At 44.3% G+C, this 72,089-nt stretch overlaps 1 protein-coding gene across 1 annotated transcript; it reads right to left on the reverse strand.

Annotated features, from left to right (window-relative positions):
- Nucleotides 1-767: 767 nt before the first annotated feature.
- On the reverse strand, nucleotides 768-57,450 carry LOC126282324 (uncharacterized). Its single transcript, XM_049981981.1, has 9 exons — nucleotides 57,331-57,450; nucleotides 52,056-52,191; nucleotides 44,814-44,902; nucleotides 44,611-44,747; nucleotides 37,582-37,753; nucleotides 24,748-25,011; nucleotides 18,983-19,210; nucleotides 4,049-4,214; nucleotides 768-898 (listed from the first exon to the last, which is right to left on the reverse strand). Exons 1-9 carry the CDS (start codon nucleotides 57,448-57,450, stop codon nucleotides 768-770), a joined length of 1,443 nt encoding a protein of 480 aa, XP_049837938.1.
- Nucleotides 57,451-72,089: the final 14,639 nt, after the last annotated feature.

Genomic DNA, 72,089 nt, shown 5'->3' on the forward strand with positions numbered 1-72,089 from the left:
TTTTTATTCGTAAATGACTACCACGCTTACAAAATAATTCGTTGTACTATATAGCTACTAACAACAACGAGTGATTACGATTCATTTGTAACAATATATTGATGATTATCGCGTAATTACAAATTTCATAGGAAATGCAAGATTTTTTTCATAATTAACCTGAGATTATTCACTTTTGTGAGAACGTCTACCGCTTTCTTCCAAATAAGAAGTTTCTCATATAGTTTACTGCTGTTCTTCGGTTACAAACTACGTGAAACTTACGTCAACAGGGAAAGGTGATTTGTTTTCATTCATCACTGAAGTCATAAAGGAAAAATTAAATTAAATTAAATGTTCTACTTTTAGATGAGTTCTGGTGCTTTTAGTTAAGTTAACCTGCTTTCAGCTCTCCTGGATACAAATCCAAACGAAGCCTCTAAAATTATTGGAAAGACGCTATAGTTGGACAACAACAATCATATTCGAATAAATGAAATGATAAAACCGCCGATACTATCAAAGAATGATGCACAACTTCAAACAAAATGAGTCTCTTGCGCTAGTGCGGCCAACTTCTAACTTCAAAGAGTATTATGACATTTTTCATATAGTGATAGTGCCTGCCACGGATACAGTCTGTGCTCCATCACAGTTCCGTTTCGTATGCTCGATTATGAGTTCCAGTAGTCAGTCAGGGCTGTTGGTGGGACAACCAAGAGCGTCATATCTCAGATACATGTGCGGTAGAGACACACAAAAGTACACTGCACAGACATGCAGTGTTTCTAATTTCCGCTCTCTTCCTTCTTGGCCAGTTCCCTCAAGATCCTCTTGCACACTTTTCCTGTCGATGTCCTTGGGAGTTTCTCCAGAAAGACGACACCGCCGCGAAGTTTCTTGTGGTCGGAAACTTCAGCTGTAGCAAGCGAAAAACATTACGTGATTTCTGAGGCTAATGTCACAACTAGATGAAACATACAAAAAGCAAGACACTGACATACGCACAGTAGTGTTGGTGGTATAGACTTTCTAAATAAGAGGAACACCTGTCTCCTGCAACACAGAATTTTCATTCGGATGTTTCTGTGTCAGTCTGAGTCCCTCGAGAGAACGTACACACAACTTTGCAAACAGGTATCAGTGTCAATGCTAACAGTTACGAAAAACACGTCATTACTGGTGACACTGCTCTCTAAAGCGTAATTTAGTGCCAAATCATCCTTCTCCTACTTCGGAAGATACCCTCCGAAGCCATGGAGATGTAGTTATTTGACTGTTCAAGCAAATTGAAGCTGCCAGACTATTTATCTGCCACCGTGACGTCACCCATCCTTGCCAAATCCTACTGCAGATGAACTAATGAGCTCTTCATAGACTCTGGATGATGTCTCCCGCAAATGAAGACGGAACGTTAGGCACTAAAATATGCCCTAGAGCATGGCCGAACTCCCAGAAAACGTATGACACCAAGGATGTAAAAAGCGGTCGTGGAAGACAATGATCTCAAGATCATCCTCCTTGACCGCGAGTACAGAAAGTTAAAGAGAAACTACAAGGAGAAAGTTGTCTTTATCCTATACAAGTTAGTCAATTTGGCTATCACCACGTGCAATGAACATCCACGACAAAGAACCATCCCGAAAAATCTTACCTCTGCCAAGGAATATTAACACGCAAGTGGAGAAAGGACTAGAAAGCATGATCTGACGAATAGTTTTGAGAAAGAGATGTTGTCGAACGGCAGTTACATAGAGAGGCGAAAGAAAAACAGCAGCATTCGTGAAACTTCCTGGCAAATTAAAACTGTGTGCCCGACCGAGACTCGAACTCGGGACCTTTGCCTTTCGCGGGCAAGCGCTTGCCCGCGAAAGGCAAAGGTCCCGAGTTCGAGTCTCGGTCGGGCACACATTTTAATCTGCCAGGAAGTTTCATATCAGCGCACACTCCGCTGCAGAGTGAAAATTTCATTCTAGCAGCATTCATAACAGACCAGAGCTACTACTAAAACTGTCAAATGAAACCATTTCCATTTCAGGTCAGAAATAAAACTCTTAGGGTTATATATGACGTTAAAGTTAGAAAATTACCTAGTTCTTCTAACGAAAGATAGTGAAGACTGAAGTTTTAAAACACTCCCGAACGAAACCTATGGGTGTCGCGGCACAAAATTTGGCTTACAGATGAAACAGAGTGCAACAAGAAGCAAAGAAGATACACAGAAACGAGAATAGTTATGAGTCAAGGGATGAAGTTGAATAACGTTTAGCAGAATTGACGGAACTCTGCTATTAAGGAAGGCAGTGGCAGGCCACTCAATTCGGCGAAGCAATACAGTCAGATAGAGGTAAAGAGCCGATTACAACAGGAGTAGAGGACGCAACAAAAGATCTCTACTAGAGAAACATACTAACATGGACTTTCCAGTTTATGCATCTTATAAGGAATGTTCTAAGGAGATCGACTGTCTTGTAAATTTATTAATTAATTTCTACTGCTTCAGTCACTCATTTACTAATATTTAATTAGCATGAAGCGTTTAGCACAGTATGTCGAAATCATCAGATTCATTCCACTCACATATATATTGCATTAGTCTAAAGCGTGATTGGGTTCACCCACTGTGTGTGCGAGTGACTTTATATATAATTCTGTACAGAAAGAAACAGGTATTTTAGTGTGTACATTAAGTGACTTACGTGCTTAAAAATCATTTCATTAGTGTATTTACTCATATTTTTATTGGAAGTTTAGTTGTCTGGCACACAAAGCACAGTGACAAACACGTCACTGCTTAATACTTTCGCATACAGGTTTTCGTGTTATTCGAAAGACTCTTAACTGCTAAGATAAATAAGTTTCAATTGCTGAGGTAGTGACACAGAGTATATTTTTAACGACTTATGTGTAGCTCAATTTATGTCACTGCACAAACCTCCTCATTACTTATCTTACCCTTAAATCTACTTTTCAAAATCCTTCTAAAGCACCACAACTCAGTCTCTTCCTTTCTTTTCTGATTTTTCCACCGTCACTGATCCACTACCTGCTGTCCTCTAAGCCACCATTCTCAAAAATTTCTTCCTCAAATTAAGGCCGATGTTTCACATAAGTAGATTTATTTTGGCTACTGATGTCGCCTTTGCCTGTGCTAATCTGTTTTTTATGCCCTCTTTGCTTCGTAGCGATGTGTTATTTTGCTTCCGAAGTTGATGTTACATTTATCGCTAACCTCATTTCTGCTACTCCTCGTTACTTTCGCCCTTCTTCGGTTTCCTCTCAATCCAAATTCTGTACTCATTAGACTGCAGATTTCATTCAACACGTCCCGCAGTTTTCTTCACTTGCACTGAAGACAGCAGTGTCATTAGTGAATCTTATCCTTTATATCCTTTCACCCTGAATATTAATACAACCTTTTTTTCCTTTATTTCTGTCATTGCTTCTTCGATGTATAGTTTGAACAGTACAGGAGAAAGATTACATCCTTGTCTTACACCCTTTTTCGTCCAAGCACTTCGGGATTTTGGTGATTATATCTTTCCGTAAGTCTAATAGCTTATCGCCAGGTTCATAGATTCGATGGTTCCTTTGAAAGGCACAGCCAGTTTCCTTCCCAATTCTTCTCTAATCCGAACTTGTGCCCCATCCCTAATGACTCTACCGCTGGAAGAAAGTTACTTTCTAATCTACATTCTTTTCTTTTCAGAGATTCGACAGATCAGCGTGAATAGATTGTCACTTCCCCCAACGATTTCACAAACTGCGAACCCGTATGTGTTCCGAGTCGCCGTCCTGTTCTTCCTTAAGCACGATATCAGGCCACTTCTGGCTCTAGTAGATGTCTCCAGTGCACTCTTTCCTCCTATGCGCTCTCTCCTTTCTGCCAACAGTGAGAAAAAGCTTACGGCACGCAATTAGTCAAGCTATCCAAAAGATAGTATCGATACAGAAACAATGTCAGATGAAGATAAGATGGAATGCAATCGCCATCCATAATTGTATAACTCAGGCGTGATGGACAACAAAGCGGACGCAACAACATTATAGCGACGGTGAGCCTACCCACCGTTGACAAAGTTTGCCAGTTCCTCCGCAGAGACCTGCTCCCCTGACTTCAGGGCGACGTAGGCCCTGGGCAGCTCTGCAGCCAGAGGGTCCGGGACGCCGACAACCGCAGCCTCCAGTACGGCCGGGTGCTTGTACAGCAGACCCTCCAGAAGCACCGACGACACCTAGAAGAACGCATACACAATCACTGGCGCTCAATACTTGTCATAAGATTTGCTAAGCTTTTTCTTTAATCTGGGCTCCACACTGTACAACTGTCCAGTACGAGAACAGGCACTTAAGCTGACTGCAGAACAATTCTACTTCCGCAGACGTACCCTTTGCAATAAGACCGCGAAGATTAGATGACAGAAATTAGGGTTCGTACTGAGGCATACAGACAGTTGTTTCTTTCCTGCTAGTGTAATAAGTAAGGAAATGGCTGGCGGTACCTGAAACCCTCTGCCATATATGATACAGTGGTTTGAGAGGAATACACGTAGATGCAAATGTGATTGTAATAAGTAATTGCAGTTAATTATAGGGAAGAAGCGAAGGTGGGTACGAAGGTTGGAACTTTAATAGTGGCAACTATTTATTTACAGTTCGTTCAAAATAAATACGTATTTCAAAGTTTTACTGACCTTCGGAGTAGCCAGCAGCATTGTGTATAACCCGTTGCCAGCGATGTGGAAGTCGTAGGGTACTCTTAGCAGTGCCAGTTGTGTTGACAGTTCGAGCGGCGCAGTCTTTTGCCCGACGAATTTGAAATAGTTCTGAAGCGAATGCCGTAAAGTGGTACCTTCAGTTTACAAATCGAGTTGAACTTACGAGGGCTTAATTCAGGGCAGTACAGTAGGTTGTATAGCACTTTACAGCCCAATTAGTGAAACAAATCAGATTAGAAACACGTATCTATTTTGTAGGAGCTGTAAGTAAATTGTTGCCACTATTGAAGTTGCAACTCTCGTATTCGTCGGCTAAGACCTTCACGCACCGGGGAAAGAAGTACCTGGATGACGGGTGTGAGGAAGGGGGAGGCTCAGAACTACGGACAGCGACATGGAAACCACAACTCGCTGCTGTCGGGAAAAAAAAAGGCTTGAAGATTATAACTAACAAATCAGCCGGTTTTATTGTGTTCATTTCTGACTGACGCCTTTTTATAGAGTCGGTGCATAAAGTTCGTGGCCTTTTTCCATAACTTTAATAAGCACCACAGACACACATAACAGCGACTTTAGCCATCAATAATACATACACTACAGGCTATTAAAATTGCTACACCATGAAGATGATGTGATACAGACGCGAAATTTAACCGACAGGAAAAAGATGCTGTGATACGCAAATCATTAGCTTTTCAGAGCATTCACACAAATTTGGTACCGGTGTCGACACCTACAACGTGCTGACATGAGGAAAGTTTCCAACCGATTTCTCATACACAAACAGCGGTTGACCTGCGTTGCATGGTGAAACGTAGTTGTGATGCCTCGTGTAAGTAAATGCGTACCATCACGTTACCGACTTTGATGAAGGTTCGATTGCAGACTACCACGATTGCGATTTATCGTATCGCGACATTGCTGCTCGCGTTGGTCGAGATCGAATGACAATATGGAATCTGTGGGTTCAGGAGGGTAATACGGAAAGCCGTGCTGGATCCTAACGGCCTCGTATCACTAGCAGTCGGGATGACAGGCATCTTATCCGGATGGCTGTAACGGATCGTGCAGCCACGTCTCGATCCCTGAGTAAACAGATGGGGACGTTTACAAGACAACAACCATCTGCACGAACAGTTCGACGACGTTTGCAGCAGCATGGTCTACCAGCTCAGAGACCATGGCTGCGGTCACCCTTGACGCTGCATCACAGACAGGAACGCCTGTGATGGTGTACTCAACGACGAGCCTGGGAGCACGAATGGCAAAACGTCATTTTGTCGGATGAATCCAGGTTCTGTTTACAGCATCATGATGGTCGCATCCGTGTTTGGCGACATCGCGGAGAACGCACATTGGAAGCACGTATTCGTCATCGCCATACTGGCGTATCTCCGGGCGTGATGGTATGGGGTGCCATTGGTTACACGTCTCGGTCTGCTCAAGTTAGCATTGACGGCACCCGTGGCTCTACCCTTCATTCGATTCCTGCAAAACCGTACATTTGAGCAGGCTAATGCACGACCGCATGTTGCAGGTCCTATATGGGCCTTTCTGGATACAGAAAATGTTCGACTGCTGCCCTGGCCAGCACATTCTCCAGATCTCTCACCAACTGAAAACGTCTGGTCAATGGTGTTCGAGCAACTGGTTCGTCACAATACGCCAGTCACTACTCTTGATGAACTGTGGTATCTTGTTGAAGCTGCATGGGCAGCTGTACCTGCACACGCCATCCAAGCTCTGTTTGACTTAATGCCCAGGAGTATGAAGGTAGTTATTAGGGCCAGACATGGTTGTTCTCGGTACTGATTTCTCAGGATCTATGCACCCAAATTGTGTGAAAATGTAATCACATGTCAGTTCTAGTATAATGTATTTGTCCAATGAATACCTGCTTACCATCTGCATATCTTCTTGGTGTAGCAATTTTAATGCCCGGTAGTGTATATTCTCCTTCACACACTGCTAACGCTGGAGTAACTTTTCGACTCCGCAACTGTAGATATCGCGTGCTTTTGAGGCGAAGATGTCATCGAGCCATGTTGGGAGCGCATTTTGATGCGGAAAGAAGTTCCTTGAAGGTTGTTTGATAGAAAGCTGAAAAGCAGAAAATCTGAGTACGCAAGAACTGGTGAACAAAGTGAGTGCGGAATGACTTCCCAACCCAGCTCCAGCACAGTGTTTTTTTGAGTATATCAGAATGCGTGTGGGCGTCATCGTGGAGTAGCATCACTTCACGCAGTCTTCCTGGTCATTGTTCCTGGACTGCCTCTGCAGTACGTCTCAGTTGTTGACAATAAATGTCAGCAGTGATGGTTGTAATGGTTCATTATTTACGTGACCATTACGGCACTCCAACCCCAGTTCTCGATACCAATAATATCGTACTTCTTTTCTGCGAAGTAACAGACACACTTTTGTGACAATTTCGCCATTGGTTTTATTAATGTATAGGTACTCCGATGTATCGATATATTACAGGGATATGGTTCTTGTGTGTATTCATTTCTGTGAGGCTGTCATAATCTTTGACTTACTTGTAACCGTTTTGGCGCGAATACGCACAGAGAAGGATTTGCTTAACTTTGTAAAAGAACAGTCAAGTCTTGTGTTTAGTTAAAGTGGAAATTAAATATATGAAGATTGATAAAAAACTGTTTTCCTGATGATGTGACAATTAAGAAAAAGTATATGTGAATTTACAAGAAGTTTCATAAAAATGTGGATCGTGAACACCAAGTCAAAAATTATTTCTGCCATACCATTGTTCAGATCTAGGATTGTTTGATTATTAAGAATTTTTTCAAAAACGCATTTGTTAGGTCTTCAAATATTGCTAAAATACAGATCTGGACCTTCTAGCAGTCCAAAGTGGAATCACCCTAGAATCAACAATATGAGCCATAACAACTTCGACGAAATCTACGTGGGAAACCATTCAAAATAAGTGCCAAAATTATGACTTTTTTACAGTGACTTTATTATTTCCATTCTGACGGTACCATCCACATTCAATAACTTTTTTGTTGCGTGAGCAACATCATTAATCTTATTTCTAACCTACTTTGCAAGTGGTGGTACTGTTAGATGGTTATACCTCGGACAAGCACTTAGTAGTACACCACACCATTGCAGTTCCGCCAGGTGGTTAACACAATCTTTCGTCGATGCGCGCTTATCTCTGTGCGTGGAGTTGCTTCTTTGTTTGGGCGCAGTCGTTGCTTTCGTTTCCTTGTGTTGACATAAAGACACCATTTCTCGTCACCAGTAACGATACAGAGTAGGAATGGTCGGTTTTTTTCACGAGCCAATAAAATGACGGGCAAGCAGAGATACCGCTGATTCATCTGATTTCCACTTAGAGCATGTAGTACCCGTACACCCGATTTTTGAACCTTCCACATTGGATGCAAACGTCGCAAGATGATGGAATGATCATATGCCAGTTCTAGTACACACTGACGTGGTTTATTGTGGATTAATGCGCTTAATCGATTTTCATCAAATCCCCAAGGTCTTCCTGAACTTGAAGGGTTACCTGTGTCAAAATGATACTCCTCAAAACGAGATACCAATTTTTCGTGCCGTCCGGTGGCACTATCCTCATACACGGCAGAAATGTTTCTGACTGCCTCCGCTACTTTCACCCCTTTATTAAAATCATACAAAAGGATACGTCGTAAATATTCCGATTTCTCCACTGGGGACTCCATTTTCTAATATTTATAGCTCCACTATTTCCAAATGGCAAAATGACAACGTTTTATTCCAAATGGCAACAGTTAACTACAAATAGAAATGGGAATCAGTAAATAAACCAGTAACAACCGAAATACCAGAATACAAAACGCTACGAATTTATGCACCAGCCTTGTGCCAGGCCAGGATTATTGCCTTTAATACTGACTGATTTCCTTTTAATGATATTAACCAGCAAATAGTGTAAGGCACAGTTTTTGCATTTTTCTCTTTGAAGAATATATTATTATATTAGTGCTGTGCACTATATCGTTTCTTTCTTCATACTGAGACGATACGTGTGATCGTGTGACATTGTGTTTGAAATTAACTACAGTGTGTGAAGTTTCTTTTTATTGGTGATTGCTGCATGAAGCTAGGGCCGGTTTTTATTCTTATTTTGGTTTGGACTACTATTTGATTTCCTTGACTCGCACCGTGAGCGGTGGAACTTGCTTTTCGTAGCGAGTTAAACTTTTCATACGATGTCAGATGTTAAATTCAGAGCCCCAGGCGTCAATAACGTGCCGCAACATTAACATTTTCACGCGATTTTTATGCAAGACTCATAAAGGAGCTGGTTCACTCGAAAGAAAAAACTTTTAAATTTTTTAGGATACACTCGGGAAATGAAGGATGAATTCCCTCTGTTAAACTCATTCAGTGCAGTAGTAGAAGCGCCACAAGCACAATGTGTGACTCACGTATTTGCGAAATCACTTGTTCAGATTTTGATATGAGCATTTGTTTTTACTTTTACTTGCACATTAATCATCAAATATTAATTAACAAAATATTGATTATATTTTGTATTAATTGAGACATATAAATGTTAATTAACAAGTATTGTATCATATATTTTGATAAGAAGGATAACTTTTTATTTGTTATCCCTAAATTCAAGAAAAATTCAAGCTTTAAAATGAATTAGAATTGGGCACAAAAATGCGAAAAACAAAATAGGAAATAAATACTTCTTCATTTCGAGAAACTCAGCAGTAATATTGATGAATACAATTTTTTCTTTTAATAACAAGGTGTTCTATACCAAATTTTGATTTAATTTTAAGCAATGAGTTATAAAATTAAAAAAATCTGTTTATCAAAAATATGATTCAGTGTTTGTCAATTAATATTTTTATTTCATAACAAATAAAGAATTTAAATAAAATCAAAAACAAGTTGCTTCCAGCAAGAGTCTAGCCATCAACTTAGCACATACACACAACTCAGCTAGTTACCAGCCACTCTGTCAATGTATTTGAAATGTTTTACACTTGATCTTGCTTGCAAATCTCAAAAATTTTACAGATAGTTTTCTCTAGGTTTTTTTCTGTGTTTAGAATTGCGTCGTTCTGCTTCAGTATACTAATGTCTAGGCGTGGATCTCTAAAGATTACAAGTATGACGAAAATCAATGAGAGCCTACAAGTCAAATGCCCTGCAAGATGCAGTCATAGGGATAAGACTTGGAACTTCCTCACGCAAATTACCGACGTCTCCTACGAGGGTATTCTTTTACTTTACTTTCATATTGTTGGTGGGCTGGCAGCAGCCTAATTTCCACTCTTTTAAATTAAAAATATATAAACCAGACTTCATTTACGCAATACAATGGTGGTGACATGCGTGACATGACGCTAATATTTTCCTTGGTTGTTCGTTTTGGAGAGGACTCTGAATGGAGTAGAAGACTGGAGAACATTTTATATTTAGAACAGTGAATAATCGTAAAGAGATATTGAATGAGATGTAGGTGTTAGAAAATACGAGGGTCAGTCAAAAAGTAATGCCTCCTATTTTTTTTTCTACGTTTAATTGTCAGGAAATTTAAATGCAATTACATATGTTGAAAACCACAACATTGAGGATCATTTTGTCATTTTTCAATGTAATCTCCGCCCATCTCTACAGTTTTGGTCCATCTTTGAACAAGGGCATGTATCCCAGCACGGTAAAAATCACAGCTCTGCTTCCTAAGCCATTGACGCACGGATGTTTTGACGGCCTCCTCATCTTCAAAATGAATCCCACGATGAGCTTCTTTTAGTGGCCCGAACAGATGGAAGTCTGATGGTGCCAGGTCAGGGCTGTATGGGGGATGAGGCAAAACTTCCCATCCAATTTTGACAATCTCGTCAGAGGTGTGACGACTGGTGCGTGGTCTTGCATTGTCAAGCAAAAGAAGAACATCTGCCATTGATTTTGTTGGGCGAACTCGCTGAAGACGTGCTTTAAGTTTTTTGAGGGTTGTGACGTATTGAACAGAATTTATTGTGCATCCCTGCTCCAAAAAATCAACCAGAATCACACCCTCTGTATCCCAGAAAACTGTTGCCATAACTTTCCCTGCCTATCGCACAGTTTTGAATTTTTTCTTCCTCGGCGAGCTTGTGTGACACCACTCCATTGACTGCCTCTTTGATTCGGGTTCAAAAAAATGCACCCATGTTTCGTCCCCGGTCACAATTTTTTTCAGAAATCATCTCCCTCCAAACGGAAGCGCTGCAAGTGTTGGGAGGCTATTGTTTTCCTTGCCTCTTTATTCTGATCGGTTAACATTCTTGGAACCCACCGTGCACAAACTTTTGAGTACCCCAATTGTTTAATAATCGTGATCACACTGCCTTTACTAAGAGAAATAATGCGACACACTTCATCTGCAGTCACCCGACGGTCACCACGAATGATGTCATCAACTTGCTGAATGTTGTGTGGAGTCACTGCACTCACCGGCCTGCCGCTCCGCTTTTCGTCAGTCAACGGTGTTTGCCCTTCAGCTTCCTTACAACGACGAACCCATCGTCTAACAGTGCTGACATCCACTGTCACAACACCATACACCTTCTTCAGTCTTTCATGAATGCGTATGGGCGTTTCACCTTCTGCATTCAAGAATTCAATCACACAACGCTGTCTCAAACGAACATCGATGTCGGCCATCTTACAAACTTCTGCTGTGCTGCCACCTGTTGACACAGAAAGTTACTACTGCAGTGGATTGCAGAAGAAGGTTTGAGGAATGGCGCCAAATTCAAATATTTCACTTAACTTAATTTTTTTAAGTAGAAAAAAAATGGGAGGCATTACATTTTGACCGACCCTCGTAGATAATACTGCAACGCGGCACTCAAGAGGAGCGGTAATGTTCCTTTGCGACAGAAAGTGAGGACAGATAACTGTTGAAATGATGGGCACATTTCTTAAGTTACTACACAGTGTGGAAGCTGGAGGTGATCAAAACTGTCACGGAAAATGCTGTGGAGTGTTTGGAGATGGAAATCAGGTGATATGTGGTCTTATAGACAATGCGGAAAGATAGGATTTTAAATGAGGGTGATACTATAAGATTACAAACGAAACGCACAAAATAGTGAATATTATACAAGATGACTTAATTTTGCGTTCCAAACACTGTTTGTAAAACCACATGTGTAACTGTGCTTATTGTTTCAGTAATCTACTGTAAAACATGGATAAATGTGTTTTGGTGGTACATTGTGTCGTGTTCACACAACACATTGAAATGTTAGGATTGTCTTTACAGGAGGCGTAGTTCAGATGACGGTTTTTGAAGTGTGTGAACGGGTGTGGGAACTTATGAGCTGGTATGAGAGGCTTTAATTATATACGAAAGCCGAGAGGAGTGCGTGTGACTTTGGCGTGTATCTCTAAAAGAAATGATGAGCTCTCCTCACCAATCACCAATTTTATATCTCCGTCATCTGTAATTAAATACAGCATATGTGTCACAAATCTCTTTCTCTTCCACTAAATATTCCTCGCTGTAACTAATACACGTGAAACATTACTTAAAGCAAAGAGACTTTTTTCCACTTCCTCGATAATGTTTAACTGCCCACAATATGAGAACCCCATTCTACTTTCTGAGAAACTGAGTGAACTACGTTCGCTTATCAGAAATAGTGAATGATATCATACTTCCTGGACCTACTAACTGCGTTAATAGCTGTGCTGTAAAATAATTTTGAAAATGGTAAATGTAATGTGCATCTTTATACCGCACGTCAACGTACTATGTGGCGGTGGGTGTATTATGTACTTCCTATACTGCTAGTGGATAGTATAATGGGAGAAGCCTAGATTTCTTTAACTGTACACTCTTGGTCATTATGTAAGTTGAAGGAAGTAATTGTTTCTTGGCTCGATTTGGAGTGTGAGCTTTCGGAATTTTGTAATCTTTTTTCATCTTTTTTGTTGTTCATGTGTCTGTCTTTCTGTAACATCTACATCGTTTCCCCGCAAGTCGTACAAAGCCAAAGAACAGTTCGTATACCTCTGCAGATTACAACTTTTTCTTTCCCATTCACTAATGCTGGGCATAGAACGTCCGGATATGAACGAATGTTTCTGACTTTTTCGCGGAATGATTGTGGAAGAAGCAATACATTGCTTGATTATTCTTGGAGCGTATGTTCTTGAGGTTTTGATAGTGAATCTCCTTATCATGCCCTACGCCTCCCTTGCAGTGTCTGAAACTGACGTCACTTGAAAGTCTCCAGGTCGCTATTGCTCTTACTAAAGAACCTGTGGCTCATCACGAGGCTCTCCCTTCCATCTTTTCTATCTCCTCTATCGGTACTAACTGGTAAGTAGCCCAGATACCTGAGGCATAATCAAGGAACGGTTGAACTTCCTTCGCCAGGAAGTTTCATAACTTTGAGATTTTTTAAATGAATCTCGGTCTGACATCGGCCTTTTTGCAACTAGTTCTATGCGACCGTTCCCCTATAAACTGCTCTAGATCTTAAACAGTTGCAAATTTTCCAGTAATTGATTGTCAGTCGCGTAATAAATTCCAAGCTCAAACTTCTAAACAGAACAAAAACTCTTTTCCCATACAGCGCGTTCAGATATCTCACGGGTAAACGTGTACTGACTTTAGCTAAATATCATCAAGACTAGAAGAAATGTCACCTTCTGTCGCAAAATCCATAAAAACCGACGGTCGAAGTTTCAGTTCTTAATCAGCAGTTCTTAATCTCTTAGGTTGTTCGCAGATGATGCTGTAATTTACCGTCTAGTAAGGTCATCCGAAGACCAGTATCAGCTGCAAAGCGATTTAGAAAAGATTGCTGTATGGTGTGTCAGGTGGCAGTTGACGCTAAATAACGAAAAGTGTGAGATGATCCACATGAGTTCCAAAAGAAATCCGTTGGAATTCGATTACTCGATAAATAGTACAATTCTCAAGGCTGTCAATTCAACTAAGTACCTGGGTGTTAAAATTACAAACAACTTTAGTTGGAAGGACCACATAGATAATATTGTCGGGAAGGCGAGCCAAAGGTTGCGTTTCATTGGCAGGACACTTAGAAGATGCAACAAGTCCACTAAAGAGACAGCTTACACTACACTCGTTCGTCCTCTGTTAGAATATTGCTGCGCGGTGTGGGATCCTTACCAGGTGGGATTGACGGAGGACATCGAGAGGGTGCAAAGAAGGGCAGCTCGTTTTGTATTATCGCGTTATAGGGGAGAGAGTGTGGCAGATATGATACACGAGTTGGGATGGAAGTCATTACAGCATAGACGTTTTTCGTCGCGGCGAGACCTTTTTACGAAATTTCAGTCACCAACTTTCTCTTCCGAATGCGAAAATATTTTGTTGAGCCCAACCTACATAGGTAGGAATGATCATCAAAATAAAATAAGAGAAATCAGAGCTCGAACAGAAAGGTTTAGGTGTTCGTTTTTCCCACTCGCTGTTCGGGAGTGGAATAGTAGAGAGATAGTATGATTGTGGTTCGATGAACCCTCTGCCAAGCACTTAAATGTGAATTGCAGAGTAGTCATGTAGATGTACTATCTCTAACGCAAAAGATTTCATACGGATATTTTTGTGCTCGTCTGGAGTCAAATTTTGGAATCGTGTAGAAAAGAAATAAACTGAAAGGGCTTCCTTCCTTTGAATTTTTGTTGTTGTTTATTGTGGCAGTAAGTTAGGATGAGAGATTTTCATTTCTACGATTTGTAAATAGAGGGCGTCGATGGTTAAAAGAAACCAGTTTGAAAACAGACGCAGAGTGTCTTCATCATGAGAGCTTGGGTTGTGTGTACAGATTATCAGTTGCGTAAATGATAAGAATTTCATTTATCAATTGTTCCGTGAGCGACCTTTTGTCCTGAGCCAGTGGTAGTCTAACTGGTGCCTACCACCCAACTAGTAAGCGTTGCACCTTTCGTGGTGGGCGGTAGGCTGTAGGGGTATTAAAGACTTTTCGTTAGGTTTTCATACAATTTTAACATAAAGTATTTAGTAAGTTGTTATTGTTATGTGATTTAACTTGCTGTAATTCTGCTTTATATATTTTATAAAGTAAAATTACTTCCCTGATTTATAGATGACCATTATTGTGGAACCGGTGGGTTGTTAGAAAATGTCGTTCGTAACAGATATACGTATGTGGAAGGTAGGTAAAATAATGCTGGCTGACCCTGTCCTAAGCGAATAGTGTAGCACCTCATTTCGTAATACGCTCGCTACGCTTCACGGCAATCATTAGTGCCGGTATCTCAAGACGTTCCTTCAACTACCTGTCTAGGAAGTGCCCTCAATAAGCCACGCCCAGATTTACTGTACACCTTTTTCTGTGAGGGTCATAAAAATATCCAGCTCCTTGCCGGCTAAATGAAGGATAGTTTGGCCGGAAGTCCAGAACCTCGACGTCAAGTGCTCTGCGACGTATGGCAGTCGGTATGCACACGACACCTTGAGTCATTTAAGAAGGGGCAAAGTGGCGTTTCTTCTGACCACAATGCAAGTTTTCAATCAGCTTCTGTCCAATTTGTGTGTTAAGGGAGCCACCGAAGACGTGCAGCTCCATATACCCCTATGATTAGCAGCCTTCTGCGAGGTACGAGATGTCAGATGTCCATTTCATACCATTTGGTTAGTGAGTTTCAATCGGAAGCTTGTTGAAATGGACTTGCATGTACCCGCAGCAGCAGTTCCTTTCAGGTTTAATACCGAATGTCATTGACGAGCCGTTACACTAGTTTCTGTCCGTGTTAGGACTGATGTTCGTACACCCCGCTACATGGATATCAGTAGTGGACACAATGATAGTCAACGCTGATACACCAACAAGACGGGCAACTACATTCAGCGAGTGTTGCTGGAAACTTCCAGAAAGGCAGCTGCCTTCCGCCATTCTGTCACATCTCCATGTCGAGACGTCTCAGTGCACTGATTTCATACAACCAGTTGGCGCAGGCATTAGTTATACACCCCCTACAGCTCTCCAAAGGACTCTTTTTAAGGTAGTGACACATACACTACTGGCCATTAAAATTGCTACACCACGAAGATGACGTGCTACAGACGCGAAATTTAGCCGACAGGAAGAAGATGCTGTGACATGCAAATGATTAGCTTTTCAGAGAATTCACACAAGGTTGGCACCGGTGGCGACACCTACAACGTGCTGACATGAGGAAAATTTTCCAACCGATTTCTCATACACAAACAGCAGTTGACCGGCGTTGCCTGGTGAAACGTTGTTGTGATGCCTCGTGTAAGGAGGAGAAATGCGTACCATCATGTTACCGACTTTGATAAAGGTCGGATTGTAGCCTATCACGATGGCAGTTTATCTTATCGCGATATTGCTGCTCGCGTTGGTCGAGATCCAATGACTGTTAGCAGAATATGGAATCGGTGGATTCAGGAGGGTAATACGAAACGCCGTACTGGATCCCAACGGCCTCTTATCACTAGCAGTAGGGATGACAGGCATCTTATCCGCATGGCTGTAACGGATCGTGCAGCCACGTCTCGATCCCTGATTCAACAGGGACGTTTGAAAGAAAACAACCATCTGCACGAACAGTTCGACGACGTTTGCAACAGCATGGACTATCATCTCGGAGACCATGGCTGCGGTTTCCCCTGACGCTGCGTCAGAGACAGAAGCGCCTGCGATGGTGTACTCAACGACTTACCTGGGTGCACGTATGGCAAAACGTCATATTTTCGGACGAATCCAGGTTCTGTGTATAGCATCATGATGGTCGCACGCGTGTTTGGCGACATCGCGGTGAACGCACATTGGAAGCGTGCATTCGTCATCGATATACTGGCGTATCACCCGGCGTGATGGTATGGGGTGCCATTGGTTACACGTCTCGGTCACCTCTTGTTCGCACTGACGGCACTTTGAACAGTGGACGTTACATTTCATATGTGTTACGACCCGTAGCTCTACCCTTCATTCGATCCCTGAGAAACCCTACATTTCAGCCGGATAATGCACGACAGCATGTTGCAGGTTCTCTACGGGCCTTTCTGGATACAGAAAATGTTCGACTGCTGCGCTGGACAGCACATTCTCCAGATCTCTCACCAATTGAAGACATCTGGCCATGGTGGCCGAGCATCTGGCTCGTCATAATACGCCAGTCACTACTCTTGATGATCTGTGGTATCGTGTGAAGGTGCATGGGCAGCTGCACCTGTACACGCCATTCAAGCTCTGTTTGACTCATTGCCTAGGCGTATCAAGGCCGCTATTACGGCCAGAGGTGGTTGTTCTGGGTACTGATTTCTCAGGATTTATGCACCCAAATTGCGTGATTAAATGTCAGTTCTAGTATAAAATATTTGTCGATTGAATACCTGTTTATCATCTGCATTTTTTCTTGGTGTAGCAATTTTAAAGGCCTGTAGTGTATTTTGTTGGGTGAGTTATTTACCGTCTGTACCATTGAGCATTTGGAAAAAGAGCTTAATGTAGAGAAGGCCTGGGTTAGTTCGCGTAAGGGGCTACTTGACACACAGCTTCTACTTCCTGCCATCGTGGAATTAGGGTGCTGCCACCCTGCTAGTGGAGAGCGTATGTAAAGGTGCAACAGCCACCGTAAGTTCAGTCTTCTTGGAAGCGCCATGACGGAAGGACCCGTGCTGAATCGTTTTTCTCACTGGTGAATAAATTGTTCATCGTAAATTATCTTGTTCTGATTGGATTGAGGAGCTCCTGACAACGATTTTCAAAAGAGAGGCTAACTGTTGTTGCATGCATGCATCATAATCTTCCGTTTGTGTTGTTTCGGACTGTATAGTATCCATTTCGTTTTTGATATCGCCGTGTGGCTAGTTGGCATATATAGGTATGAGGTCGGTTGGAATACGTATAACTAGTCCCACACATATGCCAACTAAACACTACATTACTGTTCATTGAAAAAGAAATATTTTATATAAAAATGAATAAATAATACATATCACCACAATTCGTCTTTTCCTAAATCCAGGCCACGACAGCAATCCAACCATGGCTAGAGAGAAACAAACTTCCCAGAAAACATTGATCTGAATGATGACGGCGAGGCATATAATAACTATGCCGGTGATGACGACAGCTTGGCCTTCTTTAATGACAGTTCAGAGGCAGAAGAACCGCTGAATGGCGGAGAGCTTTCAATGTCAGCCTCCTGCCTAAAGGAAGGTGAAGGTTCTTATTCAACAGTTCCCATCAATGAGATTCCAACAGGTCACATCGAACAAGACAAGCAACGAATTCTCCGTAGCCTCAAGGGCTTCCTTGTCACCCTGAATTAGGTAAATGATTTTGTTTGGGTGAAGTACCATCCCCGCCAGTACCTGGAAAGAGAGTCTAAACGACATCGAGATTCGTGTATCTACCAAGGTCAAAGAGGGCAAAACTGGAGACAGCAGACGATGATAATACAGTCAGATACTACCAAAGAAAAACTGTGCAGAAGTTCAACCCATCTGCTCAAATATACAAGTGCCATACTCCTGCGATTTTGGTTGATCTACAACATTCATCTACTCTATTTCAACAAATATAGGTAGTTATAATAATAATCAGAATTTATTTTTCTTGGCGAATTAATTGTTAGTTCTCATATTTGCGTTCATACTGTCACTTACACATTGAAGCAGAATTAATTTTTGTTCAAATGCTATTTCTTCACGAGGAATTTATTTTTGCATAATTTATTTTTTTTATAAAGAAATTACCTTAAGTGGTGATAAAATAAAATATTTTTCGTCGAAAATTTCTGTGTTCTTTCTAAATATCCCCTTGGTTGGTTGAGATGGAGGGGCTAGGGGACCAAACAGCGAGGTCATAGGTTCCATCGCTTTAGGGAAGGAAATCCGCCGTGCCCTGTCAAAGGAACCATAGTGGTATTTGCCTCAACCGACGAAGAGACATCACGAAAACTATATTCCCCCAGAAAGCAAGGCCAGTGTGCTAACCACTTCGTCACCGCGCTCGGTAAATTATCCCTATGTGTACCAGATTATGTCAATCCGCTTCCTTGAGGTATGGTAGCTAACCCAGCACTTCGGGTTAATTGGCATGGATGCAAAATTGTACGTAAAGTATTTTTGAGGTTACCTAGACTCGTATTTATTGGGTCCATTGTGAATTTTTAGGCGAAAGGTTAAGCTATCCGCCACATACACCAGAATCTCCCCTAGTATTGCACGAAGCAATGGAAAAGTCAGCCAACTGACCCCAGTCTTCTCTACGGTTTCCTGTAGGGGTACTCACGTGGTGCCCCTTGGTTTTGACGAAGTCCTTGATGCGGTCCGTGACGTAGAAGTGGCCCGCGTCGTCGTAGTAGCCGACGTCACCCGTGTGGAACCAGCCGTCGGCGCCGATGGCTGCCGCCGTTGCGGTGGCGTCGTTGTAGTAGCCGCGCGTAACCGTTGGGGCCCTGAAGCAGAGTTCTCCGTCCTGATTCGGACCGAGGGCGTCGCCAGACTCTGTGTCCACCACCTGCAAAGGGTACGCACGATTTATGAGTCGTGCTATCGAGGGTAACGTCTCGTGTGTCACGGGGGAGGAATGCGGCGGGACAATTTTCAGTCGTGTTAACATTTACAACTTGGCGAATAATTCCTCCTTGCGAGAAAGCATTACTCACAAATAATTAAGAAGATAAATGTGCACGTATGGCAAGACAGATATTAAGAAGAAATCAACCTCGATGAAAGACTAATAACTGGCTCTAAATGTATCGTAATATAAGCATGTGCATTCGAGCCGTCAGAACACGAGGCGTGTTTTTTTAAGTACCGTTTTCAAATTTAAAAAAAGACGTGCTAAGATACCTCAATAATTTGATTTTTACATGAAAGTCTGTACCTTAATCTACGCACTGACGCCATTAGAGTCTGATTCTTCCTCGTTTACGTTGCGCACTGAGTGTTTAAGATGCCTCCGATAATCGTGAGTAATGCCGACTGTGAAGTACGGGCTGTTATAAGATTTCTTAGTGCTAAAGACCTAAAAGCGATCGATATTCATCGTGATATCTGAGCAGTTTACGGAAAAAAACATTACGATTGATGGAATGGTAATAAAGTGGCTGAGAGCATTTAAAGATGGCCGCACAAATGTGCATCATGAACAACGGAATGGGCGTCCTTCGGTCGTTAATTTAAGTTTGGTGCAGGAAGTGGACAATCATGTGAGAGAAAACAGACGCATTACGATTTCCTCCTTGCGGGATGACTTTCCTAATGTTTCTCGTAGTGTTTTGTATGCCATTGTGACCGAACACTTGAATTACCGAAAACTGTGCGCACGTTGGGTACCGAAAATGTTGACGGATGTGCACAAAACCAAAAGTTTAGACAGTGCATTGACTTTCCTTGACCGATACCACAACGACAGTGATGCTTTCCTAAACCAAATTGTTACGGGCAATGAAACATGGGTGGCCTACGTCACACTAGAATCAAATCAACAGTCCATGGAAGTTGAGCAAGGGCATCGTTTTGCTGCAAGACAATGCCCGTCCGTATGTGGCGAATCAGATCAAAGATCTCATCACATATTTCCGATGGGAAACTCTAGATCATCCTCCGTACAGCCCCGATCTTGCGCCCAGTGACTACCATCTGTTCCTGCACTTGAAGAAACACCTGGGCGGTCAGCGTCTTCAAGACAATGACGAAGTCAAAACAGTGGTGATGCAGTGCTTAACAAGTCAGGCGGCAGACTTCCATCAGGAGGGTATTCAAAAACTGGTATAACGTTATGACAAGCGCCTCAATATTGGCGGAAATTATGTAGAAAAGTAGACTAAGGTTCAGGCTTTCATGTAAATACAAAATGATTGAGATGTCTTAGCACGTCTTTTTTTTTTAAATTTCAAAACGGTACTTACTTAAAAAACACGCCTCGTATGTTGTACAAATGACACACACTCGGAGGATCAGTTTTCAGTATCTTCGGACACATCTTGTACATGACAAAGGTTGCCACTCAGTCCGCCGACACAGCAGGGGAAGTGTTGCATGTGTGGCGCGTCGGTGCACGGATCCTTGGGTGGCTAAGCGCCTTGGTCGACAGCTCGGAGTATCAATATGACCCCGAGCTAACGGAACAGAGCAGTCGCTGGAGGCATTGGAATTCACGAACACGGAAAAAGCGAAGACCCAATCTTTGTCGGGAAAAGTATCTGACGTGGCGTGCTGCTGACAGCCTACGAGGGGCGTTTGAAAAGTCTGTGCAAAAATAAAAACTACTTACGTGTTTGGGGTAAACCTTTCTTCGTTTTTCGACATATTTTCTTCTTAGACGTAAACACTTCGTCTAAGACTGTTCTAATTTGTTGATCCCTTCCGAATAATAGGAGTTGTCCAAGTCTGAAAAATAGCTATTAGTTGCTGCAGTCACCTCCTCGTTTGAATAAAATCTTTGTCCCTCCAGCCATTTCTTCAAACTAACAGTAGTCCGAGGGAGCCAAGTCTGGAAAACAGGGAGGACGTGAAACGAGTTCAAATCCTATTTCCATAAATTTTGCCACCACAACTGCTGAGGTGTGTGTTGGTGCATTGTCGTGCTGGAAAAGGACTTTTTTGCGGTCCAATCGCCGGAGTTTTACCTCCAGCTCGTTTTCCAAACGGTCCACAGATAGTCGATGAGCAATCGCGGAACCCATCTTGCGGATAGCTTTCTCATGTCCAAATGTTTTTGCACAATATTATGTACCCATTCATTCGAAATGCCCACAGGACTAGCAATCTCACTCACCTTAACTCTTTTGTCATCCATCAACATATCACGGATTTTTGTCAATGATTTCAGGAGTCGTAACCTCCAGAGGGCATCCAGAACGTTCAACATCACTTGTGTCCATATGGCCACTCCGAAAATTTTGAAAGCACTTACAAACTGTTCTAATTGAAGGTGCAGAGTCACCGTAAATTTTATCAATCTTCTCTTTAGTCTCCTGAGGCGTTTTGCCTTTCATAAAGTAATGTTTAATCACCACACCAACTTCTTTTTCCTCCATTTTCTTGACACGAATGCCAAACACAAAGAAATAGACTATATGGCTGAAACTCGATGTGCGTTCTTTCCAAAGAAACTACTAACTAAACATTACCTCGCTCCGCGGGTCGTGCCATCTCTCGGACTTTGCATGGACTTTTCAAATGCCTCTCGTATTCTCGTAACGAAAAAACCGTCAACGTATCAAATAACCAAAATCCTCTGACGAGGTTGGCCGGCCGGAGTGGCCGAGCGGTTCTAGGCGCTACAGTCTGGAACCGCGCGACCGCTACAGTTGCAGATTCGAATCCTGCCTCGGGCATGGCTGTGTGTGATGTTCTTAGGTTAGTTAGGTTTATGTAGTTCTAAGTTCTAGGGAATTGATAACCTCAGAAGTTAAGTCCAATAGTGCTCAGAGCCATTTGAACCATTTTGAACCTCTGACCAGGTTACGGAAGGCTGTCAAGAAGAAGCGCTACAAAAAGCTGGAGAAAGGTGTGGTTTTTCTCCAGAAAAGTCTCCAGTTCATTCTGGACAATACATTGTCACACATGCTGCTTCATTGGAGGAGTATTTCCCGAACAGCCAAAACACAGACTTTTAAAACCAAGGTTTCCAGCACTCCACCCAATGTCAGCAAAAGTCAGTAAACCCACCCCGAATCTAAATACTTTAAAGAATCCAACACCCATGTATAAAACAGCACCATAGTTTTCACTCATCTCAAATTTATGACCTCATATATCTTGATCTATGAGTCGTACAATGACATAATTTAGAATTCTTCCCACTCCATGACGTACCTGATGCAGCGACCGCGGATAGTATTCCGAAAGAAAAACAGTCTTCGGTGCAGGGAAGCAACACGTTCATTGGCGCGCTTAACTCTTCTGGGGCATCATCAGAAAATTTCCAGTATATTGAAAATTACAGCATATTAAAATTTTGTGATGACATCCCAGAAGGCCAAAACGTGTCAACAAACGTATTCATTCCCCTGTCACCGATTTGTTTATCTTTCACCGTGATATAACTTTGCAGTTTCACTTAACAGTATTGGTGGACCCTGTATGTACAATGTGTTGCGAACACAGTTAGTAGTCAAGAAACAATAAATTAAAAGGTCATGCGTGACGCTGAAGTTATACTGCATGGACAGCGAAATTGTAATAAAGAATAACTTTTTTCCTTTCATTACTTGACGAAGGATAACGTGAGAAAAGGTTTCGAAAAGGTTCGCAATTATGTGTAAAGTTAAAATTGCTACACCAAGAAGAAATGTAGATGATGAACGGGTATTCATTGGACAAATATATTATACTAGAACTAACATAAGATTACATTTTCACGCAGTTTGGGTGCATAGATCCTGAGAAATCAGTACCCAGAACAACCACCATTGGCCGTAATAACGGCTTTGATACGCCTGGTCATTGCGTCAAACAGAGCTTGGATGGCGTGAACAGGTACAGCTGCCCACGCAGCTTCAACACGATACCACAGTTCATCAAGAGTAGTGACTGGCGTATTGTGACGAGCCAGTTGCTCGGCCACCTTTGACCAGACGTTTTCAGTTGGTGAGAGATCTGGAGAATGTGCTAGCCAGGGCAGCTGTCAAACATTTTCTGTATCGAGAAAGGCCCGTAGAGAACCTGCAAAAGCGGCCATGCATTATCCTGCTGAAATGTAGGGTTTCGCAGGGATCGAATGAAAGGTAGAGCCACTGGTTGTAACACATCTGAAATGTAACGTCCACTGTTCAAAGTGCCGTCATTGCGAACAAGTGGTAACTGAGATGTGTAAACAATGGCATCCTGTACCATCACGCCGGGTGATACGCCAGTATGGCGATGACGAATACACGTTTCCAATGTGAGTTCACCCTGATGTCGCCAAACACGGATGCGACCATCATGATGCTGTAAACAGAACTTGGATTCGTCCGAAAAAATGGCGATTGCCATTCGTGCAACCAGGTTCGTCGTTTAGTGCAACACCAACGCATGCCCTCCTGTCTGTGACGTAGCGTCAAGGGTAACCGCAGCCGTGGTCTCCGAGCTGATAGTCCATACTGCTGATAACGTCGTCGAACTGTTCGTGCAGATGGTTGTTGTCTTGCAAACGTCCCCATCTGTTGACTCACCCGATCGCGACGTGGCTGCACGATCCGTTACAGCCATGCGGATAAGATGCCTGTCATCTCGACTGCTAGTGATAGGAGGCCGCTAGGATCCAGTAAGGCGTACCGTATTACCCTCCCGAACCCACCGATTCCATATTCTGCGAACAGTCATTGGATCTCGACCAACACGAGCAGCAATGTCGCGATACGAAAACCGCAATCACGATAGCATACAATCCGCCCTTTATCAAAGTCGGAAACGTGATGGTATGCATTTCTTCTCCTTGCACTAGGCATCACAACAACGTTTCACCAGGTAACGCCGGTCAGCTGCTGTTTGTATGTGAGAAATCGGTTGGATACCTTCCTCATATTAGCACGTTGTAGGTGTCGCCACCGGTGCCAACCTTGTGTGAATGCTCTGAAAAGCTGATCATTGCATATCATAGCATATTCTTCCTGTCGCGTCTGTAGCGCGTCATCTTCGTGGTGTAGCAATTTTAATGGGCAGAAGTCCAGTCCGTGTAATTTGCGTGCCGGGAGTTACGCTTCCTTGCGTCATATACACTGTTTTTAACTTTAATGCTCGACTTATCCTGTTAAGCCTTTTACGTAAGATAATTTTAAATTTATTTAATTACTCAATACAGGTTTCCGTTGTTCTTGGAAGCCGGGAGATAGACGGCCTGCAACTGGGACCAGATGGTGTGGAGACCGTTTTTGTCAGGCATGTGTCAGTGGAAGGTTCGTATGAAGAAAAGAGTTAACACCGTCATCAAGTTCACCGTCGCAACTTGATATGTTCAAGGTGGTCATTCAAACTTAATAACTCCCTCCCGCATGCATATTCGCATGCTTGCCACAGACTGACAAATCTAAGTAGTGTACAGTTCGACCGTTTCTTTCTTACCTTGACCTCGACGTTGGGTTGCGGGAGGCCTACGGAGCCGAAAGGTGAGGGCTTGGTGCTTTCGGAGGAGAGGGTCATGAGCTGCTCCGTCATGCCGTACATCTGGGTGGCCGCCAATTTGAACTTAGCCTGCAGCTGGGCCTGCGTGACGCGGTCCAGCGCCGAGCCGCCGAAGACGATGAGGCGCAGGGGCGTCAGGTCCGGCTGCGGGATCATCCTCAGCAGCTTCACGCCCAGGAAGGGCGCCATTAGGGTGCCCACCACCTGCAGCCAATGTTCCGTGAAATACAACGTAACTGTCGCGTCTTTCTGAAAAATAATACTCACTTTATCTCTCCACCCGCACAGGCCATGAAGGCCCAAAAGTACCCACCGGCCGCCGTGTCATTCTCGGCCTACAGGCGTCACTGGATGTGGATATGGAGGGACATGTGGTCAGCACACCGCTCTCCTGGCCGTATGTCAGTTTCCGAGACCGGAGACGCTACTTCTCAACCAAGTAGCTCCTCAGTTTTGCTCACAAGGGCTGAGTGCACCCCGCTTGCCACCAGCTCTCGGCAGACCGGATGGTCACCCATCCAAGTGCTAGTCGAGCCCGACAGCGCTTAACTTCGGTGATCTGACGGGAAGCGGTGTTACCACTGCGGCAAGGCCGTTGGCCCCTCACTTTATCTCACCGGACAAAATATTGATCATTCCCTCTAAACAACTTACTGCTCGCTTTGGAGTCCTCTACTTGGCATAAAGAGATACCACTGAATCGAATTGTGGAAAAAGAAATTTATGGCACAACCCAAGGAAAAGATCAGTTCAAAGGACACACCCAGACGCATCAAGGAATTATGAATTTGGTAGTGGAGGGACTTGCGGCGGACAAAATTGTAGAGACGGAATGAGTAAACAATTTCAAATGGAAGTAAACTGCAGTTGAAGAGACTTTCACAACATAGATTAAAAGGGAGATCTCTACCAGATCAGTCTTCGTACTGAAGGCTTAGCCGGGAAAAATTTACAGCTTTGAAGAGCGCGCCGCAGTGCGTAGTGTGAAGCAGTCGCCCTCCGTTTCTGGCGGTGGCGCCGCTGTGGCAATCACAGCTTCGCTGTCTCCCTCTGGTGGGGAAGGGGAAAGGTAGCCTGTTCACGTGCATTTAAGGGGGCGTTAGTGGCGAGTCTGGTCAGTTGGTCAGCCGGGTCAGTATGGGGTCTGCCCGTCGTCCGGAGTGCTAGTATGTGTTAAGCCGCCAGTCTGCTCGAGTTTGTTCATGCTATGGTCATTTGCAGTTGGATCGATCGGTTGGTCGGTCGCGCCCCGGGACACAAGATGACTTCTCCGTCTTGAGCGTTGGCGCATGTGAGGTCGCCACGCCAGTCCAGTGGGCCGTGCCATATAGAGAGGGGAGTGGCTTCGCGGCCGACTCGAGAGCAACAGGAGTCAACCCACGACGTCGGTCTGGCCGGTGCGAGCTGCGACGCCGTGGGACGGAAGATCTGCGCGCCTTCCTGCGTCCGTTAAGCGGCTGACAGCGGACGGTTCGGGAGAGCGTTTTGGGCGTGCTGCGCCAGAAATCGCACTTATTACAAGTTAAGTGATTCGTCATGTGTTGTATCATTTACTTGTTAAATTCTACTTGTTTTCTTGGACAGTCCCTTGACCCCAGCTTGCTCGTTTGTCTCTCGTCCGCATTTGTTAGGCAGTTAGTGTCTCTCTGTCGGTCTGCCGTACTTCGGTGTTAACGAATTTATTGCTTGAATTGTAACGGCCGAATTCCTGAAATATGTTTTTATCTTGCCTATCATCTTGAGAGGAGGTATATGTGTAATGTAGAGCATGTTTGTATACTTTATGTAAGACTGCATTTCATGGGTTTTTTATTTAAATGGTCATTTTAGTATATAAAGTTGCCACCCTTCCACCATAAGTGTTTTTTTTGTTTTTTTACTCAAGTTGCACCTTCGGTGGCAAGTTAATTTCTTTTAATGTTAGTGTTTTGTACCATTTCCATCCCTCCTACAGGGCGCATAGTTTATGTGCTTGTATGACTTGTTAAAATTTTTAGTTTAAAGTAATCTAGTGTGTTGCACATTTGCACCAGTGTAGTCTTTCAGAGGTTGTTGTGAGCGGTCGTGACTACGGCCGTGTCAAAAGGCATCGGCAAGGTTCTCAGCCCAAAAGCTCATACTGTCAATATTTGTTCTTTCTGACTCTGAATAAAATTGAAACTTGATATTTTGAGGGTGCTTTCTGAGTATAATTTTAAATCTGTTTAAAAAAAAGGGCGTGTGGGGCTTTTAGGAATAAAATTTCCATTTGTTGAAAGAAATTTTTTTTTTCTCATTAGTTACCCACTGGCAACTACTTCCACTCTCACATAGTACGATTAAATGTGTTAATGTTCTTGATGAATCGCTAGTAAATAAAGTAAATTTTTAAGAAAAGGTTTTGAAAGTAAATTCACGGTTGAAAAGCCAGGAGAAAAACAGTAAAGAACTGGTACCAACGCTGGGTAAGTGGCTTTCCACTACTGACGTAAGTCATGGCAGTGAAGTGGAGAAATGGTGCGTCCGTTTATCAAATCAGTGGTCTAAGACAGGTCCTTGAGTAGACGTGGCAGAATGACAGAAAGGAACTATCGTGTTTGAACATTCCAGTTGTGTCGGCGCATTTAGTGGGACTACGGGTTGGAAATAAAACTCAGCCTCGATATCGGTCATGCCTTAATAAATGGCAACGGGTGGGAAACTTGCTGCTTCGGACGCGAGGTGAGTGGCTGGCTGGATAGTGGTTTCCTGCGTTGGAGAAGGTGACGAAAGCCCTGTGAAGGCTCGACATAGAGAGTTTGTCCCGGTCTCGGAAATGTTTGTCAAGACGCCTTGCGACCCCTGGAGTCGTTATGGTACATAGCGACTCTGGGAACACAGACACTGTTTTGCAAAAATAGAACGGAGGTCTCTCGGGAGCATCTAAAAGACTAACGCGGCCAGGTTGGGCTGTTCCCAGAAGAGTCGCTGTGGAACCAAGGCGAGTCTGGGAACACCGAGGCTGTTTTGCCAACCCTGGATGGATGTGTCTAGCCGACTGCCGAATGTTGCTTTCCCGTGGACAGTAAAAGCTGTGGCTCCCAGGCCACTGTTATACTGGAAAATGCGTCTGGATACAGCAAGATAGGCAGTGGGCTTAGCAGGGAACAGAATGACCAATGACAGCCCTTCAGGGTTGCTTATGAGACAGCCAATCATAAGAGGGCAGAGGCCAGGGGTGGTGTAGAGAAACACAAGAGTGAAAAGGGTAGTAAAGGCAATGAGTGTTGGTCCGGAGTCCGAGCCGGTAGCGGAACTGAGGCGTTGTCTGAAACAAGGACAATTGCAATACATGATAATCGAGATATAGAGCATCAAATATTTGAGGTCGTCGTTTCATTCATTGCAATCCCTCGTACATGGACGAAATTTCAGTCAAACAGGAACGACGTATGGTTGTTTCAGAATAAATTACGCTATAGTGTATTATTTACGACTTATATACTGATTTGAGCTGATAATACAGTACCACACGTAAGTTGTTTTTCCACAGATCACTGTATAACACGAACAAGAAACCATCATTTTCCATATTTAACTATTAAACAATCAGTAAATCTAAAAGTAGTGTCCTCAGACTGTAAAGTAACAAAAAATATTTTTATTCGACAAACTTTATTAGTTTTCAAAGCAACACTAGATTGTAAAGGTATTCCTGAAGCCATGATATACACCAACGAACATAACACATGCAGGGTGACTATTATTGAAATATATAAAGTAAAACTGTCATAACTTCTGAACGGTTGCGTTAGGACGTTGAAATGGCGTAGTTGACTGCGGGATATGACGGGAATTAGTATGGTATATATGGTTTGGTTTACCAACGAAGCCCACTTTCATTTGGATGCGTTCGTCAGTAAGCAAAATTGGCGCATTTTGGGGCACTGCGAATCGGCATTTCGCAATCGAGAAGTCTCTTCCCCTCAACGGGATACTGTATGGCGTGCAATGTCCAGTTACGGAATAATCGGTGCGATTTTCCTTGATGACACGGTGACTAGCGAACGGTACGTGAAGGTTTCGGAAGATGATTTCATCCAAATTATCGAAAGTGACCCCGATTTCGGTAAGATGTTGTTCATGCAATATGGAGCTCGACGTCATCGAAGCAGGAGAGTGTTTGATGTCCTGGAAGAGCAGTTTGGGGACCGCATTCTGGCTCTTGGGTACCCAGAGGCCACTGAATTGGGCTTCGATTGGCCGCCATATTCTCCCGATCTTAACGCATGCGGCTCTTTTTCGTGGGGCTGTATTAAAGAAAATATGTTAGCAATAACCCCAAAGCCAATGCTGAGCTGAAAACAGCCATTCAGGAGGTCATCGACTGCATCGATGTTCCGACACTTCAGCGAGTCATGCAGAATTTCGCTATCCATCTGCGCCACATCATCGCCAAATGGCAGGCGTATCGAACATGTCATCAAGTAATCCGAATATCTGTAGTAACGCTAAAATGTTGAATAAAGTGTGAAAGTGTTTGCACGTCGTAGTTCGTAACTAATTTACGTTGTTTTTTTTTCATGTAGTTCAATATTTGTCACTCTGTAATAATCCTCTATAAAAACCTAGTAGCAACGTAATCATCCAATAAATGAAAGAAATGCATTTATTCAATTACAAACATAAACTCCTGGAAATTGAAATAAGAACACCGTGAATTCATTGTCCCAGGAAGGGGAAACTTTATTGACACATTCCTGGGGTCAGATACATCACATGATCACACTGATAGAACCACAGGCACATAGACACAGGCAACAGAGCATGCACAATGTCGGCACTAGTACAGTGTATATCCACCTTTCGCAGCAATGCAGGCTGCTATTCTCCCATGGAGACGATCGTAGAGATGCTGGATGTAGTGCTGTGGAACGGCTTGCCATGCCATTTCCACCTGGCGTCTCAGTTGGACCAGCGTTCGTGCTGGACGTGCAGACCGCATGAGACGTCGCTTCATCCAGTCCCAAACATGCTCAATGGGGGACAGATCCGGAGATCTTTCTGGCCAGGGTAGTTGACTTACACCTTCAAGAGCACGTTGGGTGGCACGGGATACATGCGGACGTGCATTGTCCTGTTGGAACAGCAAGTTCCCTTGCCGGTCTAGGAATGGTAGAACGATGGGTTCGATGACTGTTTGGATGTACCGTGCACTATTCAGTGTCCCCTCGACGAACACCAGAGGTGTACGGCCAGTGTAGGAGATCGCTCCCCACACCATGATGCCGGGTGTTGGCCCTGTGTGCCTCGGTCGTATGCAGTCCTGATTGTGGCACTCACCTGCACGGCACCAAACACGCATACGACCATCATTGGCACCAAGGCAGAAGCGACTTTCATCGCTGAAGACGACACGTCTCCATTCGTCCCTCCATTCACGCCTGTCGCAACACCACTGGAGGCGGGCTGCACGATGTTGGGGCGTGAGCGGAAGACGGCCTAACGGTGTGGGGGACCGTAGCCCAGCTTCATGGAGACGGTTGCGAATGGTCCTTGCCGATACCCCAGGAGCAACAGTGTCCCTAATTTTCTGGGAAGTGGCGGTGCGGTCCCCTACGGCACTGCGTAGGATCCTACGGTCTTGGCGTGCATCCGTGCGTCGCTGCGGTCCGGTCCCAGGTCGACGGGCACGTGCACCTTCCACCGACCACTGGCGACAACATCGATGTACTGTGGAGACCTCACGCCCCACGTGTTGAGCAATTCGGCGGTACGTCCACCCGGCCTCCCGCATGCCCACTATACGCCCTCGCTCAAAGTCCGTCAACTGCACATACGGTTCATGTCCACGCTGTCGCGGCATGCTACCAGTGTTAAAGACTGCGATGGAGTTCCGTATGCCACGGCAAACTGGCTGACACTGACGGCGGCGGTGCACAAATGCTGCGCAGCTAGCGCCATTCGACGGCCAACACCGCGGTTCCTGGTGTGTCCGCTGTGCCGTGCGTGTGATCATTGCTTGTACAGCCCTCTCGCAGTGTCCGGAGCAAGTATGGTGGGTCTGACACACCGGTGTCAATGTGTTCTTTTTTTTCAATTCCAGGAGTGTATATAGGACGCACCACTGATCAACAATGACCTGCAACAGTCTATGCGTGGTTACTACTGATCATATTTCTCTTTCGCACCCTCAGCTGTCATTGTCTGTCAACAGTATTCTTCAGCATCGCTGCATTGTCGTCTCGAAGTAACTTGAGTAGTGTGTCCGTAACCCCAGAACAAGACGTCTTCGGCATCACCATGTCTGTCTTCCGCAATGGCAATGTATATCCTCGTTTCTTTATTTGATAAGGGCTGAATGTTCATGCAACGGACAATGAATAATACAAAATGACATATTCTTGCATTCCAAATAGTGTATTTCCTACGGGTTTTGTGACGTAGCATAATGACAAAGCTGATGCCGAGTTCTTAATAATATCCACTCCTTCCACCACCTCAAAGGGTGCTGGATTCTTTCTGCAGCTCTGAAGCACTGAAGTATATTGGCGCACATTCTCAATGTTTTCAATAATCCTTAGCATTTTTCCATATAGACCGAAGTTGCGATCCGCATTTACTGTATGAATATCCCCGAACTGGAAATACGTGTTGCATGGTTACGTCGTTTGATTCTGAAAGTGAAGAACAAAATCGTAACTCGATCATGTTTTTGTTTTCTCCTCCACACGAATCCGATAGAAGTATAAGAGTCTTAATATTTTTTGGCCGCTGGAGGTTCTTACTTATGACGTCATATAAAGAGAAACAAAGAGAATTTGAAGCTTTTTTGGTGTACCTCTGAGAAACCAATAAAATGTACTTGATTGGTCATTGTGTCAGTGAACATTAAATACATAGATCCACAGCAGCAGTAATTCTCAGTTTAGGCAGAGTCAGGTTCTGTGCATAATCAAACTCGAGCGCTAAGGTATCTATGTTGTCAAGTTTTGCCAACTTCAGATACTTGTACTTGAGTTTACTGTACTCCGCAACCTTAAGTTTGGGTTCTTCATATAGCTTTTTGTGAAGTTCATTTGGACTGACACTCAATATAACTTCACACTCCCGGGTGAAATCACAGTTATCAGTTCTTGGTTTTCGAAACGAATACGGACTATTTTCCCTAAAGAACTTATGATAAGTCTTATACTTTATCTTGAGTGCCGTATTCGTTTCATGGAGAAAATGTTGCTGTGTTTCCCTCTTCTATTGTAAGAGCTGTAGCTTCCAACGCCTTTAAAACTGGTTTCAAACGACTATCGGTAACTTGCAAGATACTTCGGAATAGGTATTTACAAAATGGTTCAAATGGCTCTGAGTACTATGGGACTTAACTTCTGAGGTCATCAGTCCCCTAGAACTACTTAAACCTAACTAACCTAAGGACGTCACACACATCCATGCCCGAGGCAGGATTCGAACCGGCGACCGTAGCGCTCGGGCGGTTCCAGATTGTAGCGCCTAGAGCCGCTCGGTCACTCCGGCCGGCAGGGATTTACAAACTAATGTCATATAATTGTTGCGTTTTATATGGAATGTATAGATGGAGCAACCATTCCGACCAGACTTGGGTGCATTAGATGTTCTAGATGGTGTTTTCTTTTCAATTAAACTTCATCAGTGTATCATGTGTGTTCTTCTCACCTAAATCTCAAAATCATTCATGCATCTGTTCTTGGTCTGTTGGGCATACTTTAAGATAGCATTCCTTTGTACTACATTTCTCACTGACTGCAAATTCTTTGATTTTCTTACCGGTTTTAGGCGTAATTGTGCTGAATTTCTCTTCTTCTTCGCGACCTCTTTCTTCCACTTCTCTTTCTGAATTGAACGTTTCCTTCCAATAGGTAGTTCTCATAATCACTCTCCATATTCGATATACTACCACAATCACTTTTCATATTTTGTTTGCACTCACTATGTACTTTCTATGCGATGTTGCCAAACGTAAATTCCACCCTACGAACATCCTGTCACTGACAAATATGTCTCCACTGGTACGAGCGGCGTGGAAGTAGTCTACTTTCTACGGCGGTCGGTAGAAAAACGACTTTGTGCAGCACGGCCGTCAAATGTTTCCAGAGGGCGTTGCGTCTGTCGGAGAGTAATAATAATTTGTGTGCACAAAGATTGGTTCCCACAGATCAAATTACTGTAGGAAACGGAGAAACGACTTAATGGACCTTAAGTCGTTTTCCCATGGAACATCTCAGTTGTGAAGGAGGAGGCGTGAGGAGTCGGAAGCAGCTCGGAGGACGAGAGGGCAGTTCACCAAGGACCGGTGGAGAACGGAGAGGCGTATTGCTCACTGTCAAAGGTAAAGCGCTGTAGTAAACTTATTGTAGTTTCATTTATTGGTGGTAGCAAATAATTTTGATCGGTCGAAGGCTACAGGACTGGTAGTTTGTGGGTGTTACTAAATTTCAGGAGGACTGATGGTATCTAAAGGTATAAAAGAAGATAATTTAAACTTTATTTGAAATAGTGTAAAGAAAGGGCGTTTATTAGACCATATAAATGCAGAAACTAAAGGATATCTTACTTGTCAAAGTGTAAAACCATGGAAATGGATATAAAGGATGTCAACAGATACCCTTTCCACTTTTTATTATATTGCTATGTCCCTTTAACAGTTAGTCTCTCCGCATGTAAGTGATAAATGTGCCATCATTCCTTTTTCAGCGTCAATTGTAATCTTTGTGTGATGATAGGCTGGACTTGCGTGTCGTGTCTATATTTCTGCGTTGGTTTCCCTACGGTTCAACGGACGCTGAGTCTTGGGGATTGTCAGAGAGGTCACTCATTGCGGATTAGAACAATTCCCCTTGTCTCACGGGGTGAACCTTTCATAGCGAGGCTGGTGACCCAAAATAATAAAAGTTATAAAAGCTGGCTTGAGACATTGATTTGATTAAGTAGAACATTTAAGGGAGGGAACATTGCACAGTGGCCACTGGTTTATCAATGCAGACTATCCAGCGTTTCTACTAGTAATTGTATATAACTCCCAGTCCCACTGCATATGAACAGTGGTCGTACAAAGCGCCTAGCCGACAGAAACTGGTGAAGAAGTGTCACGTTTTATCTACTACAACCGATTTCAAACTCGATAGGAATTGACTTCTGTAGGTGAATGCAAGTCCATCTCAACCACGTTCCGAAAAAACATTACGTGGGGCATTGCTTGCTATGGACATTTGGGGTCGGGTACCTCGCGAAAGCCCATTCATTACTCACAGTGGCACACAGAGATGGACGCCTTCAGTGGGTCAAACAATACAGAAATTAGGCAGTGACTGACTGGTGGCTCGTTGTGTGGCCCTACGAATCGCCAGTTCGTTTCTTTTCGAACAATGCGAGGGGTAGATTCAAGTGCGGACCAATTATGGTTTACTCCGTAGTGTGTGGACTGTGTTGTTCAAAGTAGAAGAACTTCTGTGATGTTTGGGCCCGATGATTTGAACATATTCATTCACATTACCTTGAACACGAATCAGGATGTTTATTTCAACATTCTAGGTGACTATGTTTTGCCTTAATTCCACATATGAATATATCGTTGACGTAAAACCACAAAGACAGTCGAGTTCACAGTTTTCTAGGTTTCACAAACACATAATCGAAGAGAATGAGTTTCGCAGGAGAGCTTCTGTAAAGTTTGGAAGCTGGAGGCGAGGTACTGGCAGAAGTAAAGCTGTGAGGACGGATCGTGAGTCGTGCTTGGGTAGCTCAGATGGTAGAGCAATTGCCCGCGAAAGGCAAAGGTCCCGAGTTCGAAACTCTGTGCGGTACACAGTTTTAATCTGCCAGGAAGTTTCACATTGTCGACTACTTTCCATGTGCCCCTGAAAACCTGAAAACTGTGGACTGTGAGATTACACATTATCGCGCTTGCCTGCTACACAGCTGAGAATTTTATATATATATATATATATATATATATATATATATATATATATATATATATATATATATATATATATATATATATTTGTCTTAAGTGGTGAACAGATCAACTAACGAAAGAAATCATTTGGATATACTGTTAAGCCAATAGCAATTCTTCTGAGCCAAGATGCAGTCTTAGACATCCACAGATGGCAGATCCCTTAGAGCAGCACTTAGAATAGTTGTGTTGTTAAATACACTGAACAACAGAATTAAAGGGTTACTTTTCTTTTTTTGAAAATTCGTAATTATTTCCCACTGCAACATGTAAGTGTGAAATTTGGCTCAAAGGTGCCTAAACATTCCTCTGCAGCGGTGCAAAAATGTGGCCCACTTCGACATCACCCTCGTCTACACGACGCTTCAAACTGTAAGATGTCGCCACATGCTGAAAATAAAACCTAGCTCAGAAGTTCATGTGAGCTTTAACGTCGGTTAATGATGTCACATTGGCACAGAATTTCAGCAAAATTCTGCCCAATGGCACGGTGGACATGTCACCGGATGGGAAGACCGACACAGCCTATCTTAATCACATTTTACCCTTTTTTAACGCCTCTGCGACTGAGATCAGAACCGAAAAGCTCAGCGTTCAAATCATGCTGTTTTCAGAACCGCAAAGCTCAGCGTTTAAATCACGATGTTTTCTGACTTGCAGCCGAGGATTTCGTTTCAACACACCATCTGTCATAATTGACACCAAAAGCTATCAGGGTGCGGCATATGGGGCGTCAGTGGAACCCCTTCCCTTGAGGCGTTGATTCCCACACGTGGTCGTAAACGACAGTTCACAGAGCGATGAGCCACAGTACGACGTTCTTGACGATCTTTGACACAGATAACACCCCACGGACGCTATAGCTGTTCCCTAAGAACATCGTGGCCTAGCAACCCCACTGAAGGTGTTCACAACCCTTTGGATTGCAATGTCTGCTATGTTTGCTGTTGTGTGGACTATGAAACCACAAGGGACCACTCAAAACCATTCGACGTGATACGAAGGAGCAAAGACTGATTATGCTTTTTCAGCCCTCCTGTTTTGAGCCCTCCTTTGGAGTGGTCACAGAGGAGAGTGGCAAAGACACATGTGTGAATAAAATGGCAAAGGGGCTTTCCAAGAACCCCCAGTTCGGCAACACAATTGCACCTGTCAACGTTTCTTGAGCACTATAAAAATATATAGAGAAAACCTGTTGCAAGAGTCCTTGGCGCCTGCAGGTAGGCACCCACTTGACACATCTACTGCTTACTAGCAGATGGGCAGGACTCTCTCATGGATTTTTTTTGTAGAGGTACTTTTTCAAAGTGCTCAACAAATGTGGGCAGATGGCATAGACAGTAGCGCCGATATGGGAGTCCTTAGAGGGACTACTTGTTTAAGCATGTGTCAATGTTGTACACTTCCGTGATCACGCCACAATAGGACGCAAAGCGGGAGGGTTGAGTGGTTTTGAACGGTGCCTTTTGGTTCCAAAGTGAACAACATGGCAAAAATTGTGGTAGCACTGCACTTCAAAGGAGTACGATCACCTTCAATTGAGCGACTATCCCACGATGTCCTTAGAGAAGAGCTGAAGCATCTGTAGGATGTCAGCAGTGTCAAAGATTGTCAAGAACGTCTTTCTATTGCTCCTCGCAAAATGTGTGGGAATCAGTGCCGTAAGCGAAGGTCTGCTTCATTGGCGCTCTTTATCCCTCCTCTTGAGGCCTTCTTGTGTATCGGAAATGCTTTCCTCGGCTACTCGTAAAAAATTTCTGGGCATCTGGCTTTGACCTCCACCAGGGAGACATCCAGAGAATGGGTAAATGTGAGAGAGGCAGAGACGACCTTCCCATCGGGCGACACGTCCACTGTGGCACTGGGCTGAATTGTGGTAAAATTGGGTGCCAATGTGACACCATTAACTCAAGTTAAAGCCCACATGCACTTCTGAGCTCTGGCCTTTTTTTTCGTATATGTCTACATCTTGCAGTTTAAAGCATCTCGTAGCTCCACGATGACATCACAAGGCGCCATGCAATTGTACCATTGCAGGAGAAGGTTTTAGGCACCTCTAAGCCCAATTTGAAACTTACAACTCGCAGTGGGAAATAATTACAAATAATGACGTTAGTAGCCTTCAGTACCTTAATTTATCAATTGTCAGTAGTATAAGACACAAATTTTCCAATGAAGATCTACAGTACTGAGATTTTTTCCCCTCTAAAACAGTATTACGCATCAGTTTAACATTTGTGTATTCAGTGTATTGTGTTACCGTTCCACACCCCACTTTCTAAAGCTGCCTGAAAACGGATATTACTTGCGAATAACCAACGTAGACACCAAATATGGTCGTCCGCGTTCATCTAAGGTGGGCAAAATAAATTTAGTGCAGTAAATATTTCACGCACCTTAAGATATACAACCCAACTTACATGATCTCTCCTCGGTGGAGGTGATGTAAGCTAGGTTGGCTGTCTAAGGCTGCATGAAATTTTTACCAGATCTGTTTTATTTTGCCCACGTCAGTGGGGCACAATACGTGTATTTATGTATGTTGTTGACCTGTATTCCCAGTATCTCAAAGTGGATGTATCAGAGGTGAGGTATAATGGCGTTTACCTGGATGTCTTAGCATAGTAATGTCATTCACATTATGTGACTCACATTTTTTCTTCTGCAGTTAAGGCACTTGGAAATGGACGCAGTGGCTGGAGTACTTCCGGTACTTCGAAGTAAAATAAGTAAGTGGCAATGAAGGAACAACGAAGGTGTTATCCAATAAGTGCGAGTAATGGGTCACTAGGAGGTATGTAACGTGCAAGCATACAGCAACTGACCTTGTGCTCGCGCAGAGTCTTCAAGAAAAGTGATTCCTTGAACTGAGCCATGGCGACTATCCTGCTGCCGGCGTTGATGGACAGCAGTAGAAGTGCCACAGCGGATATCCAGAAGGCAGGAGACAGCACCAAGAATGATCCATCACCCAGCATCATCATCAGCTTCTTCTCTCTATCAGTAGGAAACAAGGAAGGAGCATTCGAAATATTGAACTGTCAAGATATGGCCACAGAGACTGACAAAAATTAAGCAGGTTTCACATATTCGTTAAGTACTGGAAACTTTTTCTCTGAAAACAACTCACACAGGTAACTAGATCAGAGAAAAGCAACTCTTACGAGATCTAATTAATTTAATGAAAATATCGTCATTTGCATTAAATCATAAACACAGGAGTACTTCATGGACTGGACAGTGCTGCCTCAAGTAACGAATCGTACTTTGCTTACTCTTAAACCGATTGACACCTGTGAAACTCGAGATGGTTCTACCAAAAGAAGAATATTCAGGAGTTTTATTGTACAATGACCGGGAAAATAGTCCCTGCACCTTGCGATAAGCAACACATTCTACGCATCAGGGACGGATCATGTAAATTCGGTTGACTATCCTAAGGTGTATGGATTTTTTTTTGGACCAGTTTTTATTTTCCCACCCCTTAGTTGACAAGTATCAACTGTTTCGACCAATGCAATCGAGGATCAGTTTAAAGCAATGATTTCAGTCATATTTACCCTGACATCAACTAGTATTTGTTGACATACTGAATTAAATGTATTTATTTATTGCTTATTTACGCTGATCGGATGACTGCTTAAGGCTCTCTTTTACATTTGATCAGGACCAACGCAAGATATTATAAACATATTCAGAAGAATAATAATATTAGTAATAATAATGATTGAGACAAATAACTATAATAAATGACATTAAGAATGGCATTGATTATTTTAGCACATTTGAAGTGAAAGTAGTCTACTGAGGTACACTTGCATGTGGCACCCGAATATGATAATAATACTAATGTAAACTAAAATGAAACTATTATATTATAAACGATGTATGTCTCTGATAGGCTTTATAAAGCGGATCATTGACTATGCACGACCGCAATACAAAAGATACTGCTTCCGATGTGAGATTGTAGTGTTGGAGTACGAGATCGCTTGTCGCACAGTCGTGGGTAGCTGTCTGTTAGTGAAAGAGGACGGCGTAGGCGATTTTTATGGGGTGCTCTGTGAAACTTAAAATGAAATGTAGGAATTAGGAGTACTTGTATTGTTGGAGGTATGAATGTGGAAGAAGTGCTCTTGCAAGCAAGGTAAAGAGGTGAAATATTTATGAATCTCGTTTTGTCAGCGCGTTAGTGTAGAACTGTTGACTATAATTGGAAATCGTTGAGTAACTCCAGAATATACGTAAATAGGTTTGATGTAAAGGCTAGTTATATATTTCCCTTTCGTAATGTTTCTAAGACTTGTTAACACAGGTATATGTAATTCGATGATTTGTATTTATGCATTTTTGTGAGGGCCGGCCAGGGTGGCCGAGCAGTTCTAGGCGCTTCAGTCTGGAACCGCGCGACCGCTACGGTCGCAGGTTCGAATCCTTCCTCGGGCATGGATGTGTGTGATGTCCTTAGGTTAGTTAGGTTTAAGTATTTGTAAGTTCTAGGGGACTGATGACCTCAGAAGTTAAGTCCCATAGTGCTCAGAGCCATTTGAACCTTTTTTTGTGAAGTTAGATAATTCTTGCTGTGTACATCTCATTGTTGTGTCTCAATTATTAAAAAGGATGTAATTGTTCTGAGTAATGTAATTTCAACTGTCAGATGTTTTGGAAATCCAAACTTAACTTCGAATACAGTGTTAGTAATTCGCCCTAATCAATACCGACTCCCTGCCCAGGTCATATGTTTTTCAAAGACATTGAATTTTTCATAAATGTTTTCTTTTATCAGCCAAAAGAATTTCATGTACATTTCAATGTGTTAGGGCCACCGCTGAGCCTGTAGCTAGTATATTTTATTCTTCTTCATGAGAGACCAGAATATATCCCGTTCCACCGTTGCTGCTTTAGAGATAAGACCATTTTATTTTTTTGTTATGTGCACAGGGACAAAAACTATCAGTTTTGAACAGGGTCAGAAAATTCAGTGCCTAAGGGGCTGAATATATTATGCAGTGATTGCATTTCTGTATTGGTATTGGGAGTCGCATTGCCCAGTCGGCCAGTATGAATTTTTGCTAACAGTAACACAGAGTAAGTACACCACTTGCAGTTACAACACGCTACACGATAACGCCAGTTTTGTATCCGTTCCTCAGTCACGAATTCATTCAATAAATATTTAAAGAACGTTACACTTTCATTCAACGTAATCTAAAGTGGAATTTATAAAAGACGTTGCAAAACTTATGGTTAGTATTATCAGAACCGGGAGAGATAAAGAAGGAGGAAAAGAATGATACGACATTGACAAGGGTAGGTTGGAGTCCAGGTCTCCACACAGCTCTAATCTGCCATGAGGGTTTTTATTTCCGTTATTTAGAGGAAAGAACGGAATTGTAAGAAAGAAGTCGGCCAACATGGCGGGGGTGGGGGGGGGGGGGGGATTGTTGGGGATGGGTAACTGATGAGAATGAGCTACAGACTAGTATGTGGGAGAAATGGCTATAGTGATAGTGAGCCATTAGCTGTCTCTGGAAGCTTAAAAGGAATATAAAATATATACCTGAATGAGATTTTCACTCTGCAGCGGAGTGTGCGCTGATATGAAACTTCCTGGCAGATTAAAACTGTGTGCCCAACCGAGACTCGAACTCGGGACCTTTGCCTTCCGCGGGCAAGTGCTCTACCATCTGAGCTACCGAAGCACGAATCACGCCCGGTTCGCAGGAGAGCTTCTGTAAAGTTTGGAAGATAGGAGACGATATACTGGCAGAAGTAAAGCTGTGAGTACCGGGCGTGAGTCGTGCTTCGGTAGCTCAGATAGTAGAGCACTTGCTGACGAAAGGCAAAGGTCCCGAGTTCGAGTCTCGGTCGGGCACATAGTTTTAATCTGCCAGGAAGTTTCATAAAATATATATCTAGTGAATATGCATAATACTATAGCGAAGACTTCGAGGCAGATGTCTTGGTTTTATGAACACAAAATCGCTAAAGAAACTGGCTTACTTCCAAGCGAACCTGGGATCTTTGCCTTTCCCGGGCACGCGCTCTGCTACTTCACGTGTCTACGCACGTGTCATCACCTTGCCTCACAGTTTTGTTCCCACTAGTGCCTCAACCCCTACTTTACAACTTCACAGTTCTCCTCCGTGGTACTAACACTGCTGGAAGAAGGAAGTGTTACTCCACCTAAGTGTAAACGACAACTTCTGTTGTGTTCGGAAGATAGGAGATGAGGTACTAGTGGAAGTGGCTTGAGTTGTGGTTGGACAGCCAGTCGGTAGAGTACTTAACCACGAAAAGCAAAGATACCAGGTTCGAATCCAGGTGTGCACCCAGTTTTAATCTACTATGTAGTTTTTCATTCACGCCATTTACAGCCATACCTCCAATTTTGTAAGGAATTATGCACAGAAAATAGGTAATACAATATTGCAACCCTAGCTACAACTACACTACTGACAATTAAAATTGCTACACCACGAAGATGACGTGCTACACAAGCGAAATTTAACCGACAGGAAGAGGATGCTGTGATATGTAAATGATTAGCTTTTCAGAGCATTCACACAAGGTTAGCGCCGGTGGCGACACCTACAACGTGCTGACAAGAGGAAAGTTTCCAACCGATTTCTCATACACAAACAGCAGTTAACCGGCGTTGCCTGGTGAAACGTTGTTGTGATGCCTCGTGTAAGGAGGAGAAATGCATACCCTCACGTTTTCGACTTTGGTAAAGATTGGATTGTAGCCTATCGCGATTGCGGTTTATCGTATAGCGACATTGCTGCTCGCGTTGGTCGATATCCAATGACTGTTAGCAGAATATGGAATTGATGGGTAATAAGGGTAATACGGAACGCCGTGCTGGATCGAAACGGCCTCGTATCACTAATTGTCAAGATGACAGGCATCTTATCAGCATGGCTGTAACGGATCCATGAGTCAACAGATGGGGACGTTTGCAAGACAACAACAACCTGCACGAACAGTTCGAAGACGACGTTTGCAGCAGCATGGACTATCTGCTCGGAGACCATGGCTGCGACTACCATTGACGCTGTATCACAAACAGCAGCGCCTGCGATGGTGTACTCAACGATGAACCTGTGTGCATGAATGGCAAAAGTCATTTTTTCGGATGAATCCAGATTCATACTCCGCTGCAGAGTGAAAATCTCATTCTGTAAACATCCCCCAGGCTGGAGCTAAGCCATATCACCCCAATATCCTTTCTTTCAGGAGTGCTAGTTCTGCAAGGTTCGAGGAGAGCTTCTGTAAAGTTTGGAAGGTAGGAGACGGATACTGGCAGAAGTAAAGCTGTGAGTATCGGGCGTGAGTCGTGCTTCGGTAGCTCAGATGGTAGAGCACTTGCCCGCGAAAGGCAAAGGTCCCGAGTTCGAGTCTCGGTCGGGCACACAGTTTTAATCTGCCAGGAAGTTTCATATCAGCGCACACTCCGCTGCAGAGTGAAAATCTCATTCTGGAGAATCCAGACTCAGTTTACAGCATCATTATGGTTAGCATCCGTGTTTGGCGATATCGCGGTGAACGCCATACTGGCGTATCACCCGGCGTGATGGTATGGGGTGCCATTGGTTACCTGTCTCTATCACCTCTTGTTCGCATTGGCGGCCCTTTTAACGGTGGACGTTCCATTTCAGACGTATTATGACACGTGTCATTTGATCCCTGCGAAACCCTACATTTCAGCAGGATAATGCATGTTGCAGTTACTCTATGGACCTTTCTGGGTATAGAAAATATTCGACTGCTGCCCTAGCCAGCACGTTCTCCAGATCTCTCACCAACTGAAAAGGTCTGGTCAATGGTGGCTGAGCAACTGGCCCGTAACAATACGCCAGTCACCTTGTAGATGAACTATGGTATCGTGTTGAAGCTGCATGGGCAGCTGTACCTGTACATGCCATCCAAGCTCTGTTTGACTCAATGCCCAGGAGTATATAGGCCGTTATTACGGACAGAGGTGGTTGTTCTGGGTACTGATTTCTCAGGATCTATGCACCCAAATTACGTCAAAATGTAATCACACGTCAGTTCTAGTATAATACACTCCTGGAAATGGAAAAAAGAATACATTGACACCGGTGTGTCAGACCCACCATACTTGCTCCGGACACTGCGAGAGGGCTGTACAACCAATGATCACACGCACGGCACAGCGGACACACCAGGAACCGCGGTGTTGGCCGTCGAATGGCGCTAGCTGCGCAGCATTTGTGCACCGCCGCCGTCAGTGTCAGCCAGTTTGCCGTGGCATACGGAGCTCCATCGCAGTCTTTAACACTGGTAGCATGCCGCGACAGCGTGGACGTGAACCGTATGTGCAGTTGACGGACTTTGAGCGAGGGCGTATAGTGGGCATGCGGGAGGCCGGGTGGACGTACCGCCGAATTGCTCAACACGTGGGGCGTGAGGTCTCCAAAGTACATCGATGTTGTCGCCAGTGGTCGGCGGAAGGTGCACGTGCCCGTAGACCTGGGACCGGACCGCAGCAACGCACCGATGCACGCCAAGACCGTAGGATCCTACGCAGTACCGTAGGGGACCGCACTTCCCAGCAAATTAGGGACACTGTTGCTCCTGGGGTGTCGGCGAGGACCATTCGCAACCGTCTCCATGAAGCTGGGCTACGGTCCCGCACACCGTTAGGCCGTCTTCCGCTCACGCCCCAACATCGTGCAGCCCACCTCCAGTGGTGTCGCGACAGGCGTGAATGGAGGGACGAATGGAGACGTGTCGTCTTCAGCAATGAGAGTCGCTTCTGCCTTGGTGCCAACGATGGTCGTATGCGTGTTTGGTGCCGTGCAGGGGAGTGCCACAATCAGGACTGCATACGACCGAGGCACACAGGGCCAACACCCGGCATCATGGTGTGGGGAGTGATCTCCTACACTGGCCGTACACCTCTGGTGATCGTCGAGGGGACACTGAATACTGCACGGTACATCCAAACGTCATCGAACCCATCGTTCTACCATTCCTAGACCGGCAAGGGAACTTGCTGTTCCAACAGGACAATGCACGTCCGCATGTATCCTGTGCCACCCGACGTGCTCTAGAAGGTGTAAGTCAACTACCCTGGCCAGCAAGATCTCCGGATCTGTCCCCCATTGAGCATGTTTGGGACTGGATGAAGCGTCGTCTCACGCGGTCTGCACGTCCAGCACGAACTCTGGTCCAACTGAGGCGCCAGGTGGAAATGGCATGGCAAGCCGTTCCACAGGACTACATCCAGCATCTCTACGATCGTCTCCATGGGAGAATAGCAGCCTGCATTGCTGCGAAAGGTGGATATACACTGTACTAGTGCCGACATTGTGCATGCTCTGTTGCCTGTGTCTATGTGCCTGTGGTTCTGTCAGTGTGATCATGTGATGTATCTGACCCCAGGAATGTGTCAATAAAGTTTCCCCTTCCTGGGACAATGAATTCAAGGTGTTCTTATTTCAATTTCCAGGTGTGTATGTTTGTCCAATGTACACCCGTTTATCATCTGCATTTCTTCTTGGTGTAGCAATTTTAATGGCCAGTAGTGTATATAATACCAAATATTTTGACAGTTAAGTATTGAAATGGTGCGAAAGTTCCGTGAAATTTGCCAGTTTCCTCGGCGATTTTGAGGCAGCAGTACCCACATGGACAGTCACCACTTGACAATGGTCAAGGAGTACTCTCCTCCGAAAGGTTGTCTGTTTTAAAACACTTGACATTGCTGTCACTAGAGAGAATTGTATCACTATTTCGGCAGTGTAGTGAAGACAACACTGGGTCGTATTAGCACCTCAGTTGACTTGGGTGCAGTTACGGAAGGAGAGGTGTGCAGGCGTACTCACGTGCCGTTGGCGAGCAGCTGCAGCAGCCCCCGGTGCGAGACCTCGACGCCTTTGGGGTAGCCAGTGGTGCCGGACGAGCAGAGCACCACGGCTGGAGAGTCCAGCGGCCGCTCCTCCACCTCCAGCTCCGCCTCTGCCTGGGGCTCGGCGACGTCGCTCGCCTCCCCCTCGAACCACTTGAAGACGTCCTCCCTGCTGAGCACAGTGGCTGCCGACTGCTCGTACAGGGCGTTCGGCTTGTCGGCTATCACCACCCGTGGACGGAGGATGGCCAGTACGTGGCGCATCTCGTCTGTTGACGCAAAGTAGGGATTTTCATAACGAAAGTCAATTTAGGAACAGTTACACTGTCGCACTATATCGTAAAATCTCCTGATGAGTGCGGCACAAATGCCTTTACAAATTTGTTTTGTTAACGAAATCTCGTTATACACTACTGGCAAATAAAATTGCTGCACCAAGATGAAGTGCAGATGATAAACGGGTATTCATTGGATAAATATATTACACTAGAACTGACATGTGAGTACATTTTCACGGAATTTGGGTGCATAGATCCTGAAACATCAGTATCTAGAAGAACCACCTCTGGACGTAATAACTGCCTTGATACGCCTGGAAGAACCCTGGAGATACCAAAAGGTATCAGATAGATTATATAATGGTAAGACAGAGATTAGGAACCAGGCTTTAAATTGCAAGACATTTCCAGCGGCAGATGTGGACTCTGACCACAATCTATTGGTTATGACCTGTAGATTAAAACTGAAGAAACTGCAAAAATGTGGGAAATTAAGGAGATGGGACCTGGACAAACTGAAAGAACCAGAGGTTGTACAGAGTTTCAGGGAGAGCATAAGGGAACAATTGACAGGAATGGGGAAGAGAAATACAGTAGAAGAAGAATGGGTAGCTTTGAGGGATAAAGTAGTGAAGGCAGCAGAGGGTCAAGTAGGTAAAAAGACGAGGGCTAGTAGAAATCCTTGGGTAACAGAAGAAATATTGAATTTCATTGATGAAAGGAGAAAATATAAAAATGCAGTAAATGAAGCAGGCAAAAAGGAATACAAACGTCTCAAAAATGAGATCGACAGGAAGTGCACAATGGCTAAGCAGGGGTGGCTAGAGAACAAATGTAAGGATGTAGAGGCTTATCTCACTAGGGGTAAGATAGATACTGCCTACAGGAAAATTAAAGAGACCTTTGGAGAGAAGAGAACCACGTGTATGAATATCAAGAGCTCAGATGGCAACCCAGTTCTAAGCAAAGAAGGGAAGGCAGAAAGGTGGAAGGAGTATATAGAAGGTTTAAACAAGGGCGATGTAATTGAGGACAATATTATGGAAATGGAAGAGGATGTAGATGAAGACGAAATGGGAGGTAAGATACTGCGTGAAGAGTTTGACAGAGCACTGAAAGACCTGAGTCGAAACAAGGCCCCCGGAGTAGACAACATTCCATTAGAACTACTGACGGTCTTGGGAGAGCCAGTCATGACAAAAGTCTACCAGCTGGTGAGCAAGATGTATGAAACAGGCGAAATACCCTCAGACTTCAAGAAGAATATAATAATTCCAATCCCAAAGAAAGCAGGTGTTGACAGATGTGAAAATTACCGAACTATCAGTTTAATAAGCCACAGCTGCAAAATACTAACACGAATTCTCTACAGACGAATGGAAAAAATAGTAGAAGCCGACCTTGGGGAAGATCAGTTTGGATTCCGTAGAAACACTGGAACACGTGAGGCAATACTGACCCTACGACTTATCTTAGAAGAAAGATTAAGGAAAGGCAAACCTACGTTTCTAGCATTTGTAGACTTAGAAAAAGCTTTTGACAATGTTGACTCTCTTTCAAATTCTAAAGGTGGCAGGGGTAAAATACAGGGAGCGAAAGGCTATTTACAATTTGTACAGAAACCAGCTGGCAGTCATAAGAGTCGAGGGGCATGAAAGGGAAGCAGTGGTTGGGAAAGTAGTGAGACAGGGTTGTAGCCTTTCCCCGATGTTATTCAATCTGTATATTGAGCAAGCAGTAAAGGAAACAAAAGAAAAATTCGGTGTAGGTATTAAAATCCATGGAGAAGAAATAAAAACTCTGAGGTTTGCTGATGACATTGTAATTCTGTCAGAGACAGCAAAGGACTTGGAAGAACAGTTGAATGGAATGGACAGTGTCTTGAAAGGAGGATATAAGATGAACATCAACAAAAGCAAAACGAGGATAATGGAATGTATTCGAATTAAGTCGGGTGATGCTGAGGGAATTAGATTATGAAATGAGACACTTAAAGTAGTAAAGGAGTTTTGCTATTTGGGGAGCAAAATAACTGATGATGGTCGAAGTAGAGAGGATATAAAATGTAGACTGGCAATGGCAAGGAAAGCGTTTATGAAGAAGAGAAATTTGTTAACATCGAGTATAGATTTAAGTGTCAGGAAGTCATTTCTGAAAGTATTTGTATGGAGTGTAGCCATGTATGGAAGTGAAACATGGACGATAACTAGTTTGGACAAGAAGAGAATAGAAGCTTTCGAAATGTGGTGCTACAGAAGAATGCTGAAGGTTAGATGGGTAGATCACATAACTAATGAGGAAGTATTGAATAGGATTGGGGAGAAGTTTGTGGCACAACTTGACCAGAAGAAGGGATCGGTTGGTAGGACATGTTCTGAGGCATCAAGGGATCACCAATTTGGTATTGGAGGGCAGCGTGGAGGGTAATAATCGTAGAGGGAGACCAAGAGATGAATACACTAAGCAGATTCAGAAGGATGAAGGTGGCAGTGGATACTGGGAGATGAAGAAGTTTGCACAGGATAGAGTAGCATGGAGAGCTGCATCAAACCAGTCTCAGGACTGAAGACCGCAACAACAACAACAACGCCTGGGCGTTGACTCAAACAGAGCTTCGATACCACAGTTCATCAAGGGTAGTGACTGGCGTATTGTGACGAGCCAGTTGCTCGGCCACCATTGACCAGACGTTTTCAATTGGTGAGAGATCTGGAGAATGTGCTGGCCAGGGCAGCAGTCGAACATTTTCTGTATCCAGAAAGGCCCGTACAGGACCTGCAACATGCGATCGTGCATTATCCTGCTGAAATGTAGGGTTTCGCAGGAATCGAATGAGAGGTAGAGCCAGGGGTAACACATCTGAAACGTAACGTCTACTGTTCAAAGTGCCGTCAGTGCGAACAAGAGGTGACCGACACGTGTAACCAATGGCACCCCATACTATCACGCCGGGAGATACGCCAGTATGGCGATTACGAATACATGCTTCCATTGTGCGTTCACCGCGATGTCGCCAAACACCGATGAGACCATCATGATATGGTAAACAGAACTTGGATTCGTCTGAAAAAATGACGTGTTGCCATTCGTGCACACAGGTTCGTGGTTGAGTACACCATCGCAGGCGCTCCTGTCTGTGATGCAGTGTCAAGGGTAGCCGCAGCCATGGTCTCCGAGCTGATTGTACATGCTGCTGCAAATGTCGTCGCACTGTTCGTGCACACGGTTCTTGTCTTGCAAACGTCCTGATCTGTTGACTCAGGGATCGAGACGTGGCTGCACGATCCGTTGCAGCCATGCGGATAAGATGCCTGTCATCTCGACTGCTAGTGATACGAGGCCGTTCGGATCCAGCACGCCGTTCCGTATTACCCTCCTGAACCCACCGATTCCATATTCTGCTAGCAGTCATTGGATCTAGACCAACGCGAGCAGTAATGTCGCGATACGATAAACCACAATCGCGATAGGCTACAATCCGCCCGTGATCAAAGTCGGAAATGAGATGGTACACATTTCTCCTCCTTACACGAGGCATCACAATAACGTTTCACCAGGCAACGCTGGTCAACTGCTGTTAGTGTATGAGAAATCGATTGGAAAGTTTCCTCAGGTCAGCACGTTGTAGGTGTCGCTACCGGCTCCAACCTTTTGTGAATGCTCTGAAAAGCTAATCATCTGCGTATCACAGCATCTTCTTCCTGTCGGTTAAATTTCGCGTGTGTAGCACGTCATCTTCGTGGTGTAGCAATTTTAATGGCCAGTAGTGTACTATGGGTATTCGGAACGTAAGGAACGATCGGTCGCGAAATGGAAACCACAGTGAAAATCTTTACTATGCCCGTCGATCGCGTTATGTCGTTCTTTTTAGTTCTGAGCACACAGGAACCACATAAAGATACCTCGAACAATAGTGTCTCCCACCATGTACGAGGGCCTGGTGAGAAATTTCGCCTGAAGCTACGCAGCCAACGTTACATAACTGTCATGCGTTTTCTTCTTCAATACAATTCTAAGCCGCATTCTGCTGGGACAATGAGGATGCTCCTGCATCGTTTTCAGTTCGAAATGTTTGATTACCCACAATACAGCCTGTAATTGTCTCCCTCTAACTTTCATCTCTGCTCACATGAACTGCTGGCTATGAAGACAACATTTTCACACAGACAACGAGCTGTAGGTCAGCGTAGAGAATTGGCGGAAAGCACTGGCGACTGCCTTCTATAACGAGGGTATTGGAAAGTTGGTACAACGCTACGACAAATGTCTAAGTCGGGTCGGCGACTATGGAGATAAGTAGCTGGAAGTTTAGCCAACTGTTGCAAATAAAACAGTTTTGATTTTCACTGTGGTTTCAATTTCGCGACCTATCGTTCCTTACTGTCCGAATAGCCCTCGTAATAGTGAATAGTGAAGCTGTAAAAGGTGTGAAACATAGTGTATATAATAATTACATTCAACTAAAGCTGCGAACGATGCACAAAAGACAAAGTATCAAACACTCTGTCAGGTCATAAAATGTGTGGCGACACCCATACAAGATGACACCCAGGTGAACATACCTCTGCGGGTAAATAATAATAATTAAATGAAAATATTATCGGTGACTTGTGCTTTACAGGCATTAGACCGTGGTGTAAGTGATGTGTCACTGTACAGCAGGGGAAGCAAGCAAAATTCTGCTGGTAACGTACCTGTGGGAATTGGGAGAGGTGTACAAGCACTTCTACCAGTCAAGGAGACCTGCAAGGCATACGCAGTGACACAATGTACTACTCCCCTGCACGCCACCGCTCCCTATTGCGTCACAGATCCTCGCAATTATGGGAGGAGGAGCGACTGACAGTGAGGGACAGTAAGCTACGTTCGGTGGCTGTGGCGTTCATCCTGCTGGTCACTAAGGTGATACGAAATTACTCTGACCCACCTCTGAACTGGGTGATGGCACTTCACGCATGGCTTCTTACTCTGGCGAAAGGATCTACTCCCCCCCCCCCTCTTCCATCCCCTCCCTCTCCAATCTGTGTAGTTCTAATCACGTGCCACACATTGTATTGTTCTGAGAGGACAGAAATGAATTTCGGTGGAGATCTGCCCTCTGTTTCAGCTGAGGACGTGACAAGTGTGGTAAAGATTTTAAAGTTTTGTGGCGTGACTGTCCTCAGGCCTAAGCTTTCAGGCTGGGTATTTTAGCGTGTTGCGGAATGACTAGGTCATTCTTGTTGTTCCAGTGATGACCCTGCCACAGCTCTCTATTGTATTATTCGAATCCTTTCATCTGTTTCTTTCTTTTTCCTGTCAGTTCATAGTCTGCCGCAGCACACATATTTGTTATGCGTGTACATGCATGCATGCATGCACGTACGTTTTAAGGCGTTATTTGTCTTTTCTTTGTAGTTCCAGATCGTAGTACTTTTGCGCCCATTAACCATACTCGTCTCATCCTATCAGGGTACAAGCGCTAAAAACCGAGCTACACCCACACCCACACTAACGATATCATCATCATGAATAACTGATGTTTCGACGATGTTGCGGTATGGACGGAAATAGGAAACACAGCGTTCAGTGAGGACATTACAGGCTTACAGAGGTGACGGAGAAGAATATTGATAAATGTAAGGGACACTGGTCCGGAAATGAACAAGTCGAAAGTTACAAGCGAAAATCGTTCTGTAATCTCCAATAGTGGAGAACATGTACCAGTACTGTTATTGCCAAGACTGTCGGGTAGCATACTTTCAAAGGTGGCTGCGTGGACGAAAACAACAAAAAATTCTAATAAAGATGTGGTCTAAAATGTGTACCTGTAGCGCTATGAGCACTTGTCTATCTTCGCTACTGTGAAACACGTCGCCGTTATATTAAACAAGTGCTCAAAGCTCTTAAGCTACGCATTTTAGAACCCATCTACATATACTACCACCTCTGAAAATTGCCTACCCTGTAATATTAATATGTATTCCACTGTCAGAGGTATCAGAACTATTTTCGTTTCCGGACCAGGGTCCCTTGCCTCAAATGGTTACATTTATCCTCCTCCATCCTCCCTAAAAGCTTGTAGCACCATCAAGAAATGAAAAAAAATGGAAATGAGCGTTTGGCGTCATTGTCCGCGAGGTCCTTGCGGATCATGTCCAGCCGCGTAGGTGCAGGCCTTATTACGCCACATTGGGCGAAGTGTATGCCAGGTAGGGATGAAATGATGATGAAGACAGCACAATACCCAGTTCCTGGGCGGAGTCCCTGAGCGGAAAAAAAATCTCCGACCCAGCTGGGAATCGAACCTGGGCCCATAGGATGGCAAGTCATCACGCTGGCCACTCAGCTATAGGGGCGGACATCACCGAGTGCATATATACACATGCAGGCTATATGATTATAACTTCGACTCTCCATAGCGTCTTTGTTTCCGGACGCGAATTACCATTCTTGTTTTGTAGTTCAAGACACCTTCTACAGCTCCTCGAAGTTTGTCAGTGTAATTTTGAGACAACTTTTTCATGCGCCGATAATGCCACCTCGTGTGCTCTGCCTTACGGCCGCAATCAGACGGCCCCCATACTGCTTGAGCCTTCAGCCATCATCAGCTCCCCAGCCGTATACCGGAGCTCGGAGCTTGTGGCACCGCGTCGTACTATCCCCGCACTGCTGTCTGCAATGGCCGCCACCGGCCACATCCCTCGGGGTCCGAGGTTTGACGCCAAAGTTTTACACATAAGAAAGCGGTCCTTAAAGCGGATATGGCACTGTAGGTCAATCAGCTCTAGTTGAAGCACTTGTGAGACGTCCTCTGCCCGAAAGGAAAACGGGCGAACAAATATATCTATCGGCTGGCGTTCGGGCGGTTCGCACGGCCAGATAAGCGGCACGGCTCGGCCGCTGCAGCAACACACGAATTCGCCCGAGCGCTGGCCGCGGGCGATCGCGGGCGCTAGCGCCCCAGGGGCTCACTTTGGACGAGCCTGCCTTAGACCATAGCACAATGAGGCCATCAATGATATAAACATCGGCTATAGAGTATGGTAAAAACATCGTGTTTTAGAGAAGATAAAGTTTTTACAAACTAGAGTTACGCTGCTCAGTTGTCATCCGACCACGGTTTTAGCTGAAACGTCGCGGACTGCTTTGCCAGAGTGCTCACCTTGATCGAAGTCTGGGTTGAAGGGCGCAATGACGACGCCGGCGATCAGGGAGCCCACGAAGAGCGGCGTGAAGTGCGGGCCTCCGGCGGTGCCCACGGCCAGCACCTCCCCGGGCCGCAGCCCCAGTCGCCGCAGCTGCGCCGCCGCCGTCGCTGACCGCCGCCGCAGCTGGTCGTACGTCAGCTGCAGCCCGCCCAGCTCCGGGTACACCTGCGCAAAGAGAAAGTCCGACCGTCTTAGCAGTGCAAGCTTACAAGTAGTGTGCCCATGGAGGGCTCAAATCTTCTCAATTTATCATCTCAGTATGTACCGGGTGATCAAAAAGTCAGTATAAATTTGAAAACTGAATAAATCAAGGAATAATGTAGATAGGGAGGTACAAATTGGCACACAAGTTTGGAATAACTAGGGTTTTATTAGAATTAAAAAACACAAAAGTTCAAAAAATGTCCGACAGATGGCGCTTCCTCTGATCACACAACCAATAATTGGCATAACAAAGTAAGACAAAGCAAAAATGATGATCTTTACAGGAATTACTCAATTTGTCCACCATAATTCCTCAACAATAGCTGTAGTCGAGGAATAATGTTGTGAACAGGATTGTAAAGCATGTCTGGAGTTATGGTGAGGCATTGGCGTCGGATGTTGTCTTTCAGCATCCCTAGAGATGTCGGTCGATCACGATACACTTGCGACTTCAGGTAACCCCAAAGCTAATAATCGCACGGACTGAGGTCTCGGGACCTGGCAGGCCAAGCATGACAAAAGTGGTGGCTGAGCTCACGATCATCACCAAACGACGGGCTCAAGTGATCTTTCACGCGTCTAGCAATATGGGGTGGAGCGCCATCCTGTACGAGGTGCATTCAAGTTCTAAGGCCTCCGATTTTTTTTTCTAATTAACTACTCACCCGAAATCGATGAAACTGGCGTTACTTCTCGACGTAATCGCCCTGCAGACGTACACATTTTTCACAACGCTGACGCCATGATTCCATGGCAGCGGCGAAGGCTTCTTTAGGAGTCTGTTTTGACCACTGGAAAATCGCTGAGGCAATAGCAGCACGGCTGGTGAATGTGCGGCCACGGAGAGTATCTTTCATTGTTGGAAACAGCCAAAAGTCACTAGGAGCCAGGTCAGGTGAGAGCGAGCATGAGGCATCACTTCAAAGTTGTTATCACGAAGGAACTGTTGCGTAACGTTAGCTCGACGTGCGGGTGCGTTGTCTTGCTGAAACAGCACACGCGCAGCCCGTCCCGGACGTTTTTGTTGCAGTGCAGGAAGGAATTTGTTCTTCATAACATTTTCGTAGGATCCACCTGTTACCGTAGTGCCCTTTGGAACGCAATGGGTAAGAATTACGCCTTCGCTGTCCCAGAACATGCACACCATCATTTTTTCAGCACTGGCGGTTACCCGAAATTTGTTCGGTGGCGGTGAATCTGTGTGCTTCCATTGAGCTGACTGGCGCTTTGTTTCTGGATTGAAAAATGGCATCCACGTCTCATCCATTGTCACAAACGACGAAAAGAAACTCCCATTCATGCTGTCGTTGCGCGTCAACATTGCTTGGCAACATGCCACACGGGCAGCCATGTGGTCGTCCATCAGCATTCGTGGCACCCACCTGGATCACACTTTTCGCATTTTCAGCTCGTCATGCAGGATTGTGTGCATAGGACCCACAGAGTTGCCAACTCTGGAGGCGATCTGTTCAACAGTCATTCGGCGATCCCCCAAAACAATTCTCTCCACTTTCCCGATGATGTCGTCAGACCGGCTTGTGCGAGCCAGAGGTTGTTTCAGTTTGTTGTCACACGATATTCTGCCTTCATTAAACTGTCGCACCCACGAACGCACTTTCGACACATCCATAACTCCATCACCACATGTCTCCTTCAACTGTCGATGAATTTCAATTGGTTTCACACCACGCAAATTCAGAAAACGAATGATTGCATGCTGTTCAAGTAAGGAAAACGTCGCCAATTTAAGTATTTAAAATAGTTTTCATTCCCGCCGCTGGCGGTAAAATTCCATCTGCCGTACGGTGCTGCCATCTCTGGGACGTATTGACAATGATCGCGGCCTCATTTTAAAACAATGCGCATGTTTCTATCACTTTCCAGTCCAGAGAAAAAAAATCGGAAGCCTTAGAACTTGAATGCACCTCGTATAAACAACGTACGTTCCAGCAGGTGCTTTTCAGCCAGGCTGGGGATGACGCGATTCTGTAACATATCGGCGTACCTCTCACCCGTCACGGTAGCAGTTTTGCTGTCCAGCGCCATCTGTCGGACATTTGGTAAACTTTAGTTCTAATAAAAACTCCTGTCATTCCAAGCATGTGTGTCAATTTGTACCTGTCTATCTACATTATTTCGTGGTTTATTAAATTTTCAAATTTATACTGACTTTTTGATCACCCGGCACTTTTAATTGTGCTTACTACCCAGTAGCCTCGTAGTCTACATCTATACCTATACTAATGATAAAATAGAAAACCTGTCGTGTCTTTCCACTGAAAATATTTGCCAAAAACTGACTGCTAGTGACGTAGGTAGTGCAACAGAATACGATAAAACTAGTGAAAAATTCACAAGGGCTGATCAACATAGACTGAAACTTCTTTCTTTCACAGTTGTTTATTACGCCATTTCAAAGTTTAAATGATGTTTTTTTTTTTCAAAGTGTTCCCCTCTTATTTGAATGCACGTTTTGTATCGTCTTTGCCAATTTTGCAACACATAATGCACGGGGACCGATGACCTCAGCAGTTTGGTCCAATAGAAACTTACTACCACATTGGTGCAGGCCATTCTTTGTCATGTTCTTCAGTATCGCCTCACTTTTCCTGAGCATTGCTTAAGAGTGCAAATCCCGTGCCATGAAGCTATGCCTTTAGCGATGCGAATTTAAAAAAAAATCGTACGTTACTGGATGGTAGGTGAACTGAGCCCAAAACTGCGTGACTCGATTTGCGACGTGAAGCCACGCATTGTCATGATGAAATCTGCATCTGATCCGAGAAAGTTCTGATGGTTTCCTTACATTCTTCTTCCTCAGTTCGGCCGATATTGACGTATAGTATGCTCCTGCAACAGCAGTGTCAGGAGGAACTGCATGTTCGTAAATTATTCCATGACAGTCAAAAGCCGGCCGATGTGGCCGAGCAGTTCTAGGCACTTCAGTCTGGAACCGAGCGACCGCTATGGTCCCAGGTTCGAATCCTGCCTCGGGCATGGATGTGTGTGATGTCCTTAGATTTAAGTAGTTCTAAATTCTAGGGGACTGACGACCTCATCTGTTAAGTCCCATAGTGCTCAGAGCCATTTGAACCATTTTTGACAGTCAAAACATGTGATCACTATTTCCCCTGCAGATGGAACAAAAAAAAAGGTTCAAATGGCTCTGAGCACTATGGGACTTAACTTCTGAGGTCATCAGTGCCCTAGAACTTAGAACTACTTAACCCTAACTAACCTAAGGACATCACACACATCCATGCCCGAGGCAGGATTCGAACCTGCGACCGTAGCGGTAGCGCGGTTCCAGACTGAAGCGCCTAGAACCGCTCTGCTACCAGCGGCCGGCCAGGTGGAACAGCTTTCGCATTTATTTATTTATTTTTTTTTATCCTGGCGAATTTCGCAGTGTCGTGGCTGTGGCTCGTTTCCCTTCAGGATCGTAATGATGCATCCATGGCTGATCTTAGGTGATAATCGATTCCCCTCCATTAACAAAGAGACGCAACACCTCTCAGCCTGTCTCCATTCGCACAGGCTTGTGTTTGGAAGTCAACAGACGTGGCACCCAACGGCCACAAACACGAATAATATGGAAATGGTCACGTATAATTATAAAGACACAGTCGTACGAAATTCTCAACACTTCACTGAAATTATGTAATTTTAGTCGCCAATACTCACGAACAATCACAGCAGCTGTGTTGATGTTGACTTCAGTCACACCAAAAGCTGAACACCACCCCCACTTTCCTTAACACAGACGAGTCGGCCTTATTCGAAGTCACTGAACGACCTAAACACTGTTGCACGAGGTAGTGTGTCTTCACTGTAAATTTGCTGCAGCTCGTCGTAAGTTCCAGTGGCTGAATGGCTTAAGCGAACATAAAATTTTATTGCGCGGTGCTGCTCCTTTAAGGTCACCTCCATTCTTTGATATTTGAATTGCAAAGATCGTATACATAACAGAATATTGCCACCAACCTAATGATACGTGGGTTCTGCCGCCTACGAAAATTATACTGTGGTCTTTTCAGATATTCATGGAACAGATGGCGAACTGTCATGAAAGCTACAGTAAATAGTCTCACTTTGTAGCTCAGCCCACGTTTTTTTAAAACTTTCGTCTGGCTCTATGTCTCTCTGTTTGTGTCTTTGAACATGTTAGTCTTCAAATCATTCATAAATTTTTTCAAGGGGACGTTTCACTGTGAACAGCGGGCGTTATTTGAGCATGCTTCGCTATAGCTGCATTCCACAGCTTCTTGCTACTGCCTTGCCTTCAGCACGCAATGGTTCATGCACGATGGAGCAAGGCCACATACTGCAAACAATGTGTTGGAGTTTATACACGAGCATTTCGACATGCGGATCATTTCACTCATGTTTCCAGGTCGCTTCAATGACGGACAAAATTGCCCCCCCCCCCCGCCCCCCCCCCAATAGTCCAGATCTCAATTGATGTGACTTTTTTCTTTGGGGGTACCTAAAGGAAAAAATTTTCCCGAAACGTCCACGTGATTTAATGGAACTCAGAAGACTTATTCTTCAAGCTTGCAGTGAAACTACGGAAGACATGTGCCGTACGGTAATCACTAACTTCAGTGTTCGTTTGAAGGAAGTTAGGAAACAAAATAGTGGACATATTGAGCATGTGCTGAGTTAGAACAAATCTACATGGACGGCTCTTCATTGTAGTATATGTTCCTTTCAGATTGTGTTGACAATGAAGTTTATATTCAAAAACAAAATAGTAACACATTTCGTGCCCCACCCAGTAAATAATGTTACATAGGATTTCAGGTGCATTATAACAGATGAAAAAATTTAGACAAAATAGAAAGAGGGAGATTTAGTCGTCAAACCAATCGAATCGGTAATCATCAGGTTGTTCTGATCAGGCCCACAATCTACAATTTTCAAACATGCAAGTTCAACAGAAATCTCGCAGACAAGTGTTCATCAAAAATGGAACACAGTAGTTGTCATCAGTAATTATTCCGTACGCTACCAGAAGCGACCCACCTGTGCGACCTTGTCGCCATGCTGCAGCATCTTGCCCAACAGGTAGCGGGCCAGCCCGTCTGGAAGCGGTACGCTGCCCTCGGGCCCACGTACAATTTTGTCCTCTGTCGAGAATGTCATTCTTGCTTTCGATTTGGAGAACAGAGCGTCAGCGGTGGCTGCCAAATAGCTGTGGCGAAACGCTGCAGGAACGCCCTTTATACTAAAAAGGCGATGGCCAGAAATAGAGAGTGTCACAATATCTACATACCAGATAGTGATGGTATCTCGCCAGCTGGAAATGTAACGCGGCAGTCGCTGTCGAGAGCTGGGTCAATTGGCTCTACAGATAGGTGGCTCGTGCCGGCACTCCAGTCGGCGCCGTTATCATCTCAAGTGCGGTCACGTGATCTGTCACGTCTGACATCGCAGGTGCTGCGCACAACGGATCAGGTCCAGCACTCTGATTCCACACATCCACATCTTTGTGAAATCAAGGTTACTAAATGACAAAAGTCCCTTGCATCACAGAACAGGCCAGAAACCGGTTGGAAGATATTATCTCGAAATATTGGTTACACTGATTACAATACATAACCAGGTACAGCATGCCGTGGTGTTATGAGGTTTTTGCTCCATTCAATGGTACATGTTGCTCTCGTTGTACTGTCCGCGCTGTTGATGAGGATGATAAAGAAGGGACACGGTTCACCCCACTGTCGCCACATAGTCTATAAAATGACTTTTATCTTAATAATATGAATATTTATATATGTGTTTGGAGCCAGGGAGAGATTGATTTTTGATTGAGATTTTTACTTTAAGTCGTTATTGGTACCTGAATTTTGGTCGCTGCCTCCTTGAATGATCAGCTTCTGTGCCAGTTGATGACGTATTATAATTTGGAGGGAGTTATTGTTCTTAAAGGTTTAAAATACGACTCTGTTAGTTACTTGGCCGTGTTGCGGATAGCTTTGAGTCCAGGTCTTCGTAGCTTTTTATACCTAACGGACCACTGTTGTAAGTAAATAAGATCAAACAGCAATCTGCTTTTCGTGGGAAAAGGAGATTGCTTGGCACACAAACTTCCTTCAAACTACACGTTCTGCTACATCAAAATTGGTCAGTGTAGTTCAGAACCATACTATTGCACAAGAACATAATCCAATTACTGCAATTAAGAAATTATGAGAGGTTATTACTTACTGAATGAAAACTATAGAGAAAGCATTTCTTTTCCTGTATTTTAGTGAACTTTGTACACTTACAATTTGTCGATTGATAGACGGCGACGACAATGAAATTCACCTCCTTTTCCAAAAACAAGATATTTCTATTCTTCACTTCCATAAAATTTTCTATACATAAATGTTAGGCAACTCTTACACATACTTTACTCGGTTTCATCACTAAAATATCAATTTTCATTACATGTAGCAATACGTTCTCAGCGACGGCCTAGCAACACGCCCTTTTTCCACGAGACACAAATTAAAAGTCCACTTTTTTAATAAATCAGTTGTCTTTTTTTTAGAGTCCATACTCAAAGATTCACAACTACTGTCGTGGTGCGTATTGCGAGCTAAAGAGTTTCTTGCTGTCCAGATGAGCTTCACTTCACTTCAAGTACTTTTTTGATCACATTTGCAATTACATTACTGCGCTTCTCAGAATACTATCAGGCGCAAATTAGTTTTAAAAAAAGGGCAGAGAGGGTCACATAAAATTACAAGTCTTCTCCTCTAAAGTACCACCGTGGTGCAAGGCTGTACAAAGGTCACAGAAGGTCATCAGCATTCTGTTGTCTCAACACGAGGTAGCATCGAGGTGTGCAGTAGTGCAGTGTCGTCTTGATGATACTGGCACGACAAAAGGTCATTTACAACTTTACAGAAACCAGTTTACAGTAATAAGCGCCGAAAGACATCAAGGAAAAGCTGTCGTTCAGAAGGGAACGAGGCATCACCAATGTTATTCAGTCAGTAAAATGAGTAAGCAGAAACTGAAAGTAAGAAGGAATTGAGAGAAGGAATTAAATTTCAAGGCCAAAAAAACAAAAACTTTCAAGTTTTGCGATAACCTTTTAATCTCGTCAGAGAGCGTAAAGGACTTGGAAGAGCAGCTGAACGCAATGGATAATGACTTGAAAGCTGGTAATAAAACACACATCAACAAAAGTGAAATAAGGGTGATCAAATGTTGTCGAATCATGTCGAGGACTGATGAGGAAATTAGCAAATTATACATCAAAAGTATTTTACTAGTTCTGCTGTTTGGGAGCAAAAAACTCATAAGGGCTGAAGCAGAAAGAATGTAAAATACAAACTGTCCCTAAGAAAAATATATTTATGGAAAAGGGGTATTTTGTAACATCTAATGTAAATTGAATTCACAAAAGAATTACGGGCATTTTCTGCGACTGGCCATTCATGTAAGTCAATGGAGAAAGTCGAAATCTGTGCCAGACCTGGATTCGAACGCAGTTCTCTTTGCTAAGAAGTTGCTCTGCCCACTCTTTTTTTCTTTTTTTGTTCTTTGCAGTTGGTCTGGACGGACGTCATATGAAACCTGTTCTACATCATCACTGAATATTTCTCACAATTTTTATTATTATTACAGAAGACAACCAGTCCTCTAACCAAACACACTGAGCTACCGTGCCGACATCGAGTAAGCCATCCGGACACAGTGGTCATCGCAACTGCACGGACTACCCTACCACGCGTTCCGTCACACCCCATGTCTCATCCACACACAACAAATGTAGTGCCCCTTGCCAGGTATCCTCATCACTCGAGCTAGAGTGCGAACCTGGTTTGCATCCTCACTGAGGAGATCATTGACCATCTTCATCTCTCTCTCTCTAGGGAAGTCCATTGGTAGTGACCGGTTCACATATCTTACGAAATACGCATCAAACGAAAAAACTACAAAGAACGAAACTCGTCTAGCTTGAAGGGGGCGAAACCAGTTGGCGCTATGGTTAGCTCGCTAGATGGCGCTGTCATAGGTCAACTGCGTTTTTTTTTTTTTTTAATAGCAACCCCCATTTTTATTACATACTCGTGTAGTACATAAACAAATATGAATGTTTTAGTTGGACCACTTTTTCCGCTTTGTGACAGATGGCGCTGTAATAGTCACAAACGTATAAGTACGTGGTATCACGTAACATACGCCAGTGCGGACGGTATTTGCTTTGTGATACATTACCCGTGTTAAAACGGACCGTTTACCAATTGCGGAGAAGGTCGATATCGTGTTAATGTATGGCTATTTTGATCAAAATGGCCAACCGGCGTGTGCTGTGTATGCTGCTCGGTATCCTGGACGACATCATCCAAGTGCCCAGACCGTTCGCCGGATAGTTACGTTATTTAGGGAAACAGAAAGTTTTCAGCCACATGTGAAACGTCAACCACGACCTGCAACAAATGATGATGACCAAGTAGGTGTTTTAGCTGCTATCGCGGCTAATCTGCACATCAGTAGCAGACAAACAGAGCGAGAATCGGGAATCTCAAAAACGTCGGTGTTGAGGATGCTACATCAACATCCATTGTACCCGTACCATATTTCTACGCACCAGTAATTGCATCGCGACGACTTTGAACGTCGTGTAAAATTCTGCCACTGGGTACAAGAGAAATTACTGGACGATGACAGATTTTTTGCACGAGTTCAATTTACGACGAAGCGTCATTCATCAACAGCTCTAACGTAAACCGGCATAATATGCACTATTGGGCAACGGAAAATCCACGATGGCTGCGACAGGTGGAACATCAGCGACCTTGGAGGGTTCATGTATGGTGGGGCATTATGAGAGCAAGGATAATTTGTCTCTATTTTATCGATGGCAATCTAAATTGTGCAGTGTATGCTGATTTCCTACGTAATGTTCTACCGATATTACTACAAGATGTTCCACTGCATGACAGAACGGCAATGTACTTCCAACATAATGGATGTGCGGCACATACACTACTGGCCATTAAAATTGCTACACCACGATGGTGACATGCTACACACGCGAAATTTAACCAACAGGAAAAAGATGCTGTGATATGCAAATCATTAGCTTTTCAGAGCACTCACACAAGGTGCTGACATGAGGAAAGTTTCCAACCGACTTCTCATACACAAACAGCAGTTGACCGGCGTTGCCTGGTGAACCGTTGTTGTGATGCCACGTGTAAGGAGGAGAAATGCGTACCATTACGTTTCCAAGTTTAATAAAGGTCGGATTGTAGCCTACCGCGATTGCGGTTTATCGTATCGCAACATTGCTGCTCGCGTTGGTCGAGATCCAATGACTGTTAGCAGAATATGGAATCGATGGGTTCAGGAGGGTAATACGGAACGCCGTGCTGGATCCTTAAACGCCTCGTGTCACTAGTAGTGGAGATGACAGGCATTTTAACCGCACGGCTGTAACCGATCGCTGCAGCCACGTCTCGATCCCTGAGTCAGTAGATTGGGACGTTTGCAAGACAACAACCATCTGCACGAACAGTTCGAAGACGTTTGCAGCACCATGGTCTACCAACTCGGAGACCATGGCTGCAGTTACACTTGACGCTGCATCACAGACAGGAGCGCCTGCGGTGTACTCAACAACTTACCTGGGTGCACGAATGGCAAAACGTCATTTTTTCGGATGAATGCAGGTTCTGTTTACAGCATCATGATGGTCGCATCCGTGTTTGGCGACATCGCAGTGACGGCATATTGGAAGCGTGTATTCGTCATCGCCATACTGGGGCATCAGCCGGCATGATGGTATGGGGTGCCATTGGTTACACGTCTCGGTCACCTCTTGATCGCATTGTCGGCACTTTGAACAGTGGACGTTACATTTCAGATGTGTTACAACCTGTGACTCTACCCTTCATTCGATCCCTGCGAAACCCTACATTTCAGTAGGATAATCCACGACCGCATGTTGCAGGTCCTATACAGGCCTTTCTGGATACAGAAATTGTTCGACTACTGCCCTTGTCAGCACATTCTCCAGATCTCTCACCAACTGAAAACGTGTGGTCAATGGTGGCCGAGAAACTGGCTCGTCACAATATGCTAGTCACTACTCTTGATGAACTGTGGTATCGTGTTGAAGCTGCTTGGGGAGCTTTACATGTACACGCCATCCAAGCTCTGTTTGACTCAGTGCCCAGGTGTATCAACGCCGTTGCTGCGGCCAGAGGTGGTTGTTCTGGGTACAGATTTTTCAGGATCTATGCACCCAAACTGTGTGAAAATGTAATCACATGTCAGTTCTAGTATAATATATTTGTCCAATGAATACCTGTGTATCATGTGTATTTCTTCTTGGTGAAGCAATTTTAATGGCCAATACTGTAGATGTCCAAAAAACAGTCTCCACTTTTCTTGAAATTGGACGCCAAAAAAATTTTTTTGAAAACATTTATTCTAGACATAAGCCAGTTTCTCCACGGGAGAGAGTTGAGGATGCGCCACTAAACCGTTCAAAACTATATTAAATAGAAAATGGGGGGTGCAGCACAACTAAAAAACGTGAAAAACTAAGCGGAAGGCCAGCGCCAAATTGCTGAAACACAACCAGCAGCAGGTAATGGAGGCAAGTCTCTGGATAACAAATAAATGATGCTCACCGTAAACGCAAGGAAGCGGAACCAGGCACTTGCCTCCACTAAGGAACCCGAGGAAGACGTAGAGTCCTTGGTCGGTAGTATCATGTGGTGACGGCGTTTCGGTCGTCTAGTGCAGAAGGGTTGACGATCGGTGATCTTTACCCAATCGCGCAAAATTCCCCTGGAGAAACCCGGATACTGCGCGAACAGTTACAGCCAGCGCAAGAGTAGGATGGCGCAGCATGGCACCGCCCCGCACGTAGAAAGCCGACCGCCAACGCTCACACCAGAAAAGCGACGCGGCAGCAGTGCTTACACATTGCTCTACAGAAATCCCCTACGTTCCACAGGACACACCGCTCTCCATAAGCGCCCAGTCCCCATTGCCACCTCGAGTTTTCACATAATCCATCTCCTCTCTTTCACCAGAGATAAAATCAAATGCCGGCCGTGGTGGCCGTGCGGTTCTGGCGCTGCAGTCTGGAACCGCGGGACTGCTACAGTCGCCGGTTCGAATCCTGCCTCGGGCATGGGTGTGTGTGATGTGCTTAGGCTAGTTAGGTTTAAGTAGTTCTAAGTTCTAGGGGACTTATGACCTAAGATGTTGAGTCCCATAGTGCTCAGAGCCATTTGAACCATAAAATCAAATACCCTCTAACCGGCAAAGAGCGTCCTCAACTTTGAGCGTGCCTGCTGTCATACTCGGCGCACGACTCACCATACATCCCTAAAATTCTCTGAATCAACTGACGTTGACCATTCGCATTACCTACTGCAACCTGAAGTACTTCTTCCATTTCAGATCCTTTTGCAACGCAAAGCCTAGATTTTTAAACGAACTGCAGCACACCTACTAAAGCTGTATTTGACATTGTGCGATTGATTTTCCTATCGAATGCATTACCTTCAAATTTTATGTACAGTGTGGTCCATTGATAGTGACCGGGCCAAATATCTCACGCCAGTGCGGACGGTAATTGCTTCGTGATACATTACCCGTGTTAAAATGGACCGTTTACCAATTGCGGAAAAGGTCGATATCGTTTGATGTATGGCTATTGTGATCAAAATGCCCAACCGGCGTGTGCTATGTATGCTGCTCGTTATCCTGGACGACATTATCCAAGTTTCCGGACCCTTTGCCAGATAGTTACGTTATTTAAGGAAACTGGAAGTGTTCAGCCACATGTGAAACGTCAACCGTGACCCGCAACAGATGATGATGCCCAAGTAGGTGTTTTAGCTGCTGTCGCGGCTATTCTGCACATCAGTAGCAGACAAATTGCGCGAGAATTGGGAATTTCAAAAACGTCGGTGTTGAGAATGCTACATCAACATCGACTGCACCCGTACCATATTTCTAGGCACCCGGAATTCAATCGCTACGACTCTGAACGTCGTGTACTGTTCTGCCACTGGGCACAAGAGAAATTACGGGACGATGACAGATTTTTTGCACGCGTTCTATTTAGCGACAAAGCGTCATTCACCAACAGCGGTAAGGTAAACGGGCATAATATGAGCTACTGGACAACGGAAAATCCACGATGGCTGCGACAAGTGTAACGTCAGCGACCTTGGCGGGTTAATGTACGGTGCGGTATTATGGGAGGAAGGATAATTGGCGTTCATTTTATCGATGGCAATCTAAATGGTGCAATGTATGCTGATTTCCCACGTAATGTTCTACCGATGTTACTAAGAGATGTTTCACTGCATGACAGGTTGGCGATGTACTTCCAACATGATGGATGTCCGGCACATAGCTCGCGTGTGGTTGAAGCAGTATTGAATAGCATATTTCATGACAGGTGGATTGATCTTCGAAGCGCCATACCATGGCCCGCACGTTCACCGGATCTGACGTCCCCGGATTTCTTTTTGTGGGGAAAGTTGGAGGATATTTGATATCCTGATCCACCGACAACGCCTGACAACATGCGCAAGCGTATTATCAATGCATGTGCGAACATTAAGGAAGGCGAGCTACCCGCTGTTGAGGGGAATGTGTTACACGTATAGCCAAATGCACTGAGGTTGACGGTCATTTTGAGCACTTATTGCATTAATGTCGAATTTACACGTAATCACGCTGTAAGAGCATACGTTCTCAGAAATGATTAATTCACAAAGGTACATGTATCACATTGGAACAACCGAAATAAAATGTTCATAGGTACCTACGTTCTGTATTTTAATTCAAAAAACCTACCTGTTACCAACTGTTCGTCTGAAATTGTGAGCCATATGTTTGTGACTATTACAGCGCCATCTATCACAAACCGAAAAAAGTGGTCCGACTAAAACATTCATATTTCTTTGCGTATTACACGAATATGTGAAAAAAAATGGGGGTTCCTATTTTTAAAAAACGCAGTTGATATCCGTTTGACCTACGGCAGCGCCATCTAGAGGGACAACCATCGCACCATCTGGTTTCCCTCTTGAAGCTAGACGAGTTTCGTTCTTTGTAGTTTTTTCGTTTGATTCTTATTTCGTGAGATATTTGACAGGGTCACGATCTATGGACCACTCTGTATACTGAGAGATGCTACCATCCATCACACCAACTCGAAATTTTGGCTAAGTTATCCACCATCATCCTATAGTCGCCCCTCAACGACACCTTCCCATATACGACAGTACCATCAGCAAACTGCCTCAGATTGCTGTTTATCCCCTCCGCCAGATCATTTACGCTTTGGTGACAAAATCGTGGGATAGTCATGTACACATATACAGATGGCAGTAGTATCTCGTACACAGAGTATAAAATGGCAGTACATTGGCAGAACTGTCGTTTGTATGCGGGTGATTTACGTAAAGAGGTGTCCCGCTGCATGACGGTAATTGACAGAGTTTGAAAGCGGAATAGTAGTTGGTGCTAGGTGCATGGGAACATTCGATTCCGAGATCCAGGATGTCAAGAGTGTGCCTACAATACCACATTTCAGGCATTACCTCTCACCACGAGCAACGCAATAGCCAACAGCCTTCACATAATAACAGAGAGGAGCGACGATTGAGTGGAATTGTCAGTCATAACAGGGAAGCAACGTTACGTGAAATAACCCCAGAAATCAATGTAAGACATACGACGAACGTATACGTTGTGACAGTGCAGCGAAATTTGCCGTCAATGGGCCATGGCAGCAGACGGTTGACGCGAGTGCCTTGGTTAACAGTACGATAGCGCCTCTCCTGGGCCCGTGACTATATCGGTTGAACTGTAGGCGACTGGAAACCGTAGGCTGGTCAAATGAGTCCCGATTTCAGTTGGTAAGACCTGATGGTAGGGTTCAAGTGGGACCATGGACCACGGACCTAAGTTGTCGACAAGGCACTGTGCAAGCTGATGGTGGCTCCAAAATGGTGAGCGCTCTGTTATCATGGGATGGTCTGGTCCACTGGTCCAACTGAACCGATTTTTTATTGTAAATGTTTATGATGAGATACATGGAGTCCATTTGCAGCCATTCATGGACCAAGTTCCCAAACAAAAATGGAATATTTACGGATGGTAATGTGTTCGTCAACAAGCAACAATCGTTCGCGACTGGTTTCAAGAAAATTCTGGATAATTCGAGCGTATGATTTGGCCATCAGCTCGCCCGACATGAATCCCATAGAACATTTATGAGACATAACCGAGAGGTCAGTATTTGCACAGAATCTGGCACTGCAACAGTTTCGGAATTATGGTCTGTTAGAGAGGCAGCATCGCTCGACGTATTTGCAGTGACTTCCAACGACTTGCTGAGTCATACCGCCTCGAGTTGCTGCACTACGCCGGGCAAAAGAAGGTCCGATACGATATTAGAAAGTATACAGTGATGTTGGCTCCAGTGTATGTATATAGAGAATAATACGATATTAGAAAGTATACAGTAATGGTTGCCCCAGTGTATGTATATAGAGAATAATACGATATTAGAAAGTATACAGTGATGTTCGCCCCAGTGTATGTATATAAACAATAATACGATATTAGAAAGTATACAGTGATGTTTGCCCCGTGTATGTATATAGAGAATAATACGATATTAGAAGGTATACAGTGATGTTTGCCCCGGTGTACGTATATAGAGAATAATACTATATTAGAAGGTATACAGAGATGTTTGCCCCAGTGTACGTATATAGAGAATAATACCATATTAGAAGGTATACTTTGTTGTTTGCCCCAGTGTACGTATATAGAGAATAATACGATATTAGAAGGTATACAGTGATGTTCGCCCCAGTGTATGTATATACATAATAAGAGCGGTCCTATCACTCTACCCTGGGGCGCTCCTGACGATTCCTTTTGTCTCTGACGGACACTTGCTGACGAGGACAACGTTTTATATCATATTAATTAAAAAGTGTTCGAGCCACTCAGTTATCTGGAACCGAAACAGTATACAGTGGGGAACTGTGTCAATCGCTTTGCGTAAATCTAGGAATAATAACACTGCTTACTTCCCTTCAAACCTGGTTCGCAAGGTAGCATGTGAGAAAAGGGCGAGATGAATCTTACACGAGTCATGTTCTACACCAGCACTGATTTGTGGGCAGAAGCTGTTCCTTCTCAAGGAAAATTTAATATAATTAACTCAGAATATGTCTAAGAATTTTGCAGCAGGATATTGGTCTGTAATTTTTCGTGTCCGTTCTATTACCATCCTCACATCTAGGAGTCACCTGCGCTTTTATCCAGTGCTTGGGACTTTGTGCTGGGCGGAAGATTCTCGATAAATGCAAGCGAAGTAAGGAGTCAGTGCGGTAGAGTACTCAGTGTTAAACCGAACTGAGATTCCATCCGGACCTGGCGGCTTACTCGTTTTTAACTCTTTCAGTTGCTTCTCCGCGCAAGGCGCGCTTATTACTATGTTCTCTACACGAGAGTTTGTGCGGCGATCAAAAGACGGTATGCTTGTACGACCTTCTGCGTGAAACATTTTTGAACGTGACATTTAACACTTCAGTTTACCTTTTGCTGCCTTCCGTTGCCACAACAGACTGGTCTCCGACCGACTAGGTAGAAACTTTCGACACGCTTAGCGATTTTAAGTACAACCACAGTTATCCCGAGTTCTAGACAGTATATCTCGTTAAAGTATCACGTTGTAAGTTGGTCGATGCTTCACTCATCGATCTTCGGGCCTTCAGAAATACCCATCCGCATTTATGTTATTATTCGTCCAATCACTTGAAACTAATGCTTCCAGAGACCTTTTCATTTCTCATTCATTTATGATCTAAATATTTAGACTGAAGCGACGAATGAAAATTATACCAGTTTGAATCCGAAACAGGGTACAAAATTTTCATTCGTCCCTTCAGTCTGCATATATATGAGGGTCACTCCATAAGAAATGAACACAATTTTTTTAAATTCATCGTTTACTCTACATGTTTGAAAGTTTTACAGTGTGTAGATACAACGTTTAGGAACAATATTTTCATTTCTCCACAGAATTTCCGTCCCTCTCAACTGCCTTACGCCATCTTGGAACCAGCGCCTGTACACCCGCATGGCAAAATTCTGGACCAACCTCTCGGAGCCACTGTTTGGCAGCGTGCACAAGGGAGTCATCATCTTCAAACCTTGTTCCACGACGAGAGTCTTTCAGTTTACCAAAGAGATGATACTCACATAGAGCCAGGTCAGGACTGTAAGGCGGGTGTTTCAGTGTTGTCCATCCGAGTTTTGTGATCGCTTCCATGGTTTTTTGACTGACATACAGCAGTGCATTTCTAGGCAACAGCAAAACATCCTGCTTTTGCCGACGTGGTCGAACACGACTCAGTCGAGCTTGAAGTTTCTTCAGTTTCGTCACACATGCATCAGAATTTATGGTGGTTCCACTTGGCATGAAGTCCATAAGCAAGAGTCGGAATCGAAAAATACCGTAGCCATAACTTTTCCAGCAGAAGGTGTGGTTTTCATTTTTTTTTCCTTGGATGAATTTGCATGATGCCACTCCATTGATTGCCTCTTGGTCTCTGGTGAAAAATAATGGAGCCATGTTTCATCACCTGTCACAATTCTTCCAAGAAATTCATCTCCACCATTCTCGTACTGTTCCAAAAGTTCGCTGTATGCCGTTTTTCTTATTTCTTTGTGAGCCACTGTCAACATCCTGGGAACCTACCTGACACAAACCTTTTTTTAACGCGAACACGCTCAGTATTCTGCAAACACTTCCTTCCCCTATCCCATCGTAGCGTGACAATTCGTTCACTGTGATGCATGTGTCAGCAGTCACCAATTCGTTAACTCTCTTCATATTGTCTGGAGTGTGTGCAGTACGAGGCCTGCGCTGCGAGGACAATCCTATATATTGCCGTGTCCGATTTCATCACGTTACCTGATTGCCCACCGACTAACTGTACTGCGAGGGACAGCAGCATCTCCACACACACCTTTTTCAACCTGTTGTGGATGTTTCCCACTGTCTCGTTTTCACAGCACAGGAATTCTATGACAGCAAGTTGCTTCTGACGTACGTCAAGTGTAGCAACCAAATGGTTCAAATGGCTCTGAGCACTATGCGACTTAACTCTTGAGGTCATCAGTCGCCTAGAACTTAGAACTAATTAAACCTAACTAGCCTAAGGACATCACACACACCCATGCCCGAGGCAGGATTCGTACCTGCTAACGTAGCGGTCGCTCGAGTCCAGACTGTAGCGCCTAGAACCGGACGGTCACTCCGGCCGGCTGTAGCAGCCTTCTTGAAGACATGCTGTGACGGCGTCACTCACGGGAACAGGTTCAACTAAGTTTGAAAACAAGCAGGAATGATGTATCTACACACTGTATAACTTTCACATATGTAGAATGAAAACTGTATTTTTACAAAAATAATCCGCATTTCTTTTGGAGTGACCCTCGTACATTATATTACCATATCTATTGCCGATAAACCTTCAGTTCTATATTTTACGCCGGCCGTTGTGGCCGAGGGGTTCTAGGCTCTTCAGTCCGGAACCGCGCTGCTGCTGCGGTCGCAGGTTCGAATCCTGCATCGGGCAAAAAGGTGTGTGATGTCCTTAGGTTAGCTAGGTTTAAGTGGTTTCTAAGTCTAGGAGACTTATGACCTCAGATTTTAAGTCCTATAGTGCTTAGAGCCAATTGAACCATTTTTTCTGTATTTTACGTATGGCGCTCAATACACACTGACCAGCCAATACATTATGACCACCGAGCTACTATCGATATAAACCCGTCCAGGTGACGGCAGCGTCACCCAGCGAGGAGTGGTTGCTAGTCAGACACACTCATGGTGAATACAGAATCAGTGAGCATGCTGTCCCTGTGCAGAAAGGGGAAGGCGCGCGATCTATCTGAGTTTGACCGAGGGCAGATTTTGGCACTAGCGTTTCGGAAATTTTACGACTTGTAGGGTCTTCAATGAATGCTGTGATGAGAGTCTTCAACACGTGACGAAAACAAGGTGAAACCACATCCAGATGTCGTGGGGTTGGGTGACCATGCCTCATTATAGATGTCTGGCGTCGTAGGCTGGGCAGACTGATAAATCAGACCAGACGCCAAAATGAGGCGAAACTAATAGCAGACTTTAATACTGGGTAGAGAAAAAGTATGTATGAAAATACACTGCACCGAACACTACTAACGATGGGCCTTCGCAGCCGATGACCCATGCATCACCACAACATCGGCAACTATGACTGAAATGTAGTAGTAGTAGTAGTAGTAGTAGTAGTAGAGGGGTTTTTAGGCGCACGAGAGCAAGGTCTTCAGCGCCCTTTCAGTAACGTAGTGAGACGGGTGTAAAGAAAAATCCCAAAACAAGAATATAAAAACAGAAAACACGGGTAACAATCGTTGTAAGATATGTGCTCACCCACACCGAAGCGTGGGATGAAGCAGGGTGTCAGCAGTAAAACATGGACAACACAGGAAGAAAATGATAGAGGGAGCTAAAACAATGTAGCAGATGGAAGTGGCTGGCTGACCGCAAGGAAAAAAGGCGAGGAGTCAGCCACTCTGCAATACACTAAAACCTCCAGCCTAAAAGTTTAGGCCAGAGTCCAGACACATCACAAAACTTAAAAACCCTAGACACACACGTCTCATCATTACCTAAAACAGAAAGCAAATCCCCATCAACTTGTGCTTCTGCCCTTGCATTACGGTATAAAATCAGTCTGTTAAAATGTGCCGGGCAGAGATGTGCACACCACAAGCATCACAAAAGGGAGGATCCTCCCGCCTTAATAAAAAGCTATGTGTGAGAGGACAGTGCCCGGTCCGAAGACGTGTGAGGGCCACCTCTTCCCGCCTGAGCAATCGGAAAGGAGGAACGCCACGGCCGAGTGGTTGACTTTACCAACCGCAGTTTATTGGCCGTCACCGCCAGCCATTCGTCCTCCCACAACTCCATGGAACTCCATGCAATTGAATCTCAATGTAGACAAGTGTAATGTGCTGGAAATACATAGCTACAATATAGAAGCTCAGCAACTGGAAGCAGTTAATGCCATAAATCATCTATGGCAGGCTGAGATTCATTGGAAGAATCCTAAGGAAATGCAGTCCGAAAACAAAGGAAGTAGGTTACAGTACACTTGTTCGCCTACTGCTTGAATACTGCTCACCTGTGTGGGATCCGTACCAGATAGGGTTGATAGAAGGGATAGAGAAGATCCAAAGGAGAGCAGCGCGCTTCGTTACAGGATCATTTAGTAATCGCGAAAGCGTTACGAAGATGATACATAAACATCAGTGGAAGACTCTGCAAGAGAGACGCTCAGTGTCTCGGAACGGTCTGTTGTTGAAGTTTCGAGAACATACCTTCACCAAGGAGTCAAGCAGTATATTGCTCCCTCCTACGTATATCTCGCCAAGAGACCATGAGGATAAAATCAGAGAGATTAGAGCCCACACAGAGGCATACCGACAATCTTTCTTTCCACGAACAATACGAGACTGGAATAGAAGGGAGAACCGATAGAGGTACTCAAGGTACCCTCCGCCACACACCGTCAGGTGGCTTGCAGAGTATGGATGTAGATGTAGATGTAGATGTAGAACGAGACATCAGAGCTCATAGCCCTCCGCCCCAGAGTTAATGGGAATTACGAGACTTCTGTATGTAGATCTGGTACCAACTCAATCGAGCGACCTACCAAGGCCTTATTACTTCGATA

Source organism: Schistocerca gregaria, chromosome 7 (assembly GCF_023897955.1).
Source record: "Schistocerca gregaria isolate iqSchGreg1 chromosome 7, iqSchGreg1.2, whole genome shotgun sequence".
In the NCBI taxonomy this organism is placed as follows: domain Eukaryota; kingdom Metazoa; phylum Arthropoda; class Insecta; order Orthoptera; family Acrididae; genus Schistocerca; species Schistocerca gregaria.

Bases quoted from the DNA above. Each gene is read 5' to 3' on its own strand.
- LOC126282324 (XM_049981981.1), bottom strand. From the start codon at position 57,450: ATGACATTCTCGACAGAGGACAAAATTGTACGTGGGCCCGAGGGCAGC. The intron at 44,903-52,055 runs GTGAGCACTCTG...TTGCGTCAACAG, and splicing joins CAACCCAGACTTCGATCAAG to ACGAGATGCGCCACGTACTG. The intron at 44,748-44,813 runs GTGCTCAGCAGG...GCCGAGCCCCAG, and splicing joins ACGAGCAGTCGGCAGCCACT to GCAGAGGCGGAGCTGGAGGT.